At 40.8% G+C, this 67,233-nt stretch overlaps 5 protein-coding genes across 5 annotated transcripts; 2 read left to right on the top strand and 3 right to left on the bottom strand.

Moving 5' to 3' along the window:
• The first annotated feature begins 8,385 nt into the window (after positions 1-8,385).
• On the top strand, positions 8,386-17,580 carry LOC121948097 (integral membrane protein 2A-like). Its single transcript, XM_042493363.1, has 6 exons — positions 8,386-8,766; positions 9,199-9,336; positions 12,113-12,298; positions 12,401-12,511; positions 14,163-14,307; positions 16,182-17,580. Exons 1-6 carry the CDS (start codon positions 8,695-8,697, stop codon positions 16,274-16,276), a joined length of 747 nt encoding a protein of 248 aa, XP_042349297.1. The 5' UTR covers positions 8,386-8,694; the 3' UTR covers positions 16,277-17,580.
• Positions 17,581-19,743: 2,163 nt separating this feature from the next.
• Positions 19,744-25,959, bottom strand: LOC121947761 (probable G-protein coupled receptor 174). Its single transcript, XM_042492874.1, has 4 exons — positions 25,455-25,959; positions 25,046-25,221; positions 21,998-22,409; positions 19,744-20,737 (listed from the first exon to the last, which is right to left on the bottom strand). Exons 3-4 carry the CDS (start codon positions 22,199-22,201, stop codon positions 19,934-19,936), a joined length of 1,008 nt encoding a protein of 335 aa, XP_042348808.1. The 5' UTR covers positions 22,202-22,409; positions 25,046-25,221; positions 25,455-25,959; the 3' UTR covers positions 19,744-19,933.
• A 423-nt stretch (positions 25,960-26,382) lies between these two features.
• LOC121948466 lies at positions 26,383-43,648 on the bottom strand. Its single transcript, XM_042493868.1, has 6 exons — positions 43,385-43,648; positions 36,750-37,533; positions 35,956-36,433; positions 29,519-29,768; positions 27,857-28,037; positions 26,383-27,730 (listed from the first exon to the last, which is right to left on the bottom strand). Exons 2-6 carry the CDS (start codon positions 37,323-37,325, stop codon positions 26,786-26,788), a joined length of 2,430 nt encoding a protein of 809 aa, XP_042349802.1. The 5' UTR covers positions 37,326-37,533; positions 43,385-43,648; the 3' UTR covers positions 26,383-26,785.
• A 7,868-nt stretch (positions 43,649-51,516) lies between these two features.
• Positions 51,517-54,053, bottom strand: LOC121948304. Its single transcript, XM_042493669.1, has 2 exons — positions 53,911-54,053; positions 51,517-53,179 (listed from the first exon to the last, which is right to left on the bottom strand). Exons 1-2 carry the CDS (start codon positions 53,937-53,939, stop codon positions 52,393-52,395), a joined length of 816 nt encoding a protein of 271 aa, XP_042349603.1. The 5' UTR covers positions 53,940-54,053; the 3' UTR covers positions 51,517-52,392.
• Positions 54,054-61,814: 7,761 nt separating this feature from the next.
• cysltr1 (cysteinyl leukotriene receptor 1) lies at positions 61,815-65,216 on the top strand. The gene is made up of 2 exons (XM_042493578.1): positions 61,815-61,902; positions 62,821-65,216. The coding sequence occupies exon 2, from the start codon at positions 62,831-62,833 to the stop codon at positions 63,860-63,862; it is 1,032 nt and encodes a 343-aa protein (XP_042349512.1). The 5' UTR covers positions 61,815-61,902; positions 62,821-62,830; the 3' UTR covers positions 63,863-65,216.
• The last annotated feature ends 2,017 nt before the right edge of the window (positions 65,217-67,233 follow it).

The raw sequence follows: 67,233 nt of genomic DNA, 5'->3' as shown, positions 1-67,233 counted from the left end.
TATACCCAAATTTAGTAATGGATTCATGAGTAACTGGTGGAGCCCAGGCCCCTTGCAATTTCTCTGAATGCCATCACCAGTGATGCATTGTGGCACCACACCTGTGGATATGAAAATCCATGTTAATGCCTTTGACACTGATATCTGTTGTAACTAATTAATCCTGCTACTGCACTGCTGAAGTCAATCTTCAGAGGAAAAATCTGTGTCACTCAACATCTCTTTAGTCGTATCCAGATTGTCCTCACATGTATAGAAAAGCATTTTCTCCTTTTAAACCATATTCCCACCCCACGAGACTTTCTGCAGCTCTGTAGAGACACTATAATTTAAATGATGCTGAAATGGGAACTCAAAAGACAACATGCTATTTCAATCAAAAGCCTAGTTCTAGCCCCATCATCGTGCCTGCCAAAGCGTGGTGTAACTCACACACACACACATACAAACACACACACACATGCAGAGTGCTCGCCTGCCAATGTGTGGTTTGCATTCACTATGCCTTAATGCCTTGCGGTTAGTGCTCTATCAGGGCCATGAGAAATGATTTATTAGTGGCTCCCGCCTGTATTTATAGATAATGAGCCTCCGTCAGTGTTAATAAAGAGATCCATTCTCAGCCTGGAAACACAGTACCTCTTTAAGGGATTACTGTCACTGTGAAACAATAGCTCGTCCTCCAAACATAGCCTTGTAGCGTGTGTATTTAGCAGTGTGTAGAACTGTATTCATGTATGTGGTGGGAGGAGAGTTAAAATAGCGACAGGCTGGAGCAGCAGAAACAACCCGTCTGTCCTTCTTATCACAGGCTCATTCATTACAGATAAGCATTGATCTTCACTCCTGACGTTCCCATTTTTGTTGTAGTCAGACTTTTCCTTCTTTTCAGGCTCTCCACTGATCCGTTTTTATAGAAGCCGGTGTTGGCAACAACTCTTCCTCATTTGCTGTGGCTCAGATGTTGGAGAAGAGTGAAGCATGAATAAGTGTTTCCCTTGTAGACCTACGTTTGCACTTTTATCTGTCTATATGTCAGTCACATGTATGAGTGTGTGTGTGTGTGTGTGTGTGTGTGTGTGTGTGTGTGTGTGTGTGTGTGGGGAGACGTGGAGACACATGAGCACTCTGGCAGTGAAGTGTGTTTGTGTGACATCATTCTGTCTCCCTCTGGTTCCAATCAGCCCATCCTCCCCTGTTAATGACACCTGATAGATTAATGACTGATAAAGAGTGTTCGGGTATGTGTTTCTGCATGTGTGTGTTTTGCAGGGGCCCACAAAAAGCCCGCAATCAGACAGCTCTCAAATTAGCGCTCCATAACTACATCCTGAGCAGGGCTTAGACTTCTGAAGCGCAGGAAAGTCCTTCCAGACAATCAGACACACACACGCAAACACACACAAACACACACACACACACACACACACACACACACACACACACACACACACACACAGAGGCTATCACTTTCATCCACAGTGTATCACATCACATTTGTCTTCTTTCTAGCATGGTGAACTTTGACATGCTGAGAAACAGGGGTTGTGTTGGGGATGTCATCAATTTTAGCAGCTTACTCTCATATCCTCCAACCCTCCCCCGACGTCAAGCATGCACATTCATGCACGTACGTACACATGCACACACACAAAAACACAACACACACACACACACACACACACACACACACACACACACACACACACACACACACACACACACACACAGCATTTTTACTATACCAATAATTGATGTTTTTTGATATCACAGGTCATACGACATTGTAAATGACCACACATTTATTATAGAGATCATACACACAGTCGCATACTTTTTGCAATCCACAACTTTTTGTGGACTGACCTCAAGTTAGTTTATTTGTAGAAAGTAGTTGTAATAATAATAAAATAATAATAATAATAATAATAATAATAATAATAATAATAATAATAATGTTTTTTTTGTTGTTTTTTTTACTCAAGGTATTTAAAATTCATGAAAGCCAAGGATTACAATGAAAAAAACTAAAACGTGGTGGATAACGTATCTGAAAGCTGTACTTGGATAAAAGTAGAGATATCTTGTGATGAGTGTAAAAGTGCAAAACAATGAAAATATACAGAAAAATAAAAACTCAGGTATAGATACTCCCCAAAAAAATTTCAGTACTGTAACAAAATATTATTGACATATTACACCACGGGCCAGAAGTAAAAATATGCATATACTTAAAATTAAGAGCGAGAAGCAAGAATTAAAACTATTATAAAAAATATTTCTAAATTATATAAAAACAAATGCATACTATATATTTGTACACTTTAAGAAAGGAAAGTCTTTGAATAATATATGTACTCCTTTATAAAATAAGGCATTCACTGCACAAAGTTAAAGGTACTATAAAGTCTGCATCCATGGCTAGAAAATCATTCAATAAAGCTCTTTTATATAGGTGTAATAAGCAATTAATAAAGTGGACATTTTTGTTTCCAGGTTATGGAAAATTTCCTTTGGCTGATGTATATCCTCCTAAACCATTTTATGTCTGTTTTTAGTGGCATTTTTTTACTGATCTAAAAAGTTAGGATCAGCAGTAATTTGTCTAATTTCATCTTCTCCAGAGTTTTCCCCCTCCCGTCTTGTTGCTGCTCCTCAGACACCTGCTGATCATATACTCTGATTGCCAGCTACCTGATGTAAGCCCGGCCCTCTTATGAACCCTCCAGTGATAACACCTTGGCCTTTGTCTAGATCAGTTTTTGTAAAGAATCTAGAAATTCTGCCTCATTTTTGGACACCTACCTGAACCTGTCTTTTTCTCTGTGCTTCTGATCTGCCAATCCCATCAGCCATATCCAGCATTGCTGATTTTACTATGCATAAACCGTTTAAACTACCACCTGTCTTATCTGGATTGTGGGTCCTAATAACTACTGCAGGATTATAACAGTTTATGACTCTCTTCCTGAGTTTTAATCCACAGAATATTGAATGTTCTCACTGCATGTCACTGCTTCATCCACATTCATGTCTGAAAGCTTCCCAGTGCACTTAGTCTGGTTCCTTGAAGCAGTTAGTAGTTAAGTGTATTGCTCAATAGTACTTATGATATGAACCAAATGCATAGCTGGGGAAGGGAAAGGAGGGAAAGAAAAAAGAGGACAGCAGGAAAGAAAACAATAAAAAGGGTCGAAAAAGGAAGAAAATAAAAAAGGGGGTTTGTGCGAAGGCATGAGCAGAAAAAATTAATAATACTGCTTTATTTGTTTATTTATATGTTTGTTAGTTTGTTTTCATTGTCTCTTGTTTGTTTTTTTCTTGTTTTTGTTTTATTTTTTATTATTATTACTTTTTTAGTTAGGTTTTAAAAAAGAGCAAAAAAAAAGTGTATTGCTCAATAGTACTTACTGAGGGTAGATGGAGTGCTAGTTTTCTCATATTGTTCCAGCCCGGGATATGAACCAGGCTGTGGTCTTACAGCGGCCTCTTCGCTAACCTCTGCAGGCTTCTAAAACCTTATTACAGGCCTTTTAGAGTCCACGCGGGACTGCAGCCTCTTGGCTCTCAGCCATAACAGTCAGTGCTCTGCTGGACTCACTGTATGATGTGAGGACAGTTTCTCTCCAAGTTCAAGAAAGAAGCTGGAATGAAAAGTCTTGAACGACCCCTCTGTCATAACTGAAGAAAAAATACAGATCATTGTATCATCCTCCAGTGAAAAGGTGTGTGTGTGTGTGTGTGTGTGCGTGTGTGTGTGCTTTCTGCTCCTCCTGTGAACCTGACAGAGGTGACGTCATTGAATCTGGAAGTGATTCGACCAGGCAATGATGCTATTGGCCACGATTCAGAAGAGGGTGTGTGTGTGTGTGTGTGTGTGCTTTACCGGCGCAAAGTCAACATGGCCGAAGCCTACATGTAGCGCTTTGGAGCAGTCTCCTGATGATGAGGTAATTTCCCCAGAGTTTAACCCTCGGGAACATAACAGACATGTGTCCATTTCCATCCCTCCAGTTCTTCTCTTTCATCCTATTTAATTCTCCCACTTTTCCCTTTCTACCTGCGCCAGTTGCTTACCTCGAGTTGTCCTCCATGACATACATGTGTGACCCTCCTTTTTTATTTCTTCCAGTCATATCTTTTGTCCTCTCCTTCACTCCTGTGCTTCAGAAATCCTTTCATACCATGGTCGTCTCCTTCTTTTTGGCTCTTCACCACTTCTTTGATACTTCAAACAGACAGACATGGCAGCAACATTAGGTCACAAGTTTAGAGAGCAGCCGTTCCTCTTGAATAGCCCTATAGCATGTAAAACTTATATTTGTTACATCATATGTTATTTTGGCCTCAATAAAAGACTCCAGCTCTGACAAAAATCTGCTCAAATCCAGTGTGTTACGTAGAAGTGAAAGAGAGTAGGCCTGGCCTGGACTGCACTTAAGTTCAAACTTATCTGAGCTATACAGTAATAACAGTTTACGACATTGGGATTTACATAATTTAAACAGGTTCTATCAATGAGATTAGTTGCTTCCAATTATTTTAACACAATAACAGCTGTATATGACAGTTTTCAGGCTAACGCTTGCTGATATACAATCGTTTCAGAGTAAAAAGTAAAACGATGACTTGAAACATTGTTGATAAAACCGAACTAGTGCTTGATAAAATGTAGTGTAATGATAATGTAAGCTTAAAGTACTGGAAATGATCTACCTCTCACAAAAACAACAAAGGTAACATCAAATTACAAAAAGCTACCGCCTGAGCAACAGCCTCCACTCACGTTTTCACGTTACTTAGCAGCCCCACTGCGATAAGTCAAACAGTATCACCAATTTTTAGCATGAAACTGTTTTATTCAGCGTTTTTCTGGGTTTAAATAACCGGGTCTGTTTGCTTTGAAGAGGAAGAGTTTTCTGTGGATAATTCGGCTTGCTGTAAAAACCCTGAGAATGCCTGGATCTTAACTTATTTAGAGAAATTAGGTGAGCACACATAAGGTACTGTTTTTAGTAGCGTGTTTGCAATGAGCTGAACAGCATCAGAGAAACACTGATTTGCTGATAAATTTTCTGATTTTTTGCAGATAAATAGACCTTTGCAGATAATTCGGCTCCTTGTAAAAACCTCTTGAACAATGAACACTGAAGGAATCCTTCCCAGTAGAAGTGGTTACAATCTGCAATCCTTATGGTTAGATGACACTAAATCAAATAATGAGTAATAAAACACACTGTACATTTAATGTATCTCTTAACTTTCATTTTTGAAAGCTATACAAGAGCTTGTGATACTAAGTGACTTTCTGTTTATTGCTTTTTCTTGGACAGCGCTATAAATGTTTCTGAAGTGTCTCTTAGTTTGAAGCCTAATTGTGCAACACATACTAGCTTAATACTAGCAAGTAGTTTCTAAAACTTTATGCACAAACTTATAAATAGCTGGCACAGCTAAATCCTAGTATTTACTGTGACGTTACCCCATCAGATCTCCTTCAGCATGAAATTATTACATTTCCCTGAGGTGGGCCAAGCTGGGAGGATGAAGACAGGCAGACAGGCAGTGCTATGGGAGAGCGAAGGTAGCTTTAGAAGCTGATACTCACAGGAAAGACTCATTTGTCACCCTTGTCTCAAAGCCATATGTGATTGCCAAAAGTGTGTGTGTGGTGGGGCAAGGATCATGAGAGTGTGATGCACGCTGATTTTTGGAGGGGGAATCTGAAAAAAGGGCTTTGAAGCAGCATCACTGCTCTCCGCCACATGTGTACCCATGAGAGCTGCTCTTCTGTTTCTCTGCTACATTTCTCTGTCTGCTCTCTCTCTCTCTCTTTAACCACTAAATGTTCTCCCACTCGAGGCACATGGTGATTATGGTGGGTCCACATGAAGACATGTCAGTGACGTTATGAAGCACTGAGCAGTGTCTAACTTTTTGGTTCAACGCAACTTTGTGGCCAGCTGTTACCATAGCAGTTTTGGGGTTATGTGTGTGTGTGTGTGTGTGTGTGTGTGTGTGTTTGTGTGTGCTGGTAGTGTATGTATGGCTTGGGAGCAGTGAAAGGGACAAAGTCATTTGTCACTTGCGGCTTCACATGTCTGGTATTGAAATTGATGACAAATCTATGAGGTGTGTGTCTGTGTGTGTGCTCATATTTATTGGCTCGTGTGCAGATGATGTCATCCACGAGAGCTTCTTTTTCTCACACTTTATGAAGCCAGTGCGTCCCTGCAGACTCTTTCAGTTTGCTGACATTGCATGCAAAGAGTGTGTGTGTTTGCGTCTACATGTGTGTGTATTTTTATTGCTTTTATTGGACGTTTGCTGCAGACCACAGGGAAACACTGGCATTCAAACTCCATCATGCACGCCTGCCATGCACCATTATGACGCCCGCCGCCTCTGTGCGCCTGTGCACAAAAACATGGGTGTCCATTTGGGTATGTTTTGCTCTTTTCAGTCTGAGACACACAGAAATTCTACCTAGCAGGCTTGTTAGAAAGTTTGAGATGTAAACTGGATGGACGGCGAGTTTAATCTGCCGTTAATCAACTCCTCGGAAAACTCACTCAAGCATCAGACACTGCAGATTGCTCTGCCTCTCCCAGTAACTCCCTCTCTGTGTTTTTCCCAGTCATCACTTTACTCTCCCCCAGAATCACTCCATTTCACCCCCACCTGCCTCCACGCTTCTTCCCCCCAATCATCCCTTGTTTCCCTCTGGACCCAGAGTGCGGTCGCCTCCTGGCTCCCTCCTCTGCTTTTTTCTCTTCCTCTCTTGTGTGTGATGCTGAGAAGCCCTCAGGATTAAATCTAAGTCTTTTGTTTATCATCTCAGCTATTACTGCTAATGCTGGCTCTCCCTCTCTCATGCTGCGTGTGTGTGCGTGTGTGTCCACGCATGCATGTGTGGGCAAGCTCTCAGATCAAACACAGCGTAAGACGAGCCCATAAACAAGCCTTCAGGACCACTTAGGGTTTTCAGGCAGAGTCAGTTTAGGGGGGCAGGCGGAGGGGGAGTTAGGTACAGAAATCAGCTGCTCTGTTTATGTACCTTTCAGTGGTGATTACCGGTCCAATCTGTCTGTTTAACAGAGGAAATATCATAGCCCCGCAGTGCGTGTGTGTGTTTGTGAGACTGGGAGATGCATATGCTACAGTTGCAGTGCAGAGAGCTGGAGAGATGCCATAGAGTTGCGTGGAATTAGAGCGCTGGTGCAGCAGTAAGTGTTTATTTACTCATACATACAACCTTAAACCGAGTCAGGAGAGTGAAAGCAGAGGAAGCAGAGGACCACCACAGACCAGAGGATTGAGGATATGTGTCAGACGTACAGTATAGCCTTGGCACTGGCCTGTGTTTCCACACAGTGCAGTGAAGGCGGCGTACTGTGTGTGTCAGCGTGAGTGGGCAGACTCACTGGCAGGTAGTGCCCGGCCTGTAGGAGGGGATATATTTACAGAGTCAGTTTACAGAGTGGAATATTCACAGAGATGAATGGGCTACTTTATACACTCTAAATATTTTTTTCATTACATTACAGCGCAGGCAGTGCAAAATTGAGTCATTTTGTGTCATGTGCTGTACAGAATATAGCAGGTAAAAAAGACAAGCTCAAATGAAAGTGTAAGGGACTGTTTGTTATTTATGAGGAGGAAGTAGTGCAAAAGGGGATGCTATGTCAAATAATTTTTTAAGCACTGGGGAGGGACTTTTTTTTATCCAAATCTGAGCTTAATATTTAAAACCTGGAGCACTATCATATTCAAACCTATACTTGCTGAACAAATTGGTGTGATTTCTATTAAGATATGGAAAAAAGGAACTGAGCAACTTGGAAAAATGTGAAAAAAAAAACATTGCAAGAAATAAATAAATGAAAAATTAGTATTAAAAGCCAGGAAGAAAAGAATCTAGATACATAACTATTATTTTAAGCCCCCTTTCCAAGTTAATTCCCCTTGTTTTTCTTTTGAAGTTATTTATTTATACTTTGTATACATTGTATTGTTCTCTTTTTTGGGGGGGGGGGGTTACATTTGAAATTCGGCCAAGATTCCAAGATTTCTTCTTCAATTTTCTCACTTTCAAGAATGGAAGGGTTAATTTAAAAAATCGAATTTTTAGGGGAAGTGGTGGTCAGTCACTCGGGAAGACTATTTTTTTCAGGACGAATAACAGCTACATAGAGAGTCAAAAATAATAACAGCTTAAACAACAACAGGTAACTCCCCAGCTACCCCTCCTCTGATAAATAAAAAAAACAATCCCTATATTATTCAGGTTTTGTTTATTAGTGGAGATTGATTTTCTGTGGCCATCTGTGGCCACTAGATGGCGCCAAAGCTACACACTTCACCTCTTAGATTTAGGGGATACTGAGGACAATAAATGAGGCAATACAATGTTTCAGTGGTCACTGCCAAACCGGTAATAATAGACGTCTAAATTTCCCCACATATAAAGTGTTTATGTACTTCATGTACCTTGAGGTTTAAATTGTTTCTCCAGCTTCCGTTACGGATGTCATCCTAATCCCCTGCAGCCACCGGAAGCTCTAGATAAAGCCGAGGTTGCAAAGTGCGTCACAGCGCGGAGCTGCTGAGAGTAACCGAGCCTGCCGTCCAGCACCGACTCTCTTCTCTCTTCTGTCTGCACAAGAAACCCGAGCTGACTGTTTCCACTCCAGCATGGTGAAGATTGCTTTTAACTCGGCTCTGGCGCAGAAGGCGCTGGGCAAAGAGGTGCCAGCCGCTGTGAAGGTGAGCTAACGGGCTTCAGTTTGTCTGAGCCCGGTGTCCGCTGGTAGCAGGCCTGCACCGGCCGCGCGCACTCAGCTGAGACCGTGGACCTCATCTGTGTGTGTGTTTTATATGATCGTTATGTATTGCCTTGCATTTTGTGAATACAATAGGAATAGGTTTGCGGTGGTATTCCTTAAATGCACAAAGAGCCGTTTTGCACCTGATGCAGCACACATTGGGACCGCCCATCTTCTGAGCATCGCACAGCTGTTCTGCAGAGGCCAAACATTCACTGGGATTAGGGATTGTAGAGCCGGAGCTGCATGCTAATATTAAATGCATCCAACAATATAATTTACAGATTTGCTGACAGCATTGTGTGCATGTATGTGCGTGCGTGGTTGTGTGTGTGCGTGTGTGTGTGTGTGTGTGTGTATGTGTGTGTGTTAGGATCCTGAGCTGGCCATTGCTCCAGCGGGCAACGAGGGCTCCACAGGTCGCTGTCTGCTCACCCTGCTGGGCATCGCCTTCATCCTCAGCGGGCTCATCGTCGGGGGAGCATGTCTCTATCGATATTTCACCCCAAAGGTAAATATATATGATTGTGGATGTTGTTATAACTTGTGAAATCAGAATTATTATTTAGGGCTGCAACTATGATTGTTTTCATTAGTTTTGATTAGCGTTTTTCCATTAATTTATGAATAGTTCGTATACAAAACGGTAGAAAATAATGAAATATCATGTGATGTCTTTAAATGTATTGCTTTTTGAGACCAAAACCCAAATGCATTTGGTTATATATGTTCAAAAACACAGAAAAGCAGGACATCTCCATATTTGAGAGGCTGAATACAGCATTTTCTGCCATTTTTTCAATGAACTTATAACTTATAATTATTGTATTTCAGTCAATCGAGTAATTGACTAGTCGATGAGTTGTTGTAGCTTTGTCATTATTGCTATAGTAGTTTTTTATGTTTTTAACTTCTAAGACTGATTGGGGCAGGGTACTTGATGTGTAAACTCTGTCAAACAGCTACTTCCTGTCTGCCACAGGGTATGTCACGTGATCCTTATGTTGTTCACACACCATGAATGCCTCTGTACAAACAGCATTATGGTTTAAATTAACAAAACAAAATGCTTTGAAATGTTCAATCTTCATTCCAGTCTGAATACACCAAGATGGACAATCGTTGGACATAAATACCTTTTTTTTCTTTTTAAGTAATCGCAGCAGGTTAAGGAATTTGGGTTAGAATATGTGTCATACACTTTATCTGCAATGTTCAGGGTGGGACTCCTTCGCCCTGTGTTTCCTGCCTGTATCTACACTGTCGCTTTCTAACAAAGGCAAAAGGCCAAAACAAAATCTTGAATAAAGAGCTCTGTTGTGCAATATGAAAAAATACTTAAAAACTGATGTTGAGCAGACTTCTGGCTGAATCTATCTAAACATAACTCAATGCAAAGTATGTGGTTTCAATAACATGGAAGAGTAAACCAGTTGTTTCCACTGGTCATCCTACCAACATTTTTTTTAATAGCTGGAGTGAAACTACCAGATGCTCTCATTCTTGGTCACTGTGAGCAGAAGCGTGCAGGCGGAGACGTTGAGTGTTATTAGAGTTTGGGAGTAATTATTAAAGCTGCCTTTGACTGCTGATGGGACACTCTTGCCAAAACTAGAGTGCTGACTCTTGCTCACTTCCATTTTCCCAGAAAGTGCAGACCTAACCTTTTTTAAATTTTTGCTGTGTTGTCAGTAAGAGGGTCTCACATTCAGAATAGTATCTCCGTGCCCACAGGGCTTTCTTCTTTTATGCAAATGAAGCAAAGTCTAAAATAGTTTATTAAACTACTAATACAATGCAGAAACACTTCTTTGTTCAAATGTAATTGAACTGTGTTTGGGAGATTCAACCCACTTACAAATTGGGATATGAAAGACTTACCCTTCTTCTTACCTCATTGGAGTTTCCTTTACACAATTTTTTTCTTAAAAATCACATGACATTAGTCCCATGAATTTGATTTAGACTGTTTGAGAATAAACACAACAGTCCACAATGTTATGTCACCTCTAGTCATTCTCAGCTCATTATTTTTGTTTGTCTCCAGATTGCACTCTGCAGATCTAAGCGACGGGGAGACAATCTCAATGGGTGATTTGTTGACTTTAAAAAAAAATCTAGCAAGCTTGTCTCTTTCTGTCACAAAACAATATATGCATGACATACTTGCAAAAAGATATACAGTAACAAAAAAGGTACAGAATCCAGTGGAGTATTGAGTGTATTTCTACCCCCTGGTGGTCGGAAGTCATTTAATGCAGCTTTAACTTTTATCAGCATTGATGTTTCATGATTTAAAAATCTTAAAGATACATTGTGCTGTTCATGAGCAAACTGCAGTGCTGTAGTGTGGTATTTCTTAGGAAGAACTGACAGTTTGTTTACACGGTAGGCAGACACTGCAGACAAACCACAGTCTGCACAGATCCACAGCTTAAGACAAATATCGGTATTTGTGGTTGCACAGACATTCCTCCTCACCACGTGTTAACAATATGGTGCACCGTGCAAATGTTGCCAGGTGACACAGAAAGTACATCTAATACTGCTTGTTCATGCTGATTTTCCAGGAGCTTGAAAGACGAGTATTTGCAGAGAAAAGAGAACAAAGACTGTATGTTAAGACAAGCAAATTAACACTTAACGTTGCTTTTCTTGTTCTGCTTTCCGATTCCTTAAGCCTTTGAACTCTGAGCAAATTGGTGCAGTTTCTTTCAAACATGTGGGAAAAAAGGAAATGAACGACTTGGTGAGAAACGTTCAACAAATTAGTAGAGTTAGAAAATTTATTTTTAAAAATCTGGGGAAAAAAGTTTAAAAAAAAGGAAAGATTATATTTAGAATTTATTATTTATTTTTTTATGTAATATAAACAGATTACATTGATTACATTTGGCAGTTTAACCCCCCCCACCACCACCACCTCCACCCCTTACACACACACACACACACACACACACACACACACACACACACACACACACACCACTGTTATTTTTATTATTAAATTTTATTATTAAATTATGTATTTATTCTTTACTAGTTTTCATGTACATTTCTTGTACATTTTACGAATTGTTTTGCTAATTTGGGGGTCATTTCTCCTTTCATTGCCTTCTTCCCATGCTGCTGAAAGAAATCAAGCCAGTTTGTCCAGGTTTTAAAGATTTTCATCACAATAATAATAATAATAATAATAATAATTATACATACCATGAGCCAAGTGCCTGAATTTGTCTTCGTATGCATCAAAGTGATGTATTTTGCTGCTTGCATGTGTCCTCCAGAGGCTGTATCACGGTGCGATGCAGTTCAGCGACATGTCAGCCGGAGCAGGAGGAGAGAGCCAGCCGTACTACCTGCCACGTGTGGAGGAGGAGGTGGAGATCTCTGACAGCATGGCCGTCATCAGCGTCCCACCTCCCCGCTTCAGACCTGGAGACCCTGCTTACATCCTCCATGACTTCAACAGGGTAACACACTGAAAACACCACGTACAGTACTGCACATGCTGGTGTGTTCCTGTTGATTTGGTTAAATTCTTACCTGATGACTTCATATTTGTGTGTGAGTAGAAGCTGACAGCATATCTGGACCTGACTCTGAGGACCTGCTTTGTGATTCCTCTGAACACCTCGGTGGTGCTCCCCCCTCAGGACCTCATCGACCTCTTCTCACAGCTGATGGTGAGTGGTGCTCAGTGTGTGTGATTTCAGGATGCCACTGCCTGCAGGAGAGACCTGAACTGACACAGCACTCTCACTCAAATCCATGCATAAGCCCTTATATTAACAGTTAAATATTACCTGGGGAAATCCAGGGGTTTAAAATAATTCCAGAGATTGTCTGTGCTCTAATCCTGTGTAAATCTGTCATGTCTGTCACTGGTGAAGTAAAAATTTCCAGCTCACACCATCTTCCTCTATCCCAGACATGCTGTATTAGTAACACTGTATGAGTAATCCCCATCATCTCATTTTTTCCTCCTTTCATTGTCTTTAAATATGTGATATGAAAAAGGGTTCAGTAGCACATTCAGTTAAATCTATAGTGGAAACTTTAGTTCCATTTTCTTTGCTAAATCTTTGCGGCTCTGTGAGGCTACTTTGGGTACAGCGACGCTTTGAGCTAAATGCTAATGACAGAATGCTCACAATGAAAGTGCAAACCTGCTAAGGTTAACAGTAGGGCTGCAACATTATTGATTATTCTGCCCGTTATTTTCTTGATTAATAATTTCATCAATAAAATTATAGAACAATTAAACACAGCAAGGTTTCCCACACATTCATTGAATCATGGTGACCTGCCACGATTAAATTATCTGCCGCCACGTGTTGATTAGATATTTTTTGCTGCTGGACTTTTCATTAGGAGCGCTACTAGAATATATATACCATTTAGTTATTGATTGCACCACATTCTCGGAGTGCGGACCATACTCTGGGCACAGATGGAGCAGCAGAACCAGGAGCAGTGAAAGTGCAACTGTTAATTGCACTGGGTCAGAAAGTTTGCAGTTTTGCACAAAATATATATATATAAAAAAAGGAATATGCTGCATCAAATTCTCTATCAAAAAAGCATGGCACCAATAAATGTTTGCCTTTTTTGCTTAAAAAAATGACAAAAACAATTACTTGATGATCAAAATAGTTGCAAAATAATCTTCTGTTGATCAATAATCATTGCAGCTCAGTCAATCAGGATTATTGTTCACAATGGTTATCATCAAAGTTGAATATTTTAGCATGCTAACATTTGCTAATCAGCACTAAACACAAAGTACAGCCAATGCTGATTTTATTGTCATTAGTTTTGTGCATTTATAGTCGTAAATCAAAGTATTAGTTTACTTATTAAATGTTTACCTGATGATTGGTGCCAGATGAAAAGTAAAGGGAACAGTCATTGCCTTCAGCAGGGCCATGATGCTAGCGTGGACGGAAATTATCACAGTTTTGGTCATAGATAATTACTTCATCAGAGAATGAATCAGTTGGAGGTTTAGCCAGAGTTGACCATGATCAGGAAGTTTTAGAACAGTGGGACTGAGAGTGTGTAGGCACTGAGTGTTTAGTTCTCTGCTGTGACATGTTGTGCAGCATTTGGTGTTTGGTGGGTGGTGGTGCAATAAGTGAATTTCATTATGCGATGTGGAAGTGTTTCATAAAATGCAGAAGTTTGGAGATGATTCATCAATTAGAAAAAGTCTCTCCCACTCTCCGTTTCACACTTGGCTGCAGTCCTTTTCACTGAGCTGTTTGTCGTCTCAGAAGACTCAGAGTGGTTTAAAGATGTATTTTGATTCCTTCATGATCCCTTTTTTTTTCCCAGTCTGGCTCTTACCGCAGCTACTTGGTGCACGAGGATCTGGTGGTGACAGAGCGTATTGATGACATCAAGCCTCTGGGCTTCTACATCCGCCGGCTGTGTGACGGAAAGGAAACATACAGAATGCAGCGCCGCTCCAGCCTGCCAGGTCTGGATGTACTGAGCAGCTAACACTGACATGGTGTCATGTTTGTTATACTTCATTAACATTTTGAAAGCACCAGCATGTGTTTACATTTTACGCTTTCATCATTCTAGTGCATCATACTACTTGATGCATTTCTCAAATGGTAATTAATTCACTTTTTTCGTAAACTTCATGGGATGGGACTTTCCATATGATTAGCCAACAATACATCGAAACAAAGGGTATCAGAGGAGAAGCAGGTGTAGCTGTGTTTGTTTTTTTTGCAAGCTTAGTTTCACTTTCACTTCAACTTGTCAGAGCTGGTGATCGAGAACAAGGTTTATGTAACATGAGCAACACATTATCTGTTTGATAACGTAGTCAAGCTGTAGTCACGACATCTATTACTTTTGGGTTTCTATTGTTGTAGGGAGCAATGAGCAAAGCTAAGGATGAGCAGGTAAGCTCGAGCTGTAGGCGAGCAGCTGGTGGAGATAGAGGCAGGGAACAATTTGCATATTTAGAGATCCATGCTTAGTAAATGAGCCAAAGCTGTAGAGCTAATTCTAAGCCATTTTAAGGCACTAAGGGATTTTTTTCATGGAAAAAAACCCTTCTAATTATGTAATTTTGATGAAAAGAGATGAGTTTTTCATGGGTTCAGTCAATGCTGGGAGGAAAACCTTATATCAAACTGAATTAAGAACACTGCTGCTGTTGTTCAGAAGTTAGAATTATTTGTGGATATGCAACAGGTTCTCATCCCAACTCGTCACATGGCGCTGCTCTGTCAGCGACCTTCCGCGTCTACTCATGACGTTTAAGGTATCCTTCATGCCCAGTACCCTCTGACTGTCAGCCAGCGTGTCATAACAACGCAACGGTTCTGTCCAAGCACGTTCTCATCTGATGCCATCCAGCCGCACTCCAGTTGGGCGTGGAAGGTGGCTTTTGGCGCCACGCCCAACGTACGCCACGTATGCTGAAAGCACTGATAGAGTGGCGCTGTTTAAAGAGTTTGGAGAGAGAATGGGCTGGGACAGGACGTCTAATGCTGCATTCGACAACCAGCGACAACACAACAGCCAGATCAGCTACATTATCTCCACTGAAGTGCTGCTCAGAAGCTCATTAGCTAGTAGTTTTATTTGGTCAAGCCAAAAAAAATCCATGGTTTTGATCAATGTATGAGCCCCATTTTAACATTACATTTTGCAGCCCCATTGTATCCCTGTGTGCTCTACGTTGCACAGAAAGTTAGCATAGCGTCAGCTAACATGACATAGGACCCCAGCTGAAAACAAAACCACATGATTGTTTGATGCATCACAGATCATCAGAGTGCAGAAGAAACTTGAGGGCAGCTCAGCTTTGATTTGTAGCTTGTAGTGTGAACGCAGCATAAGATCTGCAGCCTCTGGGCGGGCTTTTGCCAAGGCTGCTGACATTGCAAAGTTACATCTATATAAAATGATGAACACACGATGTAGCTACAGTAATTCAAAAGAAGCTAAGAGACTATTTGTGTCTAGTTTTTAAGGTACCACTTCCTCCCCAAAACACCACAAAGTAACTGATTTAGATTTAAAATTGAATATATATATATAAACATATATAAGAAGTGCCTGCCTAAACAGATATTGCACTAATAAAAGTACCAGTGCCCACATGGTCATAGTCACTGCAGACCACTAAAATAGAGGACGCTGTTAATAAAACTTCCTTTTTTTAAAAAAGTACATTTCTGACTAATAATCAGTCAATTCAAAGCAAATATAACCAATGCAAATAATCATTTATACACTGACTTCTTAGCAAAACATAATTATATGTTAGTTGTACTTAAAACATTTTACTATTAAGGTTTAATTTTTGTGTGTCTTTCTGTCTGTCAGGTGGAGGCATCCAGAAGCGCAGCGTGGACGAATGTTTCACCGTCCGCCACTTTGAGAACAAGTTTGTGACAGAGACCACGATCTGCAAGGCTTGATGGGAAAGCTCGAGCATAGATCTGGAGGAAAGAGAGTGATCGAGTGAGCCTGAGTGACGGAGAGAGAGAGAGTAGGTGAAGGAGGGAACAGCTTTCAGCAGAAAGTAACTTTTGTATAAAACTCTAACTCCAGTTTTTGCCTCCCCTGCTTTAACCCCAGTGATCAGTGAATTTAAGTTACAGCGTTATATAACCTAACCCACTTCTCTGCTGTATTCCCCTGAACCTGTATACGTCATAGCTCTCTTGCTCAAGTATTCACTAGCTAGTCTTGTACTAATAACCAGCGCCAGCTTGCTTATCGAGAATACACTAAGTTTCATTTGTTATGTTGGTTTCTGTTCTGTTGCCGTAGCTTCCTGCTGAGTTACCTTAGCGTTGTTACTGTATTACAACATCTAGTCACCTTCAGATGAGAGTTGTTAGTCCTACTACTGAATATCCTAGTGATAATGAGAAGTCATTCATATCCGACCTGTCAGTGTGTCCGCCTACTGTTCCAACTCTTAATGGGTTTATAGAGCAGCCTTGACGAGATATACTATATGTGATAGCGTGATATAGCTCAAGTCACCCAGGAAACGTATGGTACAGTACAGTTACAGTACACATGTCACATGGTTGTCCATGTCTGTTATGGATGGTACTTTTTGTAAATATTTCCCAGAGTGCCCTGCTGCTCCCATGGGGCCTCTGCTGTGTGATGATTTTATGTAATTTAATGGTGTCATACCTGACGGCGAGCAGTCCAGCACCCTTATATGACCAGTGTTTGTGTTTTGTGTAGAAACCTCATTTGTGACGATAAACTTGAAGGGCGGTTGATAAGCTGAAGTGAATGTGCTAAAGGGAAAATTCACTAAATTTGACAACTTATTTTTTCTGTCAGTTTTTTAAATTCATATCTATGAAGCTGGGGTAGCTGTGATAAATAGGTTGCCGCAGGCTGCGACAAGTTTTGCAGAACGCAATAAATTTAAAATTATCACTTTGTAAAAAAATAAAAAATAAAAAATCCCTCAATGAATCAGCATAAAAAGATTGTCCTTGATTTTAAGAGCCCTTAAGAAAAACATTGACGTATGAAAGAAATGGCCTTTTGCCAAATAACTTGAAGCGATTTTCAATAGTTTCCCACTCGATGCCTGCACAGGAAGACAATCAGAGAGGAAGTGTGTGTGTAAAACTGTGTTTCTGTCTCAGCTTTTTAACAATACTACAAGATTAGATGAAAAACAGATGTTGTGTGCAGCTACTGAAATGAATTCACTTTGTTGCTGAATAAAGTTTCTTTACCTACTGAATATTTGGGCTGTTTGCTTGTTATTACAGCACCAATGAATGAGCACCATACAGTGTTTATATGTCTAGCCTTTATGTACGTTGTTGGAAAGCTTACCTTTGAAATGTAGTAGGTTATTATGAATAACCCTGTAAAAATATAATAAGTAATGCAACTATATTAATTAATCTTAATCTTAATAGAACAATACATTTGATTACTTTTCTGACAAATGTTTTAAACTGGCCAGTAAAGCTGAAAATGCACAGAAACAGGCTATGCCAAAAGAAGGCATGTTGCATGACAAAAAAAGTACCAGAATGCATGTTATATTCTACATAAGAATTTTTTTAACCAAAAGAATACATTCAGATGTAACTTCTTTTCTTCCTTTCACCATCATTTTTGAATCATTAACTTATTGAATTTCATCTTTTTACTTGCAGGAAAAAACAACCTCTATCGTAGAGTAGGTAATTTTGTCAGGTACAAATATCTATCAGAAAAGGCAGATAATTCTGCTTTGGTTTTGGTTTTGTTGTATATTTTTGTATGTGTCCCCCCCCCCCCCTCCGGTTTTGGTTCTCTTTCCTCTTTAGGGTGTGTGTGTGGCAGGGTGTGTGGCTGGTTCCTCCAGCAGCAGCAGATGAGGCACACCTGTCTCCACTCAGCTCATCAACCTGCCTATATAAGCCTTGTCTTCACTCTGCTGCTGTGCCAGACAGATCTGTACAGATTGCTAGTACCCTTTGTTTTTGCAAGTTTTCCTTCAGGGTTTTTTCTTTTTAGATTCTTCTTTACTCGTGATTTTTTTGTGTTTACCAGTGTTTTTTTTTTTGTGTGCTCAGGCCTCGTTGTTTTTGCCAGCTTTTGTGTCTTCAAGTGCCTGAGTTTTTTCCATGTGCTTAGCTTTCATCAGATATTTTTCTACAAATGAGCCTGCTCCCTGCCTCCACTGCCTTTTGTATGCTAAACTCTTTTTCTACATGCCTACCAGTGACTGTCTCCCCTTTGGGATCCAACAAAACCAGAACCTAACAGACAACTAACTGTGTAAATGTTATATAATGTGGAGTAAGACATACTGTGAGGTAACAGTATCTATCAGAATGGACTACTGCCTTTATACATGTGGAATAGGTCATTCTGTCAGGTAGAAATATCTATGAGAATGGGCTATTACCTGTGTAAATGCAGTTAAATGTGGTGTGGGTCATTTTGTCAGGTTAAATTATATACCGTATATCAGAATGGAGGGACTCTCCAGCTGCCCGTATCATGATTTTACCGGCAGCGTTTAAAATGTTGTCTGGTGGTGGATCATACCACTGCGACAGGTGCCATCCAGCTGCAGTACAACGCAAAAGGTGACTTTTGCCGTTGGTGTCTGACATGAGTTACTGACCGAGCAGTGGTATTTCAAGAGTTGGGTATGAGAACAGGAAATAATCCCTCTTAATCATCACTCGTGACCCACGAGAGGTGTAGGAAGAAGTGTGCCCTCTATCTGTATTTTCTTATTTTTCTCTCATTTTCTGTGCTTGGGATGTTTATGGGTGTGAACCCTCACGAGCTCACGTGCGGTCAGGGCTTTATTGCAAAGTAGTGAATAAATGCTGTAAGCAGCAGGCATCTAAAAGACACAGTGCATTAAAAACCCAAATATAGTGAGGTGGACTACCAAATGAGAGTGAATCTGAGGTTGCACTTTACTTTCACTTTCACTGGCAGGCAAATGTACAAACACTAACCAATAATCCTGCATCGTATACCCTTCAAAAAGACTGCAATAGCCACTGTACTGACAGGAGTAAAGAAGGAAGTACACCAAAAACATAGGACTTGGGATGTTTTAAGATATGTCGTCATCATGTTTATTTTCCTAAACCTAACCACCAGTAACTTTACTTTCTTAAACTTAACCTACAGAATTTTACTTGCCCAAACCTTAAGATGCCCAGTCATATTTATTTTCATAAACCTAACTTTTTTGCTTGCCTATGCAACTTTAGATTACGCTAATTCGTCAAATGTCATACTAACTGTTGTATGAGGATATGTTGAGTTGTTAATTTCTCATGACATTCAAGCAAGAGAGAAAGTTCAGCAAGTTTAGGGGTTTCCCCTGATGCATATGTTGGCACTAACGACAACTCTATCTTTCATAACAAAAAACAGCTCATTCTTCACCAGGGTCGCACAAATGTAGAAAGAACACTTTTTATTAGAACATAAATAATAATAAAAAAAACCCATTTTGACATTTACTCATATTTTCACATGAAAGTTTGCCTTTCACAAGTTTGTGCATAGTTTTTATGTTTAGTGGTTAAGATTTAGCTGTTGGTACCTCAACAAGAGAAACTGACGTTGCTCTAGTCCTCCTCTGTGTCCTCTCCTCCAGCTATACAGGACAGACGTCTGCTGAAAGCCATGCTCTCTGGTATCTCGGGCTTGCTCAGTCGCCTCCAGAATTCGTCTGTTGTGAAATAGTACATGAGTGGGTCCAGGCTACAGTTCAGGCTGGCCAGGCAAAGCGTGACAGGGTGACATCGCAGGATCAGGTCCCTGAGGGCACAGCTGCTCAGTGCATCTGCTTTGACTAGGAAGTCCAGGGGCATGGTGATATGGTAAGGAACAAAGCACACTAGGAAGACCACAGCACAGCTTAGCACCATCCTTAAGGCCCTCCGCTTCTCCCCTCGGTCAGGAATCGCCCCTGTTGTGGGCTTCCGGAGGCTCCCAGCGGTCAGACAGGTGCAGGCTAATACCAGGATGAGGGGGATGATGAAGCCCAGCAGCTCGGCTAGGATCAGGAGGGCCCAGGCTGCTGGGATACTGACTGTCCTCATAGGCAGCTCTGAGAAACACACCAGCCCACGTGATGCATTAGAGTACGGTTCACTGCTGGGGTTCCTCAGCAGAGGGAAGGGCAGGCAGCACAGGCACACTAACAGCCAGCCGAGGGCACATATTAACAAGTCTCCTTTCCTCCTGGAGGAGTTGTACCTCAGTGGACGCATAATGAGCTCACAGCGACGCACGCTGACACACACCAGGAAGTAGATGGAGGCGTACATGTTGACATACTTCAGGTAGAAGCAGATCATGCAGAGAGGATGGCCAAAGGGCCAGGTGTTGTACAGGTAGTAGTAGATCCGCAGAGGCAGAGAGAGCACCTGAGGAGAGCAGAGAGCGTCAAGAGGAGCTACGAACAAACAAGGTGGTTGATACACACATGATTTGAATAACTATTACCAAAGCCTCATTTTAGTTTCAACGAAACTTGTGAATGCATCACTGTTTTTTTTTCTATATCTGGATACAAAATGGATCAAATGCAGGTATCTACTGGAGAAGGTTGGATTCTACTTGGTATTGGGTTATTTCAGATAAAGGAATTGCGTATTGATACGTCAGCATTAATTTCCTTGTGCAACACAAGCATGATTTAGGAAAAAAAAAATCATGGTTTGGCTCAACGTTCATATGGTAAGCAAACACCAGCCTACTGGGTGAAAGTCTGGGGGTTTGTTGGACCCATTCACCATCCCTCCCGCCTGCTCTATGAGGACTTTCGAACTCCTTACATTACCAGCACTGTTTCTAGCTAACACTGTTAATCATTATATCATATTACTGAAATCACTAACGAAGTGGGGGTATTTGATGATTTGGCTATGAGAACGGGCTGGCCAAGCGTGTTGTAGATCTACGGTGGGCTAGGTGAAAATGCTAATGGTCCCCTGCCGAGCCAGTGTTTGGTTTGTGTGTTCTGGGCTACATTAGAAGGAATGGAAGCGCTCCTGTATGTAGGTATAAACCACTAATTTTAAGCTAAGGTAGTCACAACAGTTCTATTTTTAGGTGATTACTCACTAAAAAATGTCTATAAATATTATATATAATTTCGGCAAATAGATGCCCCTAAATCCTAAACACTATGTTTTGTTCATGTATTGTTAGATGTCATTACAGCTGTGTTATATGAGATAATCAGCCATTCATTAACTGTTTCAACACCAGATATGGATGATTCATAGTGGAGAGATTATAATTGTTATCAAATACACTGTAATATGTCCTTATATCTGCTTACAACTGCATAATAGAGTGCTATAGAACAATCTAGAAGGTGATCATGCTCATAAATGCTTGTTAGAGCGGATAAACTAAAGTGTTGTCGGTTAAACGGTTAATTGAAACGATAATTCATAGATCAGTCAATGATGAAAACAAACATTAGCTGCAGCTCCACCATCCACACATAAGAGCATTTGTATAGATAGGAAATATCTATATTTAAAAGTTATTATATTAGATGTAATTAGATAAATTGATGGATTAAGAAACAGTTAAACATAGATACATACGTTATTAACTAGACTGTAAACCTACTACAACAATATGAAGTACAGAGGAGATTTAGGGCTTTTTACCTGCAGCAGGTCGGCCACAGCAAGGTTCATCATGAACACCACAGCCTTCTTGGTTTCTCTGATATAAACCTTGAACACCCAGAGTGCCAGCACATTACCCAGCAGGCCCGGTGCTAAGATCACACTGTACACCACCGCATACACACGGTGCTGGTACATCTGGAGATCTTCACTGATTTGACAGCTGTGGTTAGCAAAGTTCATCTTAAGCCTGTAACTGTAAAGACAAGTCGCCTTGTGAACTAAAAGGAAGCTTCAATCAAGAGAGCTGCTCGTAGTCAGGTGATGGCTGCGCTTCAGCGTCCGTAGTGTCCATTTTTGGCGAGGAGGAGTTTGTGCGTCTTTAAGCTGAAGTGTGTACAGTGCTGGTAAACTGTCAATGTTTCACCCTCAGTCCCGGGAACAAGGCATCCTGTAGAGAAAAGTCAACAGGACGATTTAATGTCTCTATAAATCAGCAGCATGTTTTGCATGTTGCACAGTCAGCTGTCAGGTTTTTGGACACACATCACATTGTGCAGCACTCATTCTCACACAATCATGCAAACACATTCACACCATGGCTGCAGCTTGTTACACCATCTGTGTTTACAGCACATTTCATAAAAAGTCATTTGCGTGTGATTGCAGCTCTTGCAGTGCCATTTACAGTAAATGTGCAAACCCACAGAGAACTTGATGCTACAGTCTCCCACGTAGTGCATCTCTACCTGCAGGGCAGCCAACAATATGCCGGTGTAAGCTGCCTCGGAGCGGGGCATCACTGAAACTGGTGCGGTTAGAAAAGTCAGGCCAAGCGCGTGGTGAATAGGCCAGACTGAGGAAATATAACCAATGACAGTTTTTGTGGTTTGCTCAGGTATAGAATAAGCGACACCTACATTGCTAGTTTTTGACATTCACAAGAACACAAAAATGAAAGCAATTTAAGATTTTCAAAAAAGCCTTAAACCCAGTTATTGATTTTAACTTAGAATGGAAACACACAGTAACGTCTGGAGCTGAGCTACCCGCTTGTGGGTGTCATCCACCCACAGCTGTAAACATTAGTAGGTGTACGCTGGTTCAGCATGGGTTTCCTTGCTTTTATTTTTAATACCACACAATGTGAGCTATGAAGATTCATCCTTGATTTATCACTTTTTATAGTGTAATTTGGTCTAAATGGAGAACAGGAAAAAGAATTGTTAAATTTTTTTTACAGAAGAGGCTTTTGAAATGATGATTTCATTCATCACATACCTTTAAATCTTTTGTTATCACTGGAGAGTTAACTATCTAGGACATCATGCTTAAGAAAGTTTCAATTTGACATTAATAGTATGTGTTCAACATCTGTCTTCATACTTTTTATGATTTGCTTTAAACATAGTCAGTATGTTGCTATTTTTAGTATTGAAAGGGTAATGACTTCTGCTACACCCCAGATGAGGTGTTTTCTGAGTATCATTATTATTCATGTCTTTCTTAACAGTCAAACATGCGTCGTCCTCTTCACGAGGTTAGTACATGGATCCTTCACTCAAGTAAAAAGTAACAGTACATCAATGTAAAGATAAATAGTAAAAGTACAGATGTGTTATCAGCAAAAATGTTCTTACAATATCAGAGGGAAAGTTGACATTCTGCATGTGATGCAGCGTTATAAATTACATAATTAGATGATCTGCTGGCCTGATAATGGCTTTTTTGAACCCAGTGATAGGTGCAGGCTTCCAACTCATATCTGTATCTCTTACTGGATCACCAATGAACAGCCATTTCATGGGCTGACAACAGCCAAATATGCTGTCAATGCTATGTAAATAGCATTTTGCTGTTGTAGCTGGTAACCTAACTACCTCATACACTGTTAGTTAAGTCCAGAGATTGTCAGCCTAGGGATTGGGCCCCTCCAAAGGGTTACAAATATATCTGAGGGGTTGTAATGTGATTTACAAGAGGAACAAAGGAAAATAGGTCTTCATAAATTTATATTAAATTTTTGAACTTCTGACATGACAACGAGCCCCAACTAGCTGTTTTGTGTTTTTGTAGGAGGTTGTAAACCAAAAAGCTTGGGAAACACTGGTTTAATCTTCAACAATTTGTTTCCATCCAAGAAAAGGTGGTTGATTGATATTGAAAAGACATCTTTGCCAAAATTTCAACAATGTGAAATTTGGTTGAAAAACAAAAAGTGAAAAGATGACTTTGAAGACATCTTTAAAAAAAAATTTCAAATACTATTTTTTGGCTTAGCCCCAATAAACAGCATCCATGGATGTTACATTGTTAAAGGAAAACATTGCTTTGACTCAAAAAAGCTAGTGCCTGGGCTGCCTTAAACTTTTAAGATGACTTAATTTGAGAAGACGTTGACGAAGACGAAGAAGTTGAGGTAATATGTATGATTCAACTCAATGATTTATGTTTTTTTTAAGGACAGTCTTAATCTGAAAAGTAACTTAAATATAAAAAAAATAGTGAAATAAAAGGTACAATATTTACTTCTGACATGTGGTGGAATATATGTCTAAAATTGAAACACTCATATAAAGTAAATTCCCTTTACAACCCTGCCTAAGTACAGTATGTTAACAAGGAAAGGAATTTTGAAAAAGACAGAGGGGATTTTTTTAAGAGATACAAATTTGTCCACAGCACTCTGGCCTCTGCTTCTGTTTGCCTTTTATCCCACTTCACTGCACTGAGAAACATCTCCCAGTGGACCCTCAGTCCTTTTAGCCTCACTGACCTTTGACCCATGTGTGATCGTTTTAGTGTGAATCGTCTCTCATTACTCTCACTTTTGCACGTACAATATGAAACCATCAGAGGCTGTCTGTCTACTCTTATATGTTCATTTAAAGATGGTCAACCACTGTTCTTTTATTTCCTCCTTATTGCAGTGGTGTTATGTGCAAAATGATGACCAATCAAAGCCAAACCTTACGCGATGTCCAGTAACTACACATCATCTTTGTGTGACATCATTGTCTGTCTTTGGATCTCATTGATATTTGTTATATGAAAGTCCTGTGTTTCGATAAAGAGCTGCAGCCCTACCTTAGGATTCAGCAGTTTTACTCAGCAGATCAATGGAAACAACATTTTATCCGCTGTGATTCATCCGTCAGTGGGTTTGTTGGCGCCTTACAGCCTTTCCGCTCAGACACGACATCTTGCCTCGTGTATCAGCACCCAAAATGTTAGTGGTCTGCACCCAGGTCCCTCTACGTGTGCTGTGCCAACACACAAAAACATGTCATGATCCACCGTCCCAAATACACAAACAAATAGAGGAACAGCCTGACGCTGGCCTACAGACACACATTCACACCCTCAACATAACAGGCATTCCTCATGTTGGAGAAACATGCGAGATCCCCCATGAGGCCACATGCTGAATGCTTCCAGCTGCCTCTCACACAAAAGCTTAAACTCTTTTTAAAGGAATGGACAATTGATATCTCACCTCTGTCTTTGAGCTCGAGGCTGTGTTGCATCAAAAAGCCGGAGGTTGAAGCATCAGCGGACACACATGCCATCCCTTCTCTCCTCCCCCTGTAACAACATTAACTTTCTCTGTCCCTCCCTCTCTCTTCCTCGCTCTTTTTTCTCTTTCTGCCTCTTGTATCTAATTTCTACCGATTATAACCTTCTCTCATCTAAAGTTATTTCCTGTTTTGGTTTCTAACTGTTTTCTCACTATACTGTATCTGTCTGTCAGTGTTTCTGCTGCACTGGGGGTTTCAACATACACAAGGCTTCCTGTGAACGTGGGGGTGTGGTTTACAAGAATTTCTGACACCATTACTTCTGCTATTATGGGTTTTTTTCCCCCCCATGTTGGCGACATTAATCATCTATGTGTGTTCGCTTTTTTCGTTGACAGATATATCTGACTGAGAATCAACATTTAAAGTAGAAACAGAGAGTTTCTTTTCTGAGCCTCTGATTTTAAGGCTGTGGTCGGTTTCTTTTTCTCACATATTTCTCATCTCAGTATTTTCAGTATCTAAATAGCTGATGAAGTTTAATGCAATGTATGACAACAAGAAGTGGCTACATTTTGGTGGATGAATCACACAGCTGGCATTTCTTTCTTAGGTGGGCTGAACACATTTACCCAGGGGTTGGGGGTGGCCACAGAGTTGGTGCAGACTTTAGTTTAGCAGATGCAAGAGGAGGTGGGTGGGGTGGGGGGTGGGGGACGGACTTTGTCAGTTTGAGAGCCGACCTCAGAGCCTGGCAGTTACAAAGCTACTGCAACTCCTGCCAACTGTCTTCACCACTTTGCATTGAGAGGAAATACAGCGAAAATTAGTTGTAACGTGTTTTCATTTGCATCATCATCCAAAGGAAACTTCACTGTGAAGCTGCATAAACATCACAGCACCACATGAGACAGACAGCGATTTTATTTACAGAGCATTTACATACAGCACTGACATTTATCATATAGCTTATATAGAGTTGTTGCATTTTTACAGTAAGATCAACAACAAGCTGTAGCTTATTTACACAATGCCACTGTGATGATATTCACATTTATTAGTGTGCACACACTCATTATGAAACACACATATCGTTTCAGTAGCTGCTTGAAGATTTGTACAAAAGCGATGTCCTCTGGGAGGTTTTTCACAGAGGTCAAAGCTCTTTAGGTCAGTTTGTCACCTGACAGCTGTGACATGTGAAATCATATCATCCAAATTGGATCTTGTCAGTCTGTTCACAAGAGATCTGTCATGTTTAGCTGTGTTATTCCCCTGAGGATAAAAACAAATCAGCTTTTGGTTAATGCTACTCCCTGTCCGAGCAGCTACTCTCCATGCTCATCAGTCTGTGCTGTGTGGGACGCCGTGTCGGCGAGCTGATCGGGGAGGAGAGGAGCGAGGCGGTGAAGGAGGAGGTGCGCCTGGTGAGGTGCAATCTGAACTCTGCATTTAGAAAGTAATAAAGCAGAGGGTTGAGGCAGCAGCTCAAGCTCGCCAGGCACAGAGACACCGGGTGGAACTGACGCACGGCCAGCCTCGTTGCACAGTGGGACACTATGTCCTGCGACACCATCAGGTAGAACAGGAAGTTGAGGTGGTAGGGGGCAAAGCAGAACAAGAAAAGGGCTGTGCAGCTCAGAACCATGCGGAGAGCGCGCCGCTTCTCTGCATTTGTCTGCTTTTCATGATATTTATCCGTGTTACCGTTGGAGGTGACTGACTGGATTCGGCTGCGTGCTGAGGAGTTGAGTGCAGTTGAGTTTTGCTGATCATTGCTCTGTTTTTGGTTGAGGGAGTGGGCGATGCGGATGGAGCTGAAACTGATGCAGGCTAAAGGAATGATGAAACCAAACATCTCAGCCAGAGCCATCATGGTGACCGCCAGAGAGAGGGGCAGACGACGCATGGGCAAGTCTTTAAAACAGCCAGCTCTGGTAGAGCTGGGACTTGAGACCAGCCTGAGTCTGCTGGGGCTCATACTCGAAAGTGGCGTGTGAAATTTGGTGTAACTTAAAGGATTCTGGGTAGAAGTGGCATCCAGTGAATAGCTCATGTTGTAGACTGTGGTCTGTGAACTGATGCTGGGACTGGCGGAGCTGCTGCTGCTGCTCCGCATCAGGATGAAAGGAGAGCAAGCCAGACCAACCACCACCCACACTATGACACTGATGAACAAGTCATAGCGACGCCTCCAGCGGCGAGCGGAGAACGGGTCGAGCAAGAATACACACCTCTGTACACTAATACACACCTGCAAACAGAAAAATGTATTAACATATGACTATTATAATTGATGGCTGAGCTGGTCAAGTTCCCATGCTCCTTCTAGTGTCCTGATTGTAAATCCAGGATTATTTTCGCTTTAATGCCCACTTACCAAGAACACAATGGCAGCATACATGTTGAGGTATTTGAGGTAGAAACAGAACAAGCAGACGCCTCGTCCAAAGGGCCAGGTGTGTGTGAAGTAATAATAAATCCTGAGGGGCAGAGAGAGAATGTGGGCCAGGTCTGCTAATGCCAGGTTTATCATGAAGATCACCGCCTTGGTCTTCTTACTGTGGAGCAACATGCAGAAGAGTTAGCCAGAAAGAGTTTAACGATACATTAATGTTCTGCATGTGTGCCTGTACTTGTACTTGCTACATAGTGAGGACTGGTATATGTTTTAGCCAAAAGAATGAGGACATTTTTCTTTTCTTTTTGCTCCCTCAACAGCCTGTTTTAGGGTCAAGGTTTGGTTGTAAGGTTCAGGTTACATTTAGGATTAGGGGTAAGGGTTGTGGGTTAGTAACACATTCTCCTCCCAACTCATCACATGTTGCAGCTTTGTCAGTGGACTTCTGCCTCTACATATTGTGAGTTAGGTATCCTTGTGCGTCTGTTGTTACACTACAGGATGCCGCTATCATGATGTCAACACATGCACATGTTTGGATGACTTGGTACATGGTCATGTTTAGGCAACAACAGCACGAATAGTTAGAGCTAGGCGACAAAGTCTCGAATGGTTAGGTTTAGGGCAAGGAGGCACTTGGTAAGGTGTAGAAAAAAAAATTGTATTCAAACAGGAAGCAAAAACCGGACTCCCGCATCAAAGTCCGGGTTTGCCGGGCCCATTGACCTTCCCCTCCTGCCCGCCCTATAAGCGCCCTTGCACTCCTTATATTATGTCGTTACCAGCAGCGTTACAACTACAACATCCGCATGTGACAGGTTCCTTCCCACCACGTTCTCAAGTGACACTGCCCATGCCATGGATGTATTAAAGTGAAGACTGGATACAGACATTGGGACAGGGCCTCGTTCATTCCTATGAGAGCTTCTCACTGGCACAGAAAGCAGAAAAAGCTCTCTTTCTGGGTTTAGAAATGTGTAAAATACTCGGATGTACTGGCCCACAGAGCATGTGTAGTAGAGCTTAATGGCAGCCGAACACGGTCAAGTGTGCCTGAGCAGGTAACTTCTGCCAACTACCAACTTCTGGATTAGCGCCTCAGAAATCTAATCTTGCTGCTTTTTTAAACTTTCAAAATGTTATCAAACTGGATGGTTTACATCTAGACAGGGATAGAAGACGTTTCTCTGGGGTTTTGAAGCTCACAAAAAAATTTACAGACGTCTCTTTTTCAATGTTAGTCAATGGCCAGTGTGCATCATGTGACTGTCCCGAACAGTGTAATTCCAATTTTGGCCACTATGTAAATTTTGCATCAATGCCTGGCGCACATCTTGGGGGCTTGGCCCGTGTGCCCATCAGGCAGGCGTGGCAGGTGCTGTTTGGTCATCCTGGGGCACATAATAATACTGCAACCATTTCTGTCTGGCTGCATTCTCACCTGATGCCGGAAGCTTCTGACAGCTTTCCATGAGCATACAAAATGTATAAATCAAAATAGGCTGGAGTTAGGCATTTATATGGGTTTGGGTTAAGGTTGGGATAAGGGGCTAGAGAATGCATAATGCAAGGGTCCTCAAAAAGATCTAAATACAAGGTATTGTGTGTGTGTGTGTGTGTGTGTGTGTGTGTGTGTTTTACCTTATGTGTCTGCAGAGGACCCAGAGAGCAGTGGTGTTGAGCAGCAGCCCGGGGATGAAGAGCAGCAGGTAGAAGTAGGTGTACATTTTGTCCATGCGCTGGTCCCAGCTGGTCATGTTGTGTTCACATTGTGAGGAGGAGGAGTTAGCCAGGGACTTCTCCCACGCTCCTGACGTATTCAGAGTCATATCCTGCCTCACAATGACACTAGACGCATAACTTAACCGAAATGTGCTGTGATCAGTTCTCCATTATTTCACTCACACACCCTGAACACCTGAAAGAGAAAAAAGGAGAGTCAATTGGTGCTGTAGAAGCAATATTTTCTGACACAATATTTCCAGGAAATCCCTAATTTATTGTGATCATTTCTTAAAAAGATCCCCCTCATAAAAATTTCATAAGCTGTAAGTAATAGTGTTTTTACATTACTGAATAATGCTTTAAGGATCTGTTATAAGCTGCTGATGAGGATGCTTGAGTTGCTAGGTTGTGAAGAAAATCTCTTGGTTTTGAGAACAATCTCACACAGTGTTCGTCAGTAGCTGCTCTGGAGCTTTTGAGTGTATGCCATGGTCTTTCTCAACAGTTGAATCTTGTCCAGTAATGCTCAAATGTCCATTTTTTCTTAGTATTTTAAGGACTTCTACTGCACGTCAGTTTAAACATTGAAATTAAAAGTTCAGTTTTGAAATTGGAAACAGCAGTTGGCAAAACAATCTCTGTTTGCTGCTGTTTCCAATTTTAAAGCTGAACTTTCATTCTCATCTCTGGCAGGTGTTTATCCTCCTGTGGCAAAAAACAACTTTTTTTTTTTATCTCACTGTTTAGTTTATCCTTCCCAATAAACTGTTGGAGCACTAACCTTCTGGAAACAGGCTGCAGGGCATCTGGACCAAGACCCTTTCACATTTTCAAATCCAGACTGAATGTTTTTGGGTTTGTAACTTTGCAAAAAAGTCATCATGTCTGCTGTTTGTAAGGAAGTGGTTAATAAACGTGTCAAGAGTTTCACTTTCTAATAAGCCATCATGTTTTCTGATAAATATATTTTCGGACTGGGACTACAGTTATTTTAATTGTCGATCAATCTTTCAAATATTTACTAATTTTGATTACTTGTTTCTATTCACATTTCAGAATCTGGAATTAGAGAATTTAGATTTTTTTTTCTCATAAAGAAAAGTATCCATATTGATTAATCAATTATTAAATCAGTCAGCATTTAATTTAATAGCTGACAATGAAACAAATAATTGTTGGAAATCATATATTTATATTGTAAGATTACAGAAATTATGCAGTGTAAGCAATAATAAATGTGCTCTCCTGCAGTTAACTGTAGAAAAAGGCTACAGTTATTCATTAACTATTTCAATAAAGGAGCACTCAACAGTCCATTAGCTGTAAATATTAATAAGTTGTTCATAAAGATATTTCAGCCCAGATGCAGTCTTTCCTTTTTAACTACAAACAAAAAGCATGTGGTCATGCTGGTGGACGATAACCAGTGGCAAGCAATATTTTTATGTTTTATATTTGTTTTGTTTTTTGTAAGTGATGGCTTATAGCTGAATGATTTGTCAAATATTAATAAAGCAATTAGCTGCAACATACTCCCTTAATAAAGTGGTGTGCAAATATTGCATGAAATATTTTACAGAAAACAAATTAAATTCCTGTAGTTCACAAATGTAACAAGAATTTGCAGAAAGGGGACCTGTCACAGTTTTTGTATTTATAATCTACGTAGCTGAATCATGGCTTGGTTTTCTTCATGTATGACAATGTTTGTTTTCGTCTGTGCCATGTATATGCTAGGTGCCAAATAAAGCAGGGTAATGAAAAATACTGACAGAAAGTGTGATAAATCAGAAATGTCTCCGTTTGGCCAAAGACTGCAGCAGGAAATGTGTGGAAGCAGGACAGAGCGTTCACTCTACTTATCACTGAAGCATCACCCTTCCTTCTGCCATCAAGACCTTGCCACACCCTTCCTCTGCCAGCCCCAGAGAGGGAACAGACAAATAACGACAGGTTGTTTTTTGTTCGTTTTTTTGCCGCTTTCCTGTAATTTTCTCCAGTTTTGACTCATTTTGGCTGTTCGGTCTCTGTCTCCCACAGTCATCCAACAGATTGCCTCACAGTACCTGTAAAGTTAAGAGCTGTGTAACAGTGTGTCCTCAGACTTGATTTTAAGGAAGTATTACGCAGGTTGGAGGGAACTTGAAGGGTGAAGTGGTGACTTGCATTTTGTCAGCGTTGTCGTGTAAGAAAGATTATCAGTTTTAACAACTCATTTGTTTTTCGTAAAATCTAGTCCCTGCAAAAAACATTAGATAGTACTGCAGTGATAGAATTTTGCATGACAACAACAGCCATTTATTTATTTATTTATTTAACATATTAGGCGTTATTTGAGTTTAATAACGCGTTTAACTTAAAACTCATGTATATACTGGTACATTATGACTGAATGACAAGTGACTGAGGACTTCACACCAAACCCCCTGAAGTCAGCAAATTGTAAAGCATGACTCTGACCACAAATGTTCAGACAAAGCACGGCAGTGTGACTGCCACACAGACATTATGTCTCTGAACAAAAACTGCATGATTACCTTGTGCTTCGTCTGTTGTCTCCTTAAATGATATGCGGGGATGGAGGTGAGAGGTCAAAGACAGAAGTCACCAACAGTGACCACATGCTCCAGCAGCTTCAAACTTCTCTGCAAACAGCCGCCTGACGCACAAATGCACTCTCCTCCTCGAGCTGTACAGCGGCAAACAGGGTCAACAGCAAACCTTCTTGTCGCGCTGAAGTAGCAGGGACCTGTCTGTAAGTGTGTTGATGTAAGCAAGTCAGCCCTTTGCTTACCAATGATGTGGTTTCTGCTTGAATGAACGAGGTGGTGGCGTCTGGTGTGGGCTGTTCTCGGTTTCTAAGGTATTGTGATGAGGGGAAGGGGAAGCTCTGCCCTCACGCATGTGAGTGTTTTTCTACCGTTTGTGACATCACTCAGCCCCTAGCAACTCAGCCAAAACTTAAAATGCACAGAGTTTGGCACACAGAGAGGGCGGTTAAGAAGTGTGTGGTTAAGAAAACAAAAGGACAGCACTTACTAATAGAGACACTGAGAAAGACAGACAGACAGGGAGGCAGATGTTTGTTCCTCTTATAGATAAAGTATTGAAAATGCAGGCGATCTGGTCAGAGAACGCAGCAGCAGCAGAGTGTCGGGGTGTACAGATTGTGTCTAGACTGCTGTATGGTATTGTACAGTGAATTAAGTGTCAATCTGCATCCTGCAATATTTGTAGGTAAAAACTGCAATTATCTGCTTCTCCTATCAGATGCTGTACTTCCTGTTTTAAAACTGATGTTTATCAAAACATAATTCTGCATTCGTAGATTTGTGTGTAGATGTTAGATGTTTCATGGTTGCTTCTGTCCTCTTGCAAGATTTTATTTTTTGTTGAGGTTACTGGTAGCAAGATGTGGCATATTTTCCACTTTGTGATGCACTTGTGGTTTCAGTTTTGCAAAGAAAGAATAACGTGCCTCTAAAATGAAAAACCACAGTTGAACAAAATGGCAGCGCTTTAATCGTCCTTTTAGTTTCACACCACCCTGTACACGTGAAGTCACACCCAGAGAAATGACACACTGACAGGTTCCCAGGCGGCTGCCAGGCACCTGCATGTCCTGCCTGCGACTTTGGAGCTTCCTGTGTTGCTGCAGTGTGGTTTGAACTCAGCACACACAGTTTAGTTTAGAGCCAAGACACACGGGTTGATAAACAGCACACATGTTGAAGTTAGACTAACACAATAGTGAACTGCTGGTGGATTCTGGTGTAAACTTTCTGTTCCAACTTATGGCCACTAGAGGTCAGAACAAGCCAATACTCAAGTGTTTCCTCACAGTGTGCATTTCTTCTTCCACGATTTCGAGGGCAGATTGCTCCACTGAAGGACACATTTGAAGGGCTGGATGTCTTCTGTTGCAATATTTTGTCACATTCTTGACATGAACCACTTGAGGGGTAAAGGCCAGTTCTATTTTTCAACACTCCTTTCTTATTTCGTGCTCTTCAGTGTGTCTCTCCACTCCAGTATATTAGGCCTCCTCTCTGCTACCCTTGACCTCCAAATCCCAGAAGAGTCCATTCACTGTTGTCTTTCTGTCTCCGCTGCTGGATGCACATGGGCACATCACTCACACAACCAGAGAGCGCGACTAGAATTACTTGATTTTTTTTTCTCTCTCTTCACACTCTGTACATACTTGCAGCTGGAGGTAAAGAGGTGTAAGACATTGCCAAGTAAGGCGATGAATCTGTAACTCTGCATGACTCTATGAAAGAATGGGTAAACAACTTGCGCTGACAACTTGTATAATGTCCCAAGCTGCTCTCCAGCAGGAGTCTATAGTATGCATACAGAAACATATAGACAATCCTGCAGCTGGTCATTACAGCAGTTCAATGCACTGTCATTATTAATGACTAACACACAAGCAAGCCAGGAGCATGCCAATGTGACACAGTCCCAAAACCTCTTTACGTTGTCTTTTGTTTTTGTTCTGTGCAGTTTACTAGCTGTCAATTAACAGACACTCGGCTCTTTTCTTGTCTCTTAACTGTCTTGCCCTCTGAGTTTAAGGAATACTTCACACAAAATAATCATTTGTATGCCAATTCCTCACCCCATGTTACATTGAATTTTGAAGAAAAACTCTTTTTTCTGGCATGCTTTCATGGTAACGAAGAACTCAAAAACAGAGAAAATTCTTGATGTATAGAAGTAAATGGGGGCCGTCTCAGTAAAGGCAAGACTATATCAAAACATCCATTTATAAACTCTGACAAAACTGGTACAGTATAATCCAAGTGTCATTCTTCCAAGTCATATGCACATATATTTTAGCTTAAACCTTACAGTTTGAAACACCGTATATTAGTAGCGAGCTTGTGCATGCACGTGTGATTGAACGCAAATTGTGTGTAGGTTTACAAACCTTTGTTTAAATATAGTCTGCTGTTGTAGACTCTGTTTACTGTGGAGGCATGCAAGAAAAACAACATTTTGTTAAAAAATTTAACGTAACGGAGTGAGCAATTAATGTAGAAATGATCATTTTGTGGATGTATTTCTCTAAATAAAAATGGATAGTGCAACACAGCTAATAAGCCACGAAGTTCTCTCCAATTGCTTGTCCGTTTTTTTCAAGCTAAGTTTTGCCCATTACATTAAATTTGTTTTTATATGCTGGTGCTGGGTGGGAGAAGTTTATGTAGTGATGGTGTACTCAAGGCCTCTTGGATAAAAGTATTCACTAAATAGTCCACAAATTTATACACAGAAATTCAGCAAACTCAGCAAACTCCTGGATTTGCTAACATTAATGTTTTGCTCTACGTGCAGTGTCAACACCAAGATTTGGAGTATTTAGTAAAGTGTTCACCGTACTTTGGAGTGTGTGCACATTGCTGTGTGTAAGAGACTTTGAGCAGATCTGCAGTCTAAGGCCAGATTAAGACAGAGAGACCTCATTCAGAAGCAAACAATGGACCATTGCTCCAGTCATAATAAGCATTTGGCCTGTGACACAGCACACAGGCCAAGGTCCTCGACTGGATCAGAGCTGCCCTCTGCTCCGAGAACAACATCGCACTGATCTGCTCAATGAAGAGGGGTAGAAAAACTCCTCTGTGAGTTCAAACCTACAGTCATGTTGACAAAAGCCAGTTCAGAATATGTTTGACTAAACTGACAGGAACGAGGCGGGGAACAGAAATAATAGATGCAGTCACGAAAGCGATTTAAAACAGACATTTAATGGCCTCAACTGTCAACATGAGACACATTCGACTCGGTAGCTCAGCGCGGTGCTGTTATAATAACCATGAGTCTCACACACTAAAGAGTGTCATAACATTAATGTCTAACATGATATAATGTGCTGAGAAAGCTTGAACTTTACGACAATAAAAATTAAAAGGGCTCAGTGTGTTACAAAAGTACTAAACAGCATATCTCAACAATGTGGACGGAAACCTCCATTCTGTCCACAATCCAGTGCATGTGTGAGTGTTTGTGTTTGTTAAGCCTGAGTGGTGATGTGCTGCAGTCTCTTTTAGAGGCTCTGCGTGTCTCTGGATAATGGTCCCCGTGTGGCTGGGTCTCTGATCCCGTAGTGTTCTCTCGTAATAAACACACACAGATACATTCCTCTGCTCTCCAGTGGTGGATTAATCCGTAAAGCCCAGGCCATACCTCAGGACTTACCTCGGGACTTAACTAATCTGCTGAGTTATGTGTTTGTCACTTCCAGGACCAAACAGCTGATTGCTTTAGTTTTCAAATCCGAGGCTCCTGTCAAACCCAAACTGTCTTTCTTTACCTTCCTTCTTCCCTGTCAAGTCAGAATTGACTCTCAGACATTTTTGACTCTTTCCCATTGCTGGCCAGAGTGTGAGTGTCTCTGGGGAGTGTGTTTCCTGTATCCTGGGTCTCAGTGTCGCTGCGGGGGATACTCTCAGGCCGGGAGCCCACCCCTTTGCCTCCCATGGTCAAGCTTTTCTGGAAGCTCTCTGATGTGAAGTAGTAGACCACGGGGTCCAGACAGCAGTTGAGGCTGGCCAGGCACAGAGTGATGGGATAAAGAGTTCGGGCGAAGCGCTCCACAGCGCAGTTAGCCAAGGCCTGGGTCCGCACCAGGGCGTACAAGAAGAGGATAGAGTTATAGGGGACGAAGCAGATGATGAAGATGCCCAGATGAACTAAAATCATCCTTAGGACACGTCTCTTGCTGTTACAGCCATGGCCAACAGTCATTGGACGCCGCAGGGTCCGCAGAACAAGTGAGGAACATACCAGGTTGGCCAGGAGGGGGAGAAGGAAGCCCACAACCTGTGAAAAAAAAGACAAAACTTTACGTACAAGTGGAAAATCACTACGTTTCCTTAAAAACATGGGGAGAAAACAACAAGCAACTGGACCTGGACCAAAATGAGCAAAAAATTAGTCAAAAGGTCATTTATCAATGTGTGACATTTCTTGCCAAGCTTTCTAGAAAGAAATCAAGCCATTTTGCTCAGGCTTCAAAGGGTTAGAGAGCTTGTGATAGGTCCAGGTTTCAAAGGGTAAATAAAAAAAGTCTTTAAATGACATGCATGTTAATATGTGTCTACTATGTGACTACTGTAGCCTGTCTCTCCTCACTCACCTCGATAAAGATGGTGATTTTGGACAGGTAAGTCCTCCAGGTGCTTTTGGAGAAGCCCTCAAAGCATGTGGTGGCTCTGTTTTTGTTGTTAATGGTGGAGAAGAAGGTCACTGATATTCCTCCACCTACAATGGTCACCCAAACAGCAGCACACACCAGCGCCGCGTTCCTGCGCGTGCGGATGGAGCGGGAGCGGAAAGGGTAGACTATAGCCAGGAAGCGGTCTACGCTGATGCAGGTGAGGAAGAGCATGCTGCCGTAGATGTTGGTGATGAAGGCTGTTCCTGATACCTTACACAGTCCATCTCCAAATGGCCAGTGGCGGTTAACATTGTAGAAGACCTTGAATGGCAGCGTAAAAACAAATACTAAATCTGATAACGCTAAGTTAGTCATAAACATCGTGGTCTCGTTGCGCATTTTCATCCGGAAGCAGAACACAAAGAGGGCAGCACAGTTGGTGATCAGGCCCAAGACAAAGACCACGCTGTAAACCACTGAGTACAAGTTGTACTTGAAGGAGTCGTCAATGCCGCAGTCCTCCATTCCGGTCTCATTGAGCACCAGGCTAGCCATGGTGACGGCTTAAAAGGGGAGGGGGGCTCCACAGAAAAAGGGTACACCAAAGCTGACAGGAAAGGGGGGAGTTGGGGCGGATATCTGGGCACGGGGGGTGTCAACAGGGGATCCACCAGTCAAGTCTCCTCCAAGTCATGGTGGACATTCAGACACACAAATGGAGGCAGACAGTCAGGATGCGCGGCTGCAGGGCTGGTCAGTCATCCTGTGGAGAGAAGAGGAAAAGCACACGGTCACTTCCTCACTATAAATGTTACAGCCAAGCAAACAATCTACAGAAGATGTGGTCTACTGATACACCTTGAGCTATTACACCATGCTCAAATGCAGTTTGTTTAGTGTATGCATTTTTAACGGCTGAATTTTGAATATGCAGTTTTGAGAATGTTGCCACATTGGAGTCACACTTGATATTCTCTGGCAGGACATCTGGCCGACAAGCAAACCCCTTAAAATCAATGTTGACATGGATATACTTCTGTCACATTATTCTCATAACATTAACCAATCTCTCGTGCCCCCTTTCCAATGAAGCAAAGTAAAGGTGTTATAGTATTTCCCACAGAATTCAAGTTTATATGTGGCTGTAGGTGTGTGTGTGTGTGTGTGTGTGTGCTGTTTTTATCATTCTGTGTTCCCATAGAAGGACCCAAAGGCAGACACACAAAATGGATTTTAGCTTTAAAAAAAGGCTCTTTTATTATGGCAGCTGTGCAGGTGAAAGATAAACAAGATCATTGTTAATTAAAATTTATCATTCTGTGCTCCCACAGAATGATAAATGGGCATTCAGGTGCAATCAGCACTTAATTTTCACTTTCAGCTTGACATTCTGTTGCTCTGCCAACATACGCTCTGTGTGGTGAAATAAATAACCAAATGTTTTATATCATACAACAGCACTCCCAAAGAACAGCCCAGCTTCTAAAAAATATAAAATTCATGCGGATGCTTTAATCGCGGCAGGCCACACCAACAAATAAATGTGTGAAAAACCCTGGATACAATGCAAATTAATCAACTTTAAAACTTGTATTAAGTCAAATTTAAGTGTTGTCATAGCTGTAACATTCAGTGTGCTTGCATGTCTGTCAGTGTGTGAATGTCTTTATACAGTTCATGTGTTATCTTTCAGTATATATTAAGTCCCATCTGTTCACAGTGTCAAGACCACTTCTCGATGACTTTTATGTGTTTGGTGTGTGCTTGTTGTGTTTTGGTTTTGTCTCTCCATTGTTCTCCCCCTTCTTCACTCTACACACCTGCTGGCACTTATTAATCAACGCACCTGCCTACAATCAAGGCAGCCACCTATAAAAAAGCCGGCTTGACAGCCATTCTCTTCCAGACTGCTGCCGTACATGGTTTGTTGCGCAACACTCCCAGCTCTATTCAAATTTTGCCCCTTTTTGCCCACTTGCCAGTTTGTTTTTTGTTAAGACCTCTTTTTGAGATCTCTGCCAGGATTCCCTGCCAACCACCCTGTCCACTACTCCTATCTGTTGAAGAAAACCTCAGGAGCACAGATCACCCCTCATCTCAGCCTGTCATCTTGTTAATCATTCACCTGCACAGTTGCTGTAATAAAATAACTTTTTTTAATCCTAAAATCCATTTTGTGTGTCTGCTTTTGAGTCCTTAGTCCCAAGTGTGACACAGGGGTTTAGCTCACATTGTAGTTTGGCATGCGGCTCTCAGGCTGTCGTCAGGACTGTGAGTGATAAATGACTGCCAGATACAGAGACATGCACTGCAGATTAGGAAGACGTATTACAGCAACATATAATCACGTGGTGATGTTAAAGAGCCTGATTTAAAATCTACTTCCAACTGCAGAAAGTGTCAGAGGCTGAGCTGGAGAAAGTACTAAGTCAGCATGTTGGTACTAAAGCAGAGCTGCTCCCACCATCACAGAGCAGTGTTGTCATGACACACAATGGTTATGTTGTCAAACATGAACAATTAAAACAGTTTGACATTGTGAAAGACAATGCATTTTCCAGTCATTTACTCGAAGCAAAGTGTGTGTGAGCGTGTGATGTCAGGACAGGAACTAGACTGTTTAGAGCTTGTTTTTGGCACACCAGCTATCTTATATCCATCACAGCGTTACATAAACACACTTGATATTCTACATCCACAATAAACTGAGTTTTTGTATTTTGGAAGTGATGACCAAAGATTTTCTGATCTTATGATAAAATCGTACAATATATGTTTTACAATGTCTAATTCTGCATGATTCAAATCATCACGTGTACTTTTCTTTGCTTGCGTAACTCCGGACCTTGATTCTGTTCACTCCACTGAGTTTGAGATGACTGATGTGTCTGGTATCGTGACATGAGACAGATGTTTCTTGGTTAAAACTAGAATTACTGCTTTGGCATTTGATGCCTCTGCAAACTGGTTAAGTTGCAGTTGCATTTTGCACACACACACACACACACACACACACACACACACACACACACACACACACACACACACACACACACACACACACACACCCTGCCCCGACTGCACAGAAGATTGTGCTCAATCTGTTTTAAGACTACACCCATTAATTCAATATCTGACCAAATGTCTCCCATTCTGTTCCTGAGTTATGATGTTAAATAACAATAAACAAGAAGTATTTTTGCAGAACATTATGATGTCAAAGTGAAGTTGACCTTTGACCTTTCATATATAAAATATAAGCACTATATAATTAAATCCTATTAGACCTTCATGTGAAATATTCTCATAATTAGCATATGAATTCTTGAGTTACGGCCAAAAAAATTGTTTTGTGAGGTCACAGTGACCTTTACCTTTGACCTTTAACCACAGAATTCTACACACTTCATTTATGAGTCCAAGTGGACATTGGTGCCAAATTTGAGCAAATTCCTGTAAGGCATTCATGAGATATCCATCAGTCCCATCCGTGAGAATGGGACGGACGGATGGAAACTCAAAAACATAATGCCTCAGGCTACAGCCAGCGCAGAAACATAATAAAAGACGACCAGTAAGCTCTGTGGGGGACTCGATTGGTCAATCAGCACCACGGGTAGGATGAATGCTGTTGTCAAGCTGTGCACTAGAACCAATGGAGGCTGTTCTAAATCAGCATGTCTTCTCAATACCACCCGACATCACCGTCTGTTTTACATTGCAAAACAAGTATGTTGTAATGGCTACGCATCGGAGTGGACAAAAAATTGTATTATATTCAGGCAGATGCGTGAGTCTCTTGTGATTAGGACTGTGTTGTTGTATAGCCCAAGGCAGCAAAAAAGCCCATATGTGTAGAATTATTCCAACTGTTGCTGCACATGTAACTTACTCTCAGCCAAAACAGAAACAGAGGTAATTTTTTTCTCTGATTTCACCTCTCTCAATCTAAAAAGGAAATTTAACACATCTATTTCAATTGATTCAACAACTGAAATGATTTCTGTGGCTTTGAACAATGCTTTACAAAACAAAACAAAAAAACCCTCATCAGGTCATGTCATCAGGATTTTTACATCTTATAATTAGCGACTATACATTTTCTTAACAAATACTGCGTTAAAAACAGAAGATGTAGAGTGTGAAAGACAGGGCTTTCATCAGGTATAGAAAAGGTCTGATGAAAAACTTTTTGGGAGCTTGACTTATATTATGAACTGAAAACTCTGGACATCTCATTGAGTTTGACCCCCTTTTTATGTTTCTTTGAAAATCTCTCACACAAGTCCTCCAACTTCATGGGAGTGCAATTCTAAATCGTTACAGCTCTGGATTTGACAGGCTAAACTGGCTTTATCTTGCGTTATGCAACAGAGTTAAAGCGGCAGTGAGGTGGTTGGCCTTTTGGCACTGAGTGTAAAAATCCTGAGTGTCTCTGGAAAGATTCACTCTATCAGTCTTTTCACCACACACTCACACACACACACACACACACACACACAAACACACACACACGCACACAAAGGCAATGCTGTGAGTGTAAGCAGTCCATCAGGCCTGTCCTGTGCCAGCTGCAGTGTGACATCTTTACTACGTTTTCACACGCCTCCCAGAAAGCCTCCACTGGCCCTCACAATGCCCTCACTGTACCCTTCTGCACCAAACACACACTTACATATGCACGAATCTTCACACGTGCACACACAAGCAGGCAAACACTCACATGTGCCAGTCCCCACACACACACACACACACACACACACACACACACACACTGTAGGGTTCTATGTACCGTGGCTCAGTCCCAGGACCTCTGACAGTGTCGGCTTCATATTCAGCTGATGTTGTTTCTGTAGGGAGCCAAGTCTATAGAACACTGGCTCTTATACAGTTTATGTGCAAGGAAACAAGAACCAAAGCGACCTCAGAGCTGTAGCAAAGATACACTCAAGCATGTTGTGGATTTCTAGGAGTCCTGCCGAGGGATTTTGGACATGATTTTGTGTATGGATTTCATGTACAGGTCGTGGACAGCTGCAAAGTTGAAGGGGTTCCCCCGCATGGCAGTGACTGAAACAGGCCTCTGGGACCTGCTGATCTGAACGGATCGAGTTCAGGCTCAGCTCACATCCAGCTGTTCCTTTCTCTCACATGCTCAGAGGAGGAGGGCAGGGAGCGCTGAAGGTGGACAACAATCAGGCGTACAGTGTTTGGTCCTTACTGCCTACAGAGCTAATGGAGTTAGTATAGAGAGCATGTTTTTAATCAGAAAAGTCCTGTTACAATTATGTCTCAAGTTACATCACAAGCACTATCAACATGAGGTCCTCCAAATACTACTTAATACGATTTATAATGTGGTTTTTCTACTGGAGCTGACATAGTTGGTCGATTAACAGAATTGTAAAAAAATGTATATATATTTGTATAGACTGGAGAACATGGGTGCTGGCTGGAATGGGATACAGCTTGAGGCCATTTGAAGTGGTTATCTTGAATTAGCATAAGCTCCTACTGAGAGAAGGACTGCAGCTAACTCTCATTTCCATTGTCGATTATTTTCCCGATCAATTGATTAGTTGTTTGGTCTATAAAATGAAAGAAAATGGTGAAAAATGTCCATTACTGTTTGCTAAAGCCCAAAATGCATCCTCAAACGTCTTGTTTTTTCCACAACCTCACGATATTCAGTTTACTTGTAGATTTAATGTATATCACACAGCTTAAGTAATGTGTTTAGGTGCACAGAACAACACCTTACAGTTAGAGCTGCAACAATGAATTGATTAGTTGCCAACTATTAAAATAATCGCCGACTAAACTGATACTCAAAAAATTGGTTTGAGTAATATTTTAATAGAATAGAATAGAATAAGAAAAAATTTTAACATTCTCTGATTTCAGCTTATTGGATGTGAGTATATATTTTTTTAAAGGAACCAAAGAATATCCACATTTAATGAGTTGAAAACATACAAATGTGACTGTTTTTTTTTTTCTTAAAAAAATACTCAAACTGAACATCAGTGGGTTGTGGACAAAACAGACAAACTCTTGTTTTTTCCACAACCCAAAGATATTGACTTTGCTGTCATAGAGAAGTAAAGAAGGCAGAAAATATTTCCATTTTAAAAAGCTGCAATCAGAGAATTTTGTATTTTCTTTTCTTTAAAAATCACTCAAACCGATTAATCAATTATCAAATTAGTTAAGGAGTCATTTGATAATTGACAACTAATCTATTAATCATTATAATCCTTATCTTGTCACAGTTGAATACCCCTTATAATGTTACATTCCTTGCAAAAAAAAAAAGGTTCAGTTCTTGGAAGGTCACATAATTTGGATAGCAAACTGTATTAGCCTGCATTAAAGCTGTCTGTGTTAACCACAACAGCTGACAGCTTTGTCATACACAGTAAACTGAAGCTCTCTGCAGCCTGTAGCTGAGTTTTGTGAGCTCTAAACATCTGAGTTAAGTGTGGCTAAAGTGTACATTAGTTCTCCTATTTGGAAAGCAGCTACTCAACGTTTTCCTTAATTAAGGACATAACATGTTTTTGTCAACTCTGAACAAGAAGTTATTGTGTGAAGACAAAGCAGACTGGACTTACTGGCAGCTGAATGCATGGTGACAGCTCAGCTCCTGCTCACTGATGTTTGTCAGTCTGGCAGCGGAGCAGCTGTCAGAACAAAACCCCCATACTTTTCTCTCAAATGTCTCCGTGCTGTTTCGGACTCTCCCGGGTCAAACCGGACCAGACTCACTCGCAGAAGTCATGGAGACGGTGTTAAACTGGTCGGCGACGGCAAACTCTGCGAGTTCTCCCATTAATCCCGACGACTCGCTCCGTCCGTCCGCCAGAAGTGGGACCGCATCACGTCCACCGCGCCTGCTCACCCGAGGGGGTTTGTGCGCGGGGCGTGTATGCGCGTGCGTGAGCGTGGAGAGTTGCTTGCACGGCCACAGGAAACGAGACAATAGCACCTCGGCTGGGCAGTGGGGAGGGGGACGAGGGGAGAGTGAATAGGGGATTGTGGAGAAGGAGGGAAGGACAGAGGGGGGACACGGACTGGTGTCATCAGCTGGACAGCTCTCAGTTTATTAAGACCACCAGAAATACACTTTTATACTATATTATTTACATATTTTCAGTGGTGGAATGTAACTGAGTACATTTAATGGCTGATTTCTACATTTGTGATATAGAACTGTTGTTTTTTTTATGTCCTTTACGCTTTTGTCTTTTCTCCTAACATTGTATTTGTATATTTGTACATTCTTATGCACTTTGTAACTTTGTTTAGATAAGTGCTATAAAAATTAAGTGATTATTATTTTATTAATATTTATTCAAGTACTGTACTAAAGTACATATGTTTGGTACTTGTACTTTACTTGAGTCTTTTATTTTCATGCCACTTTATACATTTACTCAACTACATTTCAGAGGGAAATGTTGTACTTTGTACCTTTCTACATTTATCTGAAAGCCTAAGTTAGTAGTTACTTTGCAATTTAAGATTTTTGCTTAAAAAGCATAAGAAGAAAGATAAGAAAAGTTGATAAAATAGGTTTTCTTATAATTTAAATATGTTTTCTTATAATTTAATTATAATTTCTTATAATAACTATCCATCAGCTAATACAAGTACAGCAGAAATATATAGTTCATTAATTAATTAGACAATTGAAACGCTATTAACTTTTTAAAAATTTTTCCTAATATTATTTTTTTAGGCTTTTCAGCTCTTTTTTTGGACTTGCACTCTGGACCTTAAGAGTGCAAGTGGGGGAGAGAGAAGGAATGACATGGAGCACAGGGCTGAGGTCAGAATCCAACCAATGGCAGCTGGCAAGGCAAGGCAGCATTATTTGTATAGCACATTTCATACACAGGTCAATTCAAAGTACTTTACAGAGAAATGAAATATAAAAACATAATAAAAAATACAGATTCACAATAAAAGAGAAAGAGATAAGAAATACAAGGTAAAATCAATTCCTAAATGATAAAAAAAAAGTGGAGACGAGAGGTGCAAAGATAAAAGCTGCTGCGAGGACATAGCCTTTGTAAACAATATTTTATAAACATTTTAGTTTTCATTTTCTAATTTATTTTGAATAATTCTTGTTTATCTATTTATTTTTTGGATTCTTTTTGGATTGTTTACTTTTTCATACTGTAAGGACATGTTCTTGATTACACAGACCTACAGTGCTGTCCTTATACCAACAAGGGACATGTATAATTTTAAAAAAAAAAAGCTAAATGTATAATTGAAGTTCACAATGAAGGTGACATCCTTAGAGTCATACAGCAGCCAAAGATGCCCGTAACTGTGATGGGTGATGCCTTACAATAACAGCATGATGCTATTTTGGCGGATCAAAGTCCTGCCACACCATTGTTAAAACACAATCTTCGTGTCTGAGGCAACCAAAAGAGTTATTTTTAGCCAGGTGACAGGGCGGTGTTGGACAGGTTCCCATTGTGTTCAGGCTGGCATGGGGCTGTGTGTGTGTGTGTGTGTGTGGGTGGGTGTGTGAGCGACACGCACACAGAGAAAGAGAGGCACTTGACAGAGGGGAAGTGGTCTTTGGGGGTAGCGTCTGGCTGGCTGACCACTCCACAATAGCAGCAGGGAGGACAGGACATCCTGCTTTCTGCATAAGCTGCCAGACCCACACATGCACACACAAACACACACATTTAACATGCACACACGCAATCCATTACACACCACCAGATGTCTTTAACCTCTGTATTGTTAGTGTTGAAGCGCATGTGTTTAAAGAGGTATGAGTCACAATGTGATGAAAATATGTTTCCTTAATGATGTTTCATAACATGATTCCAGTACTTTGCTTCATTTAGTCGGCCATTACTTCATAATGAACGTCGCAAAGGCTGGTATTGTTTTCACCGTCCGAGTGTGTTTGTGTGTGTGTGTGTGTGTGTGTGTGTATGTGTGTGTGTGTGTGTGTGTGTGATCATGACAAAATGTGGTCTTGCAATGACACAAATTGTCGTGGGAACGACCAGGAAGCCATTTCGAGCACTTTGTTTGAAATAAAGTTTTATTACTTTAATTGAAGCTTGAAATGTTTTTTTTTTAAACGAAAGCATGGGTAAAAAGTCTCCCTTTTGAAAATGGTTAAAATAAAGTTGAGATTTGCTGTCCAGTTGCGTCTTTTCAGTACCATAGATCAGCAAATTTACACAGTTCAATAACTGTTAATTGTAATACCACATGACCAATCGGTATATTGCTGCAAGCCTAGTTGCAGTTGTCCAAGATGGAGTCACTTGTTGAGAGTTATTGCTACTGGAGTGATCCAATTTTAAGATGGCATCTAGTTTTCATATCTTTTTAAAGAGTTTCCTTTTAATCTGGATGTCATTTTTGCAGTAGTACAAGACTCTATTCAACTATCATCACATATCCCGAAAAAAGACAATCTAGTTCTAGACATCTAGTTGTAGTCACATGATTGGATTTTTTTTTTGTAAAAACTTTGCACAAACTGTCAGAACAACAGACTACTGGATTAGGCGTCTGCAGTCATGCTACTATGCTACTTGCTCACTGAGATGCTTTAAGCGTAGTGCTAATATTAGAATGCTAGGATACTTATAATGACAATGCTAATATGTATTTTGCATGCATAATATTTGCCACAATCACTGCCTTAATTTAGCCTATAAGCAAGCTATCATTCATAGCACTGAGCACAGGACAGCTGAGGCTGATGGGATTTGGTGTTTGACAAACTGAAAATTTCTCTTGATAATGGAGCTAGATGAGAAGTTAGGGGATTACCACAGTTATCAATCCTATGGAGAACATGTATCTACCTAATGTATTGGCAATTTATTCAATAGATATCCATAAATTAGTCTTGACTGACTGACCCACTGAGCTACATTAGCATCATTAGCCCTTTGCCACTAGCATGACTGCTACTGGATCAAAGCATTCTCGTGTCCTTTTGTACCTATCCTACAAAAAGGACACCTAATATTTAAGTGATGGTTCGCAGTATTTTTGTATATTGTATTTTCTTCACATTATTATAAAATTATCATGACAACCATATTTTGGGTCAGTTCTTCAAATTAAGATTTGGCAAAACACCTTAGCCCCCATGTGTTTCACAAGTTTTCATACATGTCCTTTAAATGACATTACATGTTACTGTTACATTTTTTGATGGATAGAGTGGTGTCACCTGTCAGTTACTCATGCATAACTGCCACATGACCAAGTCTGACATGGTGATTGTACAACAAAAGCACAACACTGGTAGCCTGTAATGTACTGACAGTCAACGCAGCCAACTGGGGCAGAAAAACAAACCCAGCGAAGGCAAAGCTGTGTTGAAATTTCATGATTGGATGAACCAGAAGACATGTAAGGTTTGATTGGGTTGCAGAAACATCCCCCAATTCCTACACACACACACACACACTCCCCCCTCCTTATTCTCTGTGTTTGGTAACGGTAACTAAGCTGTGCTGCCCAGGCCAAGGCTTTGTGAGTCACACCAACCAGAACAAAGACCCCATTACTGCACCTCTCTCCACCCTCTCCCTCCCTCCCTCCAGTCTCCTCTCTTCTTCGACCCCTCTGTCCTGCTCTCCTTTAATGCGATGATGAGTGTATTTCCTCTGCTCTCCTCCCCTTGCCTCCGTCCATCCTCTCATTCATTGGCTCCATTGGGGTTTCGGGGGCAGCCCTGTCGAGCCATACATACCTCTGCCCTGACAACAGAGCCGGACAAAAGCGGTGAGGCAGTATAACACAGGAATCCTGAGTTTTATGGGCTTTATGGACTGATCTTAACATGAGTGCAGTGTGGTGTCCTCAGTGTGACATGTACACATCTACAGCTGACCTTGTGAGCCAGCGTTCATCTCTGACCTGATTAGAGTCCAGCTCCTCCACAGTTAAAGGGGAGCCCAGATCAATGCTGCCAGCTGAGACTGAGGCTGCAGAAGCAGACCACAGACACTCTGCAGCTACAGCCGGAGATCGAGCAGCGGCTGTTTACCCCACAGCACTGATAGGTGCAGCATGAGCAGCCATGAGTGAGCACTCATTTTCTGGACTAAGCGACAAGGCAGACAGGATGACCAGACTGACCCTGCCTGCCTGTGCAGACAGAGCCGGCTGTTTGTCTCTGTGATATAATGGTGTACCTTTCCTCAGTACAGCAAAAAGTCAGCTGTCAGAGATATGATCAGTTCATTTCCAAACATGGTCTCCTTGGCAAGGCAAGTTTATTTCTGCTGTACTGCTCAATAATAACTGCTTTACATGAGACAAAAAGGCAACATAAAAAGAGACCTTTAAATGGGATTTCAAGTGTAGAATAAAATGAAATATTAAAAAAAGAAACGAGCAGATTGAAAAATTAAATAAAAATCACAGAGGCAGGCAAGACATACTTAGTTATATAGCACATTCCATACTAGACTAAAACTTTGTCAAAGTCTGTGTTAACGTGTGTGCCATTCAATACCTTCACAAGTCCTTTGCCATCTCAATGCTGTGGTGTGGTCAAATCCAGAATGGAAAACATCAAAACAGCTGTTTAGGACCACAAGGGTGTTCAGTTTTTGAAAATCAGCAGTTTCAATCACTTTGATTAAAAATTGGAGGTTTAACATGGGCTCATAATTGTTCATTTAGTGATGTATCTAGATTGCTCTTTTTTTAAAGGGTGACAACACAACACTTTCACCTGAAGAGCAAAATATTAAAAAAAAATAAAAAAGAAACAAGCCAAAAGTCTGACTTTTAATAAAGCTAAATTCAGTGACTGAAAAGCATTCTCTACCAATTTAAAGTTTTATGTTACATGGCTGGCTAAGAAATAAACTAGATTTGATTATCAAATAGAGTGCATCCCTCTTTTTCCACTACATAACCGGACCTAAATCTAGAAAGCTTGAGGAGGAAAATGGCGTGACTTGATGAGGACTTTGTCTCAATTCCCCCAATATTTAGTATCATTTCCAGGTAACTTTGATAAGATGTATTAGATTACGGGCAAATGAAATAAAGTGCTACCGATTTAACTTTCAACATGAGGATCTAAATGCTGTTTCAAAGCTTCCCTAAACTCCTGTTGCTACATATTAAATAATGTTTTAGTTATTCATTCATTCTGATTAACTAAAAATAGCCAGAACATTATGTATATAGTAATAATATATATCTGTATGACTTCATCGTCCTCAATGAAATTAATTAGATCAACATTGTTGTACAAACAAAAATGTTTTACTACATTGAACTAAAATTAGTGTATTGCAGTCAAGGATGGATATGGGTGTATATCTGATAAATAGACAAACATGCAAAAATATTTAATCGTATCACTCATATTGGCAATGCATAGATAATGAAATGGCGAGGTGGTAAAAATAATGGCAAATAATTAGAGTCAGTTGTCTTGCTTTAATTTAAAGGTCCCATATTAGGCTTATTTTCAGATTCATACTCGATTTGGGTTCCTACTAGAACATATTTACATGCTTTAATGCTCAAAAACACTTTATTTTCCTCATATTGTCTGTACTGGAACACATGCATAAACCCAGTTTGCTGTGATTGGTCAGCGTTTCCGGGTCTTCCATATCTCACTGTCTTTGCACAATCATTGCAGCCAGGGAATAACTGTAGGGTTAGTTTATATAGTGTAGTTGTGACATCACAACTTCACGAAAACCCTGACGGCTCATTAAAAGCCACATTTTATTGACACGAACATGTCTCTGTGGATGGAGTGTTTTGATACTTCACAGCATTTATAAAGCACCTGCTTTATCATTTTAAAAAATGACATGGGAATCTGGATTTTTACAATATGGCCATTTCATGTGTAAATGAAGCTGCTCCAGGGTCCTGCTATTGTGCATGTTATCACACTGTCACATGATTTACTGGGACACATTAACAGAATAGAGCCTTCATTAATGTTATCATTAACACCTGTGATTTTTTTCAGTTTTGACAAGTCAAAATGTAAATTTAATACTTTCTCTCATATATATTTTTAGACAGATTTCTGGAGGAAGTTGTCTCACTCACTGTTTTTCTGTAACTAACTATCACGACACGTCGTCTCAGGGCACACATGAACCTTAACTTGTTGAGGGGAACAAACAGGAACTATTGTTATATTTAAAAGTCTGACCTCCCACATTGTTTACTCGTGACTGACAGCCCTTGTGCCAAAGTACACCGTGCAGGGCTGCCACTGCCAAACAGCGAGCATCATGGGAAGGAAGCCACCACCAGTGTTCCTCCTCACTCCTCTTCACCCTGTTGTTCCTCGGTGTTCAGCCTTAATTGGTTAGTTCCAGGAACACTTGAGGTTGAAGCCACACACGCATGCACGCATGCACGCATCCACACACACACACACACACACACACACACACACACACACAAAGAAGCAGCCATATTAATTAGCATGGTGCAGTAGCTGAGTCCTTCCATCCTTTGCGGCCTTTTGTGCTTTGTCAGGGGTTTCTTACAGACCACAGAGCGGATCAAAAGCTTGCTCTGTGCCTCCCTCTGCTGGACACAACTCTCACTCCAACAATTAAATCTTGAATTACTCACAAAGTGAAGTTGTTTTTCAGTTAGAACATAAAATAAGTTTTTATCCTTATTCATCTTGCCCTTTGGATCAATGTCATAGTAGACGTTTCCCAGCAGTGATATCAGCATATCACAGACTCCCTCACAAATGCAAACAGGATGTACATCTTTGATGTTTCTTGTGCGTCTGATATCTGCCTGGTGACACTGGGTACAGCCTTCAAGTTAAAAGCCCTGTGGCTTCTGTCTTACCACCTTGACCAATGTTTGACATGTATACGTGGAAAATGCTTCTGTATGTGTGGGAGCTTATTATCTGATCAGTAGCTTGCTGAGAAACATGGTGGGTAGCAGCCATTAAACAAGTTAAATAAGTTAGCTTTTTCCATTCATTAGAAATAAGTCTTGCTACTGAACCAGCCCAGTTTGTGTTTAACGCTCTGCAACAGTTGATACGCTGCAGAAAAAAGTAAACAGATGTGTGAGTTAATGGCCTGTAAGAGAGATATGATATACAAACAGAGCACACTTTTAAGCACTCATTGGAGACTGTGAAGAGTAACATTAAATTAAGTCTACTTAAGGTGCTGCAGTATGCTGTTTGGCACTGCAAACATTTGTCAGTGTCGTATTTCATTTGCACATCTTATCTTGGGCTGCTTGCCAAATCGAACAGTTGAGAGTCTGCAGGATGAGAGCATGTTTACAATTTGAACCCGATTATAATCTCCTACTGCTAAAGTATGGGAGCAGAAGCATCTCAAATGTAAACAGGAGAAGCCTTTGATTGAAAATCCCACATAATACCACATTTCACAATATTTCTCATCCTACTGTAACATATTCATACCACACATGTGTACTATAGGAATTAAGGACAGAGGGACAAATTGTTCCAAACTGGGCACTATCCACACTGCAGCACCACCACAACCCACCTACCCATCCTCAGCTCTTTTACCAACAGCGGCAATTTTAAATAAGCTTTTGGCCCATTAGTTTTGCAGTGACAGAGGTGGAGTCTTTTAACAACCATTTCCAAATCTCAGTGTTTGAGACCCATCCAGGCCACGCTCTATTTTGCATACATATACTCAATATCATTACTAAGCACAAAAGATCAAGTCAGTTATGTCAAGTTTTCTTTTAATTAAGACTGTGGCAGTTATTGTTCTTCTTTTAGCATGAAACAAAACAAGGAGTGAAAAAAACCCTCCAATGAATAGTGTGAGAAAAGTAAAAATCAAACATGATTAAAGAAATTATTAAATAACAAGAGCAAATCAATTTACTTGTCACCTCTCACCATTTTCAAATCCAGTGTTATCAACCCATCTAGGCCAATGTCTATTTTGCATACATATACTTATTATGATTATTTGGCATTTTGACTAAGCTTAGACAGGCTGCAGTTCACTTTTCAACTTTGTGTTAGCGGTTCATTTGTGTCTTTCACATTGGCTTCTGCTGATATTGTAAAAAAATGTATATATCTTCATAATAACTGAGGGGGGGGGGTCTTCAATGGCAAGTTGAAATGTGTTTTAATGTTAAAAATATATCTATTTATCATGTAAATACACGTAACCTGTATTGTCCATTATTTAAGTCAGTAAACACATTTTTGCTACTTGATTCATTTAAGGTACAACTATAGACATTTGCATAGTGGGAGAGCAGTTTTTGGCACTTCTGCATTGGCTTCATTTTTCAGGCTCAGGTTGCTGTTTGGGTATGACCAGCTGTTTATTGTGTCTTGTGCTTTTGCTAGTATTCCACTGTGTTTAAGCATGTCACTCATAAAGTCACATAAGTAAAATGGCATAAGTAAACACACTTGTAAATTTGCAGCCACAGGGGCCATTGTTTAGTCTAAGTTGCATAGTCTCCATTTAAGGCCCATATAAAGACATCTTTGTCACAATTTCTACCACACAAATTAAAAATAATTTTATTTTATAAATAAAATAGTATAAAAATAGCAAGGATATTTCAGAGCAAACTTTCAATGAAATGAGCTCTTTCTCCTCTGTGGTTTGCTATAGAGGACGGCATAATGCATCCATAAATTCACCAGCCATAACATCCTCCTCAGGCAGGAGGAGAAAGCTGGAAGGGAGGGAAGAGGCTCCAGGCCCAGAGAGGAACTATGAGAGTTGTGTATTGTTGAGGAATAAGTCTGGGGTCTTGAGTCTTGAAAAAGTTTTGAGTGGAGCAAGAACAATAACTCTAGCAGCACAATTATCCAGACCAGGCTGCAGCTGAGCTGAGCCCAGTGAGAAGTCCTGAATCTCCGAGTCTGCTGAGGCCAGCGTGACACCAGCGTGGCCTCCAGTCCCAGCAGTGCCAGCAGGAGCAGAGAGGCCAGGTGGTGAGCATCAAGCAGCTGCTGACTGAGCGCACTAACAGCCTCCCTCCACCAATCCCGCTCCCTCATGAGGCCCGTCTCAGTCTCAACCCCCGCCTCCTCCATCCACCAGACCAATGTCGCTCCCAGCTGAAGAAAAAAACGCAGCATCACGAGACTGTCTGCGAGAGCCAGGCGGCCCAGCAGCACAGTGGAGGGCTTGGTGGAGATGTGAGGGGAGCGAAGCAGCAACAGGGCCCGCAGGCTGAACACGCAGCCCACCAGCAGGGGGAGGCCTGCAGCATGGGGGAACAGCAGCACCATCACCAGCTTCAGCAGTAAGAACCGACGCAGCCATCCCCTGGAGGCCGAGACTCCATCTTTGAGTGAACTGGGCCAGCACCAAGAGCTCATCTCCCAGACCAACTTTAACACTTGGTTTGATCTGCAGAGAGTTCAACACGTGGAGGTTATCTCAGTGTGATGCTCCTACCTTCTCTTTAGTACTCAGCATCTCTGCTCCACCCATTCAAAGGTGTAACTACACACACACACACACACACACACACAGGTTTACTGGTTTATTTCCGCCACATAAATCTCTTTACAACTTTCTCCTTTATTATGACTAAGCCAGTGTTGTGTAAGAAGGCAGAGGCCCAGGCAAGCAAAGAAGCCATCAATGAATTCCTCAGTTTTACAGGCAGTGTTTAACATGACTGAGGCTGAATGTCCCATATCCTTCTCTAACCCATGTTTCACAGAAAAAGCATTTCTGTGGCATGTATTCAATTTTCTTTATAATAAAGGAACCTCATTAAACTCACACTATGACACTTAAGTCATAATGGAAAGTAAGCATAGCTCAGTCCATGGATAAAAAAATATTCTAAACAGTATAAAAGTGTCTTTTATATGAACCAGCACACTTTGTTACATGTACATCCCATACTCTGATACATTTAACTACATTTATTGTGTCTATTACCATATTTTAAACTCAAGCATGCTTTCATTTGCCTCAACTGGTTCCTCATCAGTTCCAGTGTAGACCTCTATGTAAATCATGATAGCTACAGGGGATATTCATGTACAAATCTTCATCATCAAAAAGTCAATTCAACTTGTGTATTTGCCTTTTAACAAAGATTTAAATCTTGTCTGTGTGAGACTCACCTGGGTTCTGGCAGGAAGTCGAACGTCATGTTTCACCTGGATCTGGGCTGGTAGCTTTCCCCCCCATGCCAGCGCCTCTCCTCAAAGAGGCTGAATGAATGTGTGAGTGTCTCTCCTCTCTTTTATCAAGCTGCTCTAACTCTACTGGTTCCCGGTCGGCAAATGTCATAATGTCTCGTCTGGAAGACGGCCAGACTTTATCTGACTCATGTTAATGGAGGATCTGTGCCTGAGGGTTTTCTGCCTATTACTGACATCAGTGTAGACCTGTATGTGTGTGTGTGCGTTTTTCCATGCACCGCGGAGCCAAAAAAGGAGCTCTGAATGGGGGAGTTGGTGCCAGGGAGTGAGCTCCCAAAATGCCTTGCATTCTGTTTAGTAAATCCTAGCGTGGAAGCTTTTATACTGACCGACATCAAACGAATATAGCTCATTAAAAGCAAAGAGGTGATGTAATAAATGATTGCTTACCTTTGTTACCCTTTGTTATTGGATGATTTATGTTGCTGTTTCAACAGGAGAGTAACAACCCACATGTGTTATCAGTATTTGGGATGCTGTTTGAGGACAGGCAGGGTGAAACACACAACAGTATCCACAGCAACTAGGGTGTGACTTCCGTGATATCAGGCTTTTGTTAACAAAGAATGTGACTCTCCTCTAAGCTGACTAATCACATTGCTTAACTCATCACTTCCATCGCTTTTCTGATGGTTGACCGGGGACAGGTGGTTTTAGTTTTTGTTGGGTGCACGTAACACACATGTGACAGTGTTTAACAGGCCAGGTGCGTGAGTAATTGTGTATCACACAACATATGAGTATTTGTGTTTGAACATCTGTCAGAAAGAAATCAACACTGCCTCCTCAAAATTAAGTCACATATATGGCCCGCCCGAGGTTCCTATCCAGGCCACTGGGTGACTCTACACACCTAACACTGATGTGAAGACTAAAAAGTGCCAGGTTTCAGGAGCAAGTTAAACAGTGAAATGAGAGTGAAATGCAGGCACTCCAAGAGTATGAGAGCGTGAAAAATGAGGAATTACATTAAAAAGCCAATCTGTAATAAAGGCTTTTTAATGTAATTCCTCCTTGTTTTTCACGTTCTCATATTCCTGGGGTGAGTGGATTTCCCTCCCGTTTTATCCTGTTGTTTCCCGTCTTCCATGAGCACCCGATACTATTTTGTGACCTACATTTAATTGTGATCCACAGAGCAAACCAGTCATCTCTCTTTGTTTCCTTATTGTGGTCATATTTAAAGATATTGAACACTGTGCAAAAAAGATAGTCCATCAGCAGCTTCAGTAAAAAGATTCAGGGTTACACCTCTGTCTTAAAACAGTATTGGTGGAGCCCTAATTCTAAAGCACTGCCTAAACATATGATTTATAAATGGTTTGTATAGGCAGGATATTACATAGGAGTGGAAACTTAATGTGAAAAAAAGATATATTGTTGGAATTCCACTCATTTTACTTAAGAAATCTCAGGCCATCATTGTCTGTTATGTAATCTCTACAAGCAGCATGCAAAGAGAATCTGTTGGCAACAGGATAGGATTACTATAGCAGAAGAAATTTGATTTCAGTTTGTGGTAAGAGAGGTATTTACAAATCACACTTGAGTGGCAGGTAAAATAATCCATGTGGAGAGGTGGCCAAAATGCCAAAATGCAGTCTCAGAATCCATTGGCTATTGTCTGATCATGATTAAGCTCTGTTTTATCTCATTAAAAAATGTATCTGCATTCATTTACAAATATCAGTTAATAAATTAGACAAAATGACCTCCGCACTGAAGAGGAAGTCTTGGCATGGATATTATATTGAATCTCTCAAAATAATAGCCGCTACCCCCAGAGGCTTATTGTTGTCACACCTAAAGCTGATGGGTTCCAAGAGTTTCTGCTTTGTAAAAGGACAGGTGTTTGTACTTCTTTGCTCGAAAAGAAATGAAGCATTTGAAGGTGCTGTTATTTATAACTTATTGTGCAATAGTTTTATTGGTCCAACTCACTTGAGATAAGATTGGGGGATTTGTGGCAAGGATCTAAATTCAGTCTGACACTCCTGTTTTGTATATTTAAATAGTACTAGTACTTGTAACTGTCCAGGGTGTACCCCGCCTTCCGCCCGATGACAGCTGGGATTGGCTCCAGCCCCCCCGCGACCCTTACGAGGACAAGCGGTTACAGAAAATGACTGACTGACTAGTACTTGTAATGGATAGCTGTAAGGGGTTCAAATTTCTAAACTGGGAATAGATGAGTGTATATGTACTCTGTCCTACATGTTTATAAGCCTGGTCATGCAGATTTACCATCACACCTTAACATGTTAGGGCTCAGTGTTTTTTACCCTTGTCTTTTTTCTTGTTTTTTCCCTTTCCCTCATGTGGGTGTGTCTGATCATTGGAGGTTCCTCCCCTGTGTGTGTGTGTGTGTGTGTGTGTGTGTGTTGTTTGGCTGGCATGCTGATTATTGACACACCTGCAGTTCATCACTCACCTGCTGATGATCAAGCCACCTACACTGCTGCAGGATAAAAGGAGCGGCTAGTTCCTCCACTCTCCACCAGATTGTCCATTACTCACCAGTGATCCCTGGATTCCTGTCACCAGCCACTTCTAGCCTAACCTGTTTGCCATCGGGTCTGTCCTCTTGTCCCCGGCTCTGTGATCATCCATTGTCCTCAAAACCTGAAAAAGAAAAACAACCAGAAACCCTAAAACCACTTACTTGGATTTCCCTTTCCCACTTGGAAACCATGCAACACAGAAAACCCCTCTGAAAACCCAGAACCCAGCCAAGCCTCTGTCCCCCTCCAGACACACAGAGGCTAAGTCAGTTCTTATTTTGTTAAATAACCCTTTGTTGCAGCTATCAAAACTTAAACTTTGTGCTCATATACAAAGCATTTTCAATAGTTCTCTGTGTTTGTGTAAAACATTGACACCATATTTATGAGGATAGTGTAGACAGATAATGAGATAACCTTCCCTGATTAGAGAATCTGCCCTTTATTTAATGTAGATACGCCCATAATGCCTCAAATTACTACTGAATTGACTCACAGCTGATGCAACTTTTTAAAGACTCAACAATTGCCTTATGACTCACATCCTGAAGACGATCACAGACAGCTTCCAGTAAAATTAACCTGCAATTAACTTAAACTGTAAAGTCCTTATAAAACTGCGGGCACCTCATTGAGTGCTCATCATCAGATAAACAGCACTGGGAAGCTTTCTGAAGATGTACTCTCAGGGGAGAGAAGTGCATATCTCTTTGTTCCCTTTTACACACTGTCAAATGGATTTATCTGTTTGTTTATACATACTGAACTATTTCTGTGCCGCCCATACTGGACAGGTTTGGGAGATTATCTAAACAAGGCCTCGAGCCATTCTTTTGGTGAATGCTCATAAAACCAAATTTAGCAGTTAAGGATGTACAGAGCATGCCAGAATGTGGTTTTAATTCTTCGTTATGTTTCTGTTAAATGAACCAATTAAGTGCTATTATTTTACATAATATTACATTTTAACATATGCAGTACGTGGTTCTTGAACAGTCAGATGTACCGCTGTTTCCACTGACATGAAGCCTCAAGGATGTTTAAATCAATATCTGTATATTAGACACTTTGAACTCCTGCCAAACGATGTCAGCAACTAGGAAACCACAAAAGTTTAGAAGTTGTTTGTTCCTCTCCAATGGTCTGGCAGGGTCCTATCTCTGAGCCCTACTTTGTGAAACACTTCACCGAAGTGCTGAGATGAACTGTAAGTTTCAAAGAAAGTGACCTACATGCACATCCTTGTCTGCAGGGTATTATCAGCACTATCAGAACAACAAAAAGGGCCATTTGAATCACAATAGATCTCAGTGTAAGTAGACCACCCAGGTATTTATAGTGTTTGACTTTAATAAGCCTGCTTTTATTCACATGACTCCATAAATCTGTCTCTTGAATAGTGATAAATAGAATAAATCAAACTCTTTGCAAGTAGGCAAAGAGTGCTGGGGAGCTTAACAACTTCCTAGCAGTGTAAATATACAAATTATGAAATTAATCACACCGTGATAATTGATGCGTGTTGACGTAAGGGGAACAGCTGCTCTCGCTTCCATGAAAGGAGCACTGCTGCAGCAAAGGCAGAGGAGATGCTGGGCCCCTCAAATATGCAGGGTATCTGTATCTAATAAACAGAAGTTAAAAAGCATTCAAACCTCAATGATAGCATTTGGCACTTTGTCAATTCCTTCGAAAACTACTCATGTAAGTGTTTTCTGATGTACCACCTCCTTACTAGTTAAAGAAAACAGCACTTCAGAAACAGTTAGTGACTAACATGTGTAACCTAAACAGTTGATGCAGATATTTCTCTCAGGAGTCAGAGCCCAAAAGCAGACCTAAAAGAAGAGTGAATATTGGGCTAACATTCATCTAGTGCACATAAACTCCAAATGGATGCAAATGTTACTCCATATTTGTTATATTATTTGTTTTTATTTATTTATTTTAGTTAAGAGGCAACAGTTTAACATATCAACTAAAAAGGTTATTAGATGTTAATGTTCAATTTACAGTGTGTTTCCACTGCCCCCAAGTTGACCACTTCTGACCAGTTTACTCAGTTCTAACATCTGTACTCATCTTGTCACAGCCGACCGCCTAACCGACCAGAAGAAGTCCTCAATTTAACAAGGACATAATCCCTCACCCTCTTCCCACCCACACAATCAATAATGGCTGCATTCCTTGTAAGTGTGCACATGCGTCTTTTATTGTTCTTGCTTGCTACCAGCACCCTTTCAAATTTTTAATTTGTAATTTTGTAATGTATTTATTTAAAAAGGGACAATGTATATTAATCCACATTTAAACAAATGGAAATGCACCCGAATTAGCTGGGTAGCTAATTTTCATTGGTAGTAAAGAGGCATCCTGAAGTCTAAACAACAACAACAACAACAACAACAACAACAACAAAAAACCCAATATGTTGAAATGTTATTGAATCAGGGTTGTTAGTAGTTATCAGCCTCATAGATACGGATACAGCCACACCAAGACATGAACAGTAGTTTCCTGACTGTTGGTTTAAACTATCCATCACCATGACCTCTCTGCATGCACACTTTGACACTTTTTAAACTACTCCGTCCTACTTCCTGTTTTGTTACTGTCAGAATTACTACAACCACAACTGATAATTACTGGGCTGATAATGATGACCTGAATCTACTAGTAGGTGTAGCAGGCCCCTTCTCTGTGAGGCTGATAAGTACTGATAACACCCACACAATCTAGTGATAACAAGTGTGTGCTTCCTGGCACCCCCAGCTGGTTGATTTGCTTTAACTGTGTAACCATGGTATCAAACAAAAAAACAGCATCAAATGCCTTGAAAATGATCTGATGATGCTTGATGTTAACAGATGTAGTCTTAAAACTGCTCACAGATTTATTGGGGGTGTCTCAATATTTTCAAAAGCAAGCATCTTCAGTACAGCTGCAGAGAGCAGCTGACAGTGTTGCCAAGCCAAAGTAAACATTCAAGCCCTTAGGCTAACATGAGCTAACAGACTACTGTTGACAGATATTAAAGTAATAATTAAAATCCCACCTCCAGTATTTACCGAAGAATTTACAACCCCTGTTGACAGTATTTTTTTCCCATCCATTTTCAGACTTGTTTAGCCTTCTGCTTCTGTTAAAGCATTGTTAGCATAACAGCAAATTGTTCATAAATGCATAAAGAGAGCTGCATTCAGCGTTCATTCCCATGAAAGTTCCTCGGTAGTGCATGAAATTAAAAAGTTTGACTTTCCTGGTACAAAATGAACTGAATCTTCTACATTGTTGACCCACTGAGCAAGCGCAAAAGAGACTTCCACTGGCCGAGGGGTTAACCTCTGGTTTGACCGTTTGCTAACTTGAAGGGATAAAATGAATTAATCGTGCCGCTCCTCTTGACTTTTAAAAGGTTATTGAAGATTTCGAGATTTGTCACTTTCATCATACAAGTCTCTGGTAAAAAGTCTTTTTGGGGCCAATGGCATCACATGACAGACCCAGAAGTTGTAATTCCACAGTTTGGCCATGACAGAAATTGGCTTCAAAGACCTCTGCGCTCTCTGGGGGCCTGAAGTTGTCGCACCAAGTTAGTCTCTGCTTAGTTTACATGTGTCAGTTACTATAAACTCCACAGCAGAGTAAATCCACTAACAAATAATGTCTGGGATGATGCATTAAATCTATTAAGCATTTCACCTTCCCACCCACATTACTGGATTTTGCAGATCACTTCAAGTACGATCCACTGAGCAACCAGCTCCCAAAACTGCACCCTATATCATAATAAGCTGCATATGTGCAATAAGTACTGATTAACTTGTTAATGAGTGCAGTTTTCTTGGCATGTTTGATGCACTAAGTGCCCTGGTTGTGAGTGTCTCTTGCCAACAATAAGACCTCAATCACTGTGTAATCAATAACAATTAAGCCATACAGAGTACAGTTATATACAGAAGATGTACTAAGTATGTGTGTGGACAAGAGAAATAAAAGCATTGTGGTTCCGGGCCATTTTAGAGATCTTAAGATTGCACCACTCAGAAATAACAGATGCACTTCCACCATCTCTCAGAGGGGTTAAACATTTCTGCCCCTGCCATTACTATTACACTAAATGCATTGTGGAGCTAATAGAGTAATAGTCCTGGACATGCAGGGTCAGTGGTGTTGATGCAGATGACTCCTGAGTGCAAGTGGGGTTGAATGTTTTTCTTTGCTGGTGCCAATAACCGCTAAATGAGTTACAGATGAAATATCCTGCCCTTCTACTACACAGGCCTTTCAGCTGCAAGAATGAGTTTGCCCATTTCCACTGCAGTATCCGCAGTCCATTTACTAACTGTAAATCACAATCATTAGCAAAATACATAGGAAATGCTGTTGAATAAACAAAAGTCTCCCATCATTTGTCAAGAGGGATGGTTGACCCGTGTGTCATTATATCTCTTCGCTCACCTCGGGTTACAGATCTTGTTCTTGACTTGTATCTGCAGAACAGCTGAATGACAAATTTATCAACATGAATAAAGAGTTCCTCCATGTAAACACTTGTTTAAAGCTACAAGATTGTTGGCGAGCAGTCCTTTGGTTCCAGAATAAACATGCAGAACAGGTCAGGCATGCTGATACAAGCAGATGAAGCCAAAATAAGACAAGATAAATAATGAAAAGAAGGAGGGTGTTAACTTACATCCTGTGATGAAAAAACAACAGATTAAGAACGTTCAGGACAGAGACAAGCCTGTAGGTGTGTGCTAAACAAAGTGTAAGAGTGTGACTAAGGTGAATTTACAGAACTGGATCAATGATGTGCAGGAAAACCAAAAACAGTAGTGGAAGAAGTATTTAGATCCTTCACTAAGGGACACTTAATCCTTCAGTTTATCCCAAACATTCAAAATCACCAAATTTAGAGACACATGGTTGTCTTTAAACAGGAAGAGTAGGAAAAATGTAATCAGTAAACTGTCAGATAAATTTAGTGGTATAAAAAGCAGAATATTTGCATAAAATGGAGATATTATGTAAAGTACAAGTACCTTCAATATGTACTGAAGTGCAGTACTTGAGTTAACAACAAGAGCACAACTTTCTGTACTAATGAACCTCTTTTTCCCTGCTCTGCTTTTTCTTTTTTTTTTTTTTTTTACATGGCTGCGTGGTTGATGACCTCATTAGACTTTATGCTGTTTGTGCTGCACAGAGACAGACCAGATGTACTTTGAAAATCTTCCCAAGAAGTGAGACTGTGAGGAAGCAGCCACCTGCTGCAGGGCCCTCCCACCACTGCTGCGACATCCGGCAGACAAGACAGAGAGCCGGAGGAGACACACACTGCAAATCAACCAGGAGAGAAGATCAACAGACTGGCAGCAACGTTCTGACACCAGACAGGAACACAGCGGTAAGATGGAAAACTTTGAGGACAGATTTGATCACAGTTAAAGTTTTTCTTTTGCTAGAGAGTTATGTTTGATTGATGTTTTCACTTTTGTTGAGGGGAAGTAACTGACAGATAATTACAGTTACTGCATGCAGCTATTATGTAACATATGTTGCATCCAGTGTTTGAGCACATTTGAACAGTTTTGAATAGACAATCTGTCAGGGAGCATGCTTCATATAACTCTCTAAATCAAAAGACTTGTTTGTCTTTTGATTTAGGCGACAATGTAAATAGTCAGCCAGCATGAATGAATTAATCTACAATTTGATATGGTCCATACATATTACTGACTACACAAAGAGCTGCACAGATCATTTACAGTAATGTGCATTACACTCTAATCGACTGGATGCATTTTACATTATTAATGACAGCGAGAAAAAGCTTTTTTTAAAATTGCCTTTTGTATTTTCAATTAAAGATGCCAGTTTATGCAACAAGTATGCGAGTTACTTTATCATTCATCGCTTGATGGACAGATATACAGATGGAAAAATAACAGTTCGACATCAGCATGCTGTGGTCTCCTTCAGTACATTAAAAAATCAACAGAATGTAACCCATCTAGGGGATTTTCACACACTCAGCTGCAACTCTGCACTTCTCAGAGAAAAAACAAAAAAACTAATTGACCTTTTTTACCCACATAAAAACAAGATCACATAACAGGATAAAGCTCTAAAATGCTTATCTCCTTTCTAAGTTCCCTCCAGAGTCTGTACAGCAGCAGAATACTCTATCTTTGAAACAATCTGCCACATCACAGACGTCACACTCTGCAGGCTTTTGTTTTGTTTTCTCTTGCACGCATATTCTTTTCTCCATTTAATCTCTTTTGCAGACACCCTCATGTTATCTTTGCCTGTCTCTCTGCAGCTGGCTTAAAATGGGGACAAATTTGACAGACAGTGTGGAGACCAACTCTACCTGTCCATCCATTGATGACTTCCGTAACCAGGTTTACTCCACATCCTACTCCTTCATCACCGTGCTAGGCCTGGTGGGGAACGGCTTCGCCCTGGTGGTGCTGATCAAAACATACCGACAGAGCTCACCCTTTCATGTCTACATGCTGAACCTGGCCGTGTCCGATCTGCTGTGTGTTATGACACTGCCACTCAGAGTTCTCTACTATGTCAACAAGGGCGATTGGAAGCAGGGGGATTTCCTGTGTCGCATCAGCTCCTACGCCCTATATGTAAACCTCTACTGCAGTATCTACTTCATGGCTGCCATGTCTATCACGCGTTTTTTGGCCATTGTATTCCCTGTGCAGAACCTGCGGCTGGTGACAGAGGGCCGTGCTCGCCTGGTGTGTGTGGCTGTCTGGGTGTTTATCTGTCTTTCATCATCACCCTTTCTGATGACTGGCCAGAATTTTGACCCTGAGACTAATAAAACCAAGTGCTTTGAGCCTCCCACCCGCAAAGGTGTGCAGAAACTAATTGTGCTAAACTATTTGTCCCTAGTGGTGGGCTTTGCTCTGCCCTTCCTGGTCATCCTGCTCTGCTATGCTGGCATAGTCCGCGCCCTGCTGTCCCGCACCAATGCTGCCCGACGCCAGCGGGACACAGGCACCAAAGCCATCCGAATGATTGTCATTGTCCTGCTGACCTTCCTAGTCAGCTTCATGCCGTACCACGTGCAGCGCACCATCCACCTGAACTTCCTGTCCCGGAATGACACCACCTGCTCAGAGGTAGTAGCTATGCAGAAGTCTGTTGTGGTAACACTGTGCCTGGCTGCTTCCAACTCATGCTTTGATCCACTGCTTTATTTTTTCTCTGGGGAGGGTTTCCGTAGTCGCTTGACCTCCCTGCGCCACTCAATGAGGGGCAGCACTGTGCAGCATGTAGCCAGGATGAAGCCTGTTGCAAGCTCAGAGTCTGGGGAGAACCACCAGCTGAAGGCTACTTAGTTCATGGCAGGCAGGAGGGCCATCAAACACACAACTTAGGATGTATTTAAAGAGCTCAGGATGGCATGTGCCCTCGTTAACAAACAGGGAGGGAGTTTTGAGAAACATAAGAATATAAACTGCAACATTTTTTTAAAACTGTTTAGGGCTGGTTTACTGATGTTGAGTATTTAAACATTTAAAGTCCAGTGTGTAAGGGTTTAGGGGACTTTATAGGCAAAAATGGAGTATAATAATCCTAATTATGTTTTCATTATATTCATTCATTCATTATATGTACATAAAGTGCTGGTCTTCTTCAATGGATCATGTTGCTCCACCATGTCTCTGCTGCTTTTGCAGTTCTTTCAGCAATCCTGATGCCAAAAGCCACCCTTCATATCTAAATGATACGCTGCTGGACGGCTGTAGGCTTAAACACAGTCAGTAATGATGTAATATAAGGAGAGCCAGGGTTCCTATAGTGTGGGTGGGTGAGGCAGTGGATGGGTCCAACAAACCTCAGACTTTAATGTCCAATGGTTGCTTCCTGTGTGAATGTGATGTTTTTTATTTACACCTAACCATGTGCCCTTTTGCCTAAACTTAACCATCCGTGTCCTCCGTGTCCTTGTTGCTTAATGTAAATGTGCCTTAATTGATGTCCTGGCATTGGCTGATATGTGCTTGAGTTGTCTAAACATAACCACATGCAACAGTATCCCACCACGTGCATTTGTTGACATCATGGTAACCCCATCACCGTAGCAACATCCCGTAACGTCAACAGCAGACAGAGAAGGATGCCCAAAATGAAATGAGTAGATACGAAAGTCCACAGCAAAGTGGCAACATGTTACAAGTTAGAATGAGAGCATGCTGAGAAATCAAACACTGACTCTAGAGAAAGTCTTTTGCAGTTTTACATTTAAGTGGCAGCTTGAAGGGCACTGTAGGCCCCCTCTCGCTTGGAAAGGTAGTAGTGAGCAAAGATATTCAGTTGGTTGCAATCTGCAACCTCACCACTAGATGCCACTAAATCGTACACACTGGTCCTTAAAGTTACAAGTCTCAGGAGATTGTTTTCCATTAAAATTGATATTTATTATCCATAAGAATGCACAGTGTTCAATATTTAAGTTATATTACTCTGCATTATTATTATTATGACAGCAAACAGCCCCCAATTGTGTCTCAAAAGTTACTCAAACTGTGGTGATACAAACATAAATACACAGTAATTAATGTATGAATGTATTGTAGATAATGTTGTAATATGTCTTTTTATTGAGTCTTGTACCGCACAACCTGCATGAATGTTAATGTCTGTAAACTACTGCATACCATTACTTTTCTCACTGTACTTCTTTTCTCTATTCTTTAATCAGTGTTTGTTGTTGTTGTTGTTTCAAGCATTTTGTTACCTTAATATTTTGTTAATGTTTGAATGGACACAACTTTTTTTTATTGTGAGTTATTGTGATTTTCCTTGCTTCTTATGAAAAAAACTGAAATCAATTTGTATTTGTATTTTTGGTTTTTGAGCTATTGAGCTATTGAGTTATCTAATATCTATGTGCATCTTGTTGTAAATAATTGTGACGATGCAAAGTACACTTAAATGCTTTCTTGCTAAGAGTTAGATAAGAACATCGATACCACTCTCATATCTGTAAATACAGAAAAACAGCTGGCTGATGGTTAGCTTAGCTTAGCAAAGACTAAGGGGAAACAGCTAACCTGGCTCCATCCAAAAGTTAAAAAAAAAAAAAATTTACAAGCACATGTAAAGCTCTAATTAACATGTTGTATACCATTTCTTTAAACCTACAACTTGTGTTTATTTTTCCAGTCTTTAAATGCTGCTATATTCCTGTTGTATGCAAACTGTATTTCATGTTATGTATGATGACTGCATCAATATATCATCCAATGTGTATGATCACATGCAGTGGTTGAACAGGTATTCAGATCCTTTACTAAAAGGTACTAATACCACACTGTGTAAAACTAAAATGTTTTCTGTCAGTGTTTTACCATGTTTTCTTTTTGTATTAATATTACTGATGTTGGTGTCCTTGATATCTTGTTGGGTAGTTAAATCAACAGCTATGCATCATACACTATAAGATCATCAAATGTTTGTAGCATGGCTGTTCTGTGAGAGACACGTTTCTCCAAGAAGTTGACTTTTTGTGGTGTCAGAAAAACATCTCTTTTTCAGCTTTTTGGTGGTGCATTTTCCAGCTGATCCAAAAGTTTTTTTAAACAAGTTTAATTATGTCAAGAAGTAGGGGAATTTTCACAGCAAAGGAACACTTTGTTTGACCAAATCTGGGGATACACAGTTTTCATTGGACAGGAAGGGTGCGAAAAAATGTTATCTGTAAACAGACAAATGTAGAAGAGTAAAAAGTATGGTATTTCCTCTGAGATGTAGTTGAGTAGAAGTATAAAGTTATATAAAGCTGAGATACTCAGGTAAAGTACAATCACTTCAAATTGTCCACGCTGACTGCATGAAGAGTTACAATGTTTGTCCACTGGGTGTCGCACCAGCACACATATTGTTTGAGCCCATCTCTGGGCGACTGCTTTGAGATCGGACAGGAAAACAATGAGCTGCAGAATTTCAAGAGTTGTGTTGCATGGTTACAAATGGAATTTTTGCAAAATATATAAGTCTTGTCTATATAGTACATAAATTTATTAACTGAAGCTATCAAACATGTTATATTTATAGGAATGGTAAGTCAAGTCAAGTCAAGTCAAGTCAAATTTATTTATGAACTGCAGCCAGAAACAAGAGACAGACCAGGGCAAGTAGCTAAAATAAAAAATAGTACAATACAATGAAACTAATAAAATAAAACTAACTAAATAAAATAAACAAGACACCATATATTTAAATGCACAGAGCTCACAGGCACATCAGGAGAATTCAGACTTTAGTGAGTAAAAGTATTTTTTTGGAGTGATTTGAGACAGATGCAAGACAGCCAGGAGCCCCAGGTCAGCTGACCTGAGGGATCTGGAGGTAGAATTAGGGTTAAGAAGGCCTTTGATATAGGAGGTGGCCAGCCCATTTTGGGGCTTTAGGAAAAAAACAATAATGAACTTTACTTACAGTCAGTGGAGGGAGGCCAGAATAAGGGTTATATGATCCCTCCTTTGGGTACCTGGCAGGAGCCTGGCTGCTGTGTTTAGGACCAGTTGCAAAGGGGACTGATTAATCCCAGTATGCAGGAAGTTGCGCTTGCGGCACGAGGGGAAGCCAAAAACCATTCTTCTGCAACCACAGCACACACTGTACACACTGGCCACACTGGCCACAATGCAGTGACACAGAGCTGGTTGACAATCAGCAAAGTCTCCCTTTAAAGGTACCATCA

Source organism: Plectropomus leopardus, chromosome 9 (assembly GCF_008729295.1).
Source record: "Plectropomus leopardus isolate mb chromosome 9, YSFRI_Pleo_2.0, whole genome shotgun sequence".
NCBI classification, from domain to species: Eukaryota; Metazoa; Chordata; class Actinopteri; order Perciformes; family Serranidae; genus Plectropomus; species Plectropomus leopardus.
The sequence above is the reverse complement of the archived record's forward strand: the minus strand, read 5'-3'. Positions and strand labels throughout refer to the sequence as shown.

Excerpts from the sequence above, each read along its gene's own strand:
- LOC121948097 (XM_042493363.1), top strand. The coding sequence starts at position 8,695 with ATGGTGAAGATTGCTTTTAACTCGGCTCTGGCGCAGAAGGCGCTGGGC. Across the intron at positions 9,337-12,112 it reads ATCGATATTTCACCCCAAAG|AGGCTGTATCACGGTGCGAT; the intron begins GTAAATATATAT and ends TGTGTCCTCCAG. Across the intron at positions 14,308-16,181 it reads GCGCCGCTCCAGCCTGCCAG|GTGGAGGCATCCAGAAGCGC; the intron begins GTCTGGATGTAC and ends TCTGTCTGTCAG.
- LOC121947761 (XM_042492874.1), bottom strand. The coding sequence starts at position 22,201 with ATGAACTTTGCTAACCACAGCTGTCAAATCAGTGAAGATCTCCAGATG. Across the intron at positions 20,738-21,997 it reads CTGTGGCCGACCTGCTGCAG|GTGCTCTCTCTGCCTCTGCG; the intron begins GTAAAAAGCCCT and ends TGCTCTCCTCAG.
- LOC121948466 (XM_042493868.1), bottom strand. The coding sequence starts at position 37,325 with ATGGCTAGCCTGGTGCTCAATGAGACCGGAATGGAGGACTGCGGCATT. Across the intron at positions 36,434-36,749 it reads AAATCACCATCTTTATCGAG|GTTGTGGGCTTCCTTCTCCC; the intron begins GTGAGTGAGGAG and ends TTTTTTTCACAG. Across the intron at positions 29,769-35,955 it reads AGAGTCAAAAATGTCTGAGA|GGAGAACTGATCACAGCACA; the intron begins GTCAATTCTGAC and ends GAGTGAAATAAT.
- LOC121948304 (XM_042493669.1), bottom strand. The coding sequence starts at position 53,939 with ATGACGTTCGACTTCCTGCCAGAACCCAG. Across the intron at positions 53,180-53,910 it reads GACTTCCTGCCAGAACCCAG|ATCAAACCAAGTGTTAAAGT; the intron begins GTGAGTCTCACA and ends AACTCTCTGCAG.
- cysltr1 (XM_042493578.1), top strand. The coding sequence starts at position 62,831 with ATGGGGACAAATTTGACAGACAGTGTGGAGACCAACTCTACCTGTCCA.